This window comes from Zingiber officinale, chromosome 7A (assembly GCF_018446385.1).
Source record: "Zingiber officinale cultivar Zhangliang chromosome 7A, Zo_v1.1, whole genome shotgun sequence".
Classification (NCBI taxonomy): domain Eukaryota; kingdom Viridiplantae; phylum Streptophyta; class Magnoliopsida; order Zingiberales; family Zingiberaceae; genus Zingiber; species Zingiber officinale.
In genome coordinates, this window is record NC_055998.1 from 15,373,245 (window position 1) to 15,445,333 (window position 72,089).

At 39.0% G+C, this 72,089-nt stretch overlaps 3 protein-coding genes across 6 annotated transcripts; 1 reads left to right on the forward strand and 2 right to left on the reverse strand.

Annotated features, from left to right (window-relative positions):
* The first annotated feature begins 29,741 nt into the window (after positions 1-29,741).
* On the forward strand, positions 29,742-35,466 carry LOC122001027 (aldehyde dehydrogenase family 3 member H1-like). Of its 4 annotated transcripts, none has more exons than XM_042555582.1 (12): positions 29,742-29,758; positions 29,956-30,005; positions 30,237-30,479; positions 31,603-31,671; positions 31,762-31,858; positions 33,397-33,603; positions 33,779-33,894; positions 34,010-34,114; positions 34,194-34,366; positions 34,448-34,538; positions 34,712-34,861; positions 35,021-35,466. In XM_042555582.1, exons 2-12 carry the CDS (start codon positions 29,958-29,960, stop codon positions 35,258-35,260), a joined length of 1,539 nt encoding a protein of 512 aa, XP_042411516.1. In that variant the 5' UTR covers positions 29,742-29,758; positions 29,956-29,957; the 3' UTR covers positions 35,261-35,466. The 4 variants fall into 4 exon arrangements, with proteins under 4 accessions (XP_042411516.1, XP_042411518.1, XP_042411517.1 ...); XM_042555584.1 differs by having other exon boundaries at positions 29,956-29,999; XM_042555583.1 differs by lacking the exon at positions 29,742-29,758 and having other exon boundaries at positions 29,874-29,999.
* A 574-nt stretch (positions 35,467-36,040) lies between these two features.
* LOC122001029 (probable L-ascorbate peroxidase 6, chloroplastic/mitochondrial) lies at positions 36,041-46,679 on the reverse strand. Its single transcript, XM_042555585.1, has 11 exons — positions 46,524-46,679; positions 46,241-46,384; positions 45,560-45,680; positions 45,390-45,490; positions 45,195-45,282; positions 38,507-38,574; positions 38,337-38,423; positions 36,693-36,767; positions 36,534-36,611; positions 36,346-36,450; positions 36,041-36,233 (listed from the first exon to the last, which is right to left on the reverse strand). Exons 1-11 carry the CDS (start codon positions 46,587-46,589, stop codon positions 36,213-36,215), a joined length of 954 nt encoding a protein of 317 aa, XP_042411519.1. The 5' UTR covers positions 46,590-46,679; the 3' UTR covers positions 36,041-36,212.
* A 501-nt stretch (positions 46,680-47,180) lies between these two features.
* LOC121999231 lies at positions 47,181-47,726 on the reverse strand. The gene has a single exon (XM_042553936.1). The coding sequence runs from the start codon at positions 47,724-47,726 to the stop codon at positions 47,181-47,183; it is 546 nt and encodes a 181-aa protein (XP_042409870.1).
* Positions 47,727-72,089: the final 24,363 nt, after the last annotated feature.

Here is a 72,089-nt window from a genome sequence, read left to right on the forward strand (position 1 = left end):
TAATTTAGTTGTGTAGAATACTTGGTCAAACCCTTCTTTTATAGGCTAATTAGGGCGCCTCTAAGCCTCATCCAGGGTGCCTCCAAGTGCAAATTTGATCCCAAAAAACTTCAATCGCGATAACCTTCTATTTTTATCCTCTGGAGGGTGCCTTCAAAGCTCTTTCAAGGCTCCTCCAGCGCCAAGCTTAAGTCACCTCCAGAGGCATGTGAGGCGCCTTTGCACCATACCCCCGTGGAGTCTTCGACTAGCATCCGAGGCGCCTCCACTTACACAAGAGGCACCTTCGCGCCACTATCCAAGGCGCCTTCGCACCACTGTCTAGGGCACTTCCTATCGACCAAGAGGTGCCTTGAGCACTGTTCATCAAGGTTGAATTTTCTTTTTTAACTCCTGTAAAAATATGTTAGTCCAAAAATAAAGTGTAACCTTTAAAACAACGTTAACACAATAATAAAATAATATTATTAATTAGACTCTGTCTTTATAAGATCATGATCTAGTCACGGTCTTAATTTAGGTTTCCAAATTAGACCCGCGTCTAAAGTCCCTATTTGGGACTCATCCTCACTAAAACACTCTCCTCCAGTGACTTACCTTAGTTACCCTACAGAATCGCTTGACTCTACCTTGGTCCACTAGGTCTTCCCGTCAGTTGTTAGGTCTGCAGAGCCAACTGGATTTCGACCAACTGTTAGGTCCCGCGAACCCAACCGGACTTCCCGCCAGATATCGGGTCACTTTTTGACCTATTTGGACTTCTACACCAATTATCAGGTCCTCTAGACCTAGCTGGATTTCAGCCTGGTGTCAAACTAATCAAGTCCTGCACACTTGGTAGAAAGGTTAGATCACACAATACCTAACTTTAATCCATTTATCATTCATTAAAACTCATGTTTGACTATTGATGCCAACTGTACCACACTAACTAGAAGTTCGGCAAGAGTGAGAAGTCTACCGGATGACTAGTCCTAACGGGAGGTTAGGTAAGGGAAGTCTAACGGGAATGTTGGCAAGAAAAAAATTCAAGTAGGTCAAAAGAACTGGATACTCAGGGGGGTATATTCAGTGTTGGACTTTTAATTACTTTGAATGACTTTTGTGGATTTTAAAAGTCTAGGTGTATTCAATTTAGACTTTTATAAACTTTATAGAAATCTAATGGTATCCAAATTAAATTTTTATAGAGTTTTAAAAGTTATATGGTATTCTAACTTGACTTTTTAAAACTCTATAAAAATCTTATGGTATCCAAAGTTTCAATAGATTTTCATGGATTCTTTTAGACATCCTTGGATATAAATTTTAACTAATAAGAGCTCTCCAAAACACTTGGTACAATTTTAAAAATTAAAAAAAAGTCTTCTCCTCATCCTTGAGATTTCTATAGACTTCAAATCACTTTACTTTTTTACAAATAAGTCCTTTCTCTTCCTGCTCCTCGATTTTGATTATTTCTTTGATCTTAAAGGCATTGTCCTTGTTCAACCTCTCGGCGGCCTGCATCAACCTCTCAGCATGCATTTCATGCGAAGTTGAGAGTCCTCTGAAATGTCGTTCTCCGACGTTATAATGGCAAAAGAATGGATCAGAACGACTGGAATGGAACAACAACCGTTTAGAGCCTTTTCTCTGGCGAAGACTCACGACAGTGGGTTGCAGGCGGAGTTTTTTTTCTCCGGTTGCTCGTGATGGGAAACAATGAGTGTCATCCGGTGAAGCCTACGGTGCGCCAGAAAGGAGGAAAATAAATAGAAAAATTATTTAAGGCGGTCGATGATGCTTTCGTCGACTACTTGCGAGCAGGTCGAAGTCAAAGTCGATTTGGATGACGGTGTTGTGCATAGAGGGAAGAGAAACTTGAGACAGTAGGTCTTAATATAAAATATATATTAATAAATCAAATTAATTCTCAACTTAATTAATAAATAATTTAATAAAGTCTAATGAAATTTGACCTAAAAATATTCTATAAAATTTATTGAAATTTAAAAATTCTTAAATAAATTTTATATATTTATATTTATTAATTTTAATAATATTATTACTAATCAAATTAATAATATGATTATTAATTTTATTACTAATCAAATTTATCAATTTAACATTTTATTAAAAGTTGGGCCAAATTAAAGGCTTGACCAACATTTCAGGTTAATTTGGATCAAAATTATAAATAAAAATATTTAAAATTATTATAAGATTGTTTGATTTAGAATTATATTATTAAAGTTTTTTTTAAAGTGAGTCGTTATCTTCTTTTTATTTTTAGCCAAAATAAGATAAAAGTATAAAAAGTTGAAAAAGTTTTTTATGGACAAGTATGATATTTATCATTTTATTAAAAAATAAATTTAATTAGGTATTTTAGGTTTTGTTTGAAAATAAATATCGTGCGAGACCATGACCGCCTATGCTTTTCCAAGATTGAATACACCCTCTTGAATCCACAAGTTTCCATGAAATTTACAAATGTCTATAAAAGTCTTGCAAAAAAGTCTATAGAACTCTATGGAATTCTTTTCATTGTTGGTTGCTACTCGGAATACCGTTCTAGTTCCCCTGTACAAAAATTTTGTACAAGCATAGAACTATCCTAGCTACCCATGTGCTCTACTAAGTTAAATTTGGATTACAAAAATGCTTAACATTATTAATCCAAATTATCCTTCAGAAGTTAAACTTGGATTGGAAACGATACTTAATATTTTTACTCCAAGTTTAACTGATGTGATCTTCCTAAGTTAAACCATATTACAGAAGTCAATCAAATATCTATTTCAAAGATTGACTTCTAGGTTAAACATGACGAGACACTAGGCCTTCTTGGGTATAAGATCATCCACCACTTCCTAGACAAAGCCTTTCAAAGAAATCGGATATTTAACTTCTTACAGTAAACTAGGTTTAACTACAGAGACCTCAATAAAAACATAATATAGAAACATGAAATCAAAAAATAAAATCGATAACAAAATGATAACCTAAAACCGATAACCTCTTGTGTTTGGTTTTTCAAGATCTATACAAAAGATGAACTAGTTATGATGCGGAAACTAATAACTAGTTATACATTTTATAGCTTATAGACCTCTTGATCTTCTACTGTATTCCTTTCCTTCTCTTGGATGTCGTGTGGGCGATGATCTTCCAAGATGAAATCCACCCAAGCTTCTTCCTTTGCTTCCAAGATTCGACCACCAACTAACCTCCAAGGGATGCTAGACAAGAGAGCTTCCTTCTCTCCGTCTTCTCCTTCAAGCAACCGACAACCAAGAGAAAGCAATGCTTGATGTCGTCGGCCTCCAAGAGACAAAACAAAAGGAGAAGAGAAAAGGATAAGGGCCAACCACCAAAGGATTGGAAGAGAGGAATAGAAGATGTGTTATCTCATGAGGCACCCCCTCCATCTCTTTTATAATCCTTGGTCTTGGCAAAAAAAAAGAAAAGTTTTAAACATAATTAAAACTTCCTTATTTTCCTTGCCAATGACTAAAAAGGAAAATTTTAAAATAAAATTAAAACTTCCTTTTAATGCTTGTCATGGTCGGCCCTACACATGTGCTCCAAACAAGGAAAGTTTTAAACATAAAATTAAAACTTCCTTATTTGATTCCGGTAAGAAATTTTTAATAAAAAATTTCTCTTTTAAATCCCTTGTTGGTTATAAAAGGAAAATTTTATAAATTAAAATCTCTCTTTTAAAAACATGTGGATGGCTACAAAAAAGGAAAGTTTTATCAAAAAAATTAAAATCTTTCTTTTAACTACAAATAAGGAAAGATATCAAACCTCTCTCTTAATCCTTTATAGAAAGCTATAAAAGAAAAAATTTTAAAATTTAAAAACTCTCTTTTAAAACCATGACTTCCGCAAAAGGAAAGATTTTAAAATTTAAAATACTCTTTTAATTTTTATGTGGCCGACCACCTAGCTTGGCTCCATCCTTTGGCTTGGTCGGCCCTAGCTTGGGCTCCAAACTTGGCTTGGCCGGCCACAACAAGATGAGTAAGAAGCTTGGCTTTAAGTGGATATAAGGTTTTATAAATAAGAGGCTACAATAGGGACCGAGAGGAGGAATTGGTTTTGGTCTCCCGATCAGCTTGAGCTTCCCGTGTTCGCCCCGAACACCCAACTCAAGTTCATCAATAATAACTTATACCACTAAAGAGTTATTATTGCATTACCGCACCAATCCCATATTACAATATGGGCTCCTTCTTATCATGAGTGTGTTAGTCTCCCTGTGTTTAAGATATCGAATGTCCACTAATTAAATAAGTTACTGACAACTCACTTAATTAATATTTAGCTCCAAGAGTAGTACCACTCAATCTTATTGTCATGTCGGACTAAGTCCACCTGCAGGGTTTACATGACAATCCTTATGAGCTCCTCAAGGGGACATCACCAACCTAGATTACTAGGACACAGTTTCATTCTATAATCAACAACACACCATATAAATAATATCATTTCCCAACTTATTGGGCCTATTGATTTAACGAACTAAATCTCACCCTTTGATAAATTAAAGAAATAAATATTAAGTATACGTGCTTGTTATTATATCATGATTAAGAGTACACACTTCCATAATAATAGAGGTTTTGTTCTTTTATGTAGTCAGTATAAAAAGAAACTACCTTAAATGGTCCTGCTCAATACACTCATAGTGCACTAGTGTAATTTTATAGTCAAGATAAACTAATACCAAATTACACTACAACCACTCCAATGGTTTGTCTCATTCCATCTTGGTTGTGAGCTACTATTTATAATTTATAAGGAACTGATAACATGATCTTCTATATGACACCATACACTATGTTATCTACAATATAAATTAAATGGACAACTACACTTAACATAAATGTAGACATTTGACCAATGTGATTCTTATTTCAAAATAAATGTTTATACAAAAAGCTAGACTTTTAGTATACATTCTAACAATCTCCCACTTATACTAAAAGACTATGCTGCCCGCCATATATGTTGCCATACATCTGATCCCCATCCCCTCAACATGTCCATCAAAAGCTCTCACTGGAAGGGCCTTAGTGAAAGGATCTGCCAGATTATCTTCTGATGCAATCTTTGCGACAACAACTTCTCCTCGCTTTACGATGTCTCGTATCAGGTGGTACTTGCGCTTAATGTGTTTATTTGCCTTATGGGCTCGTGGTTCCTTCGAGTTTGCTACTGCACCACTATTATCACAATAAATTGTGATAATTTTGGACAAACCAGGAATCACATCTAAGTCCATTAAAAAGTTCCTGAGCCATACAACTTCTTTGGCTGCCTCAGAGGCTGCCACATACTCAGCTTCCATGGTTGAGTCTGAAATGCATTTCTGCTTAACACTACTCCATGCTATGGTTCCACCTCCTAAAGTAAACACATAACCTGAGGTAGACTTACTATTGTCCCTATCTGATTGGAAGTCAGAATCTGTGTAACCCACAGGAAGCAAATCATCTGCTTGGTAAACCAGCATATAATCTCTAGTCCTTCTCAGGTACTTTAATATATGCTTCACAACAGTCCAATGCCCTTGCCCAGGGTTACTCTGATATCTGCTAACCATGCCCATGGTAAAACAGATATCAAGTCTCGTACACAGTATTGCATACATAAGGCTTCCTACAGCAGAAGCATAAGGAATTGTCTTTATGTCCTCTATCTCCTTTGATGTCTTCGGAGATATCTCTTTAGATAAGGCTACTCCATGCCTGAAAGGTAAGAAACCTTTCTTGGAGTTCTGCATACTAAAATGAGCTAGGATAGTATCGATATATGAAGCTTGGGATAAGCAAAACATTATTTTTTTGTGATCCCTTATTACTTTGATCCCAAGAATATGTCCGCATTCTCCCAAGTCCTTCATATCGAATTGCTTGGACAACCATACCCTTACTTCTGACAACACTTTGACATTGTTGCCAACTATCAAAATGTTGTCTACGTATAGTACAAGAAATACCACCATGTTTCCATCACACTTTTTGTATACACAAGACTCATCCGGACACTGAATAAATCCATAAGACTGAATTACTTCATTAAACCGGATGTTCCAAGATCTTGAAGCTTGCTTCAGCCCATAAATAGACCGATTGAGCTTACATATAAGATGCTCTTTGCCCTTTGCAATAAACCCCTCTGGTTGCTTCATATGGATATTTTCTTCAAGACTTCCGTTAAAGAAAGCTATCTTAACATCCATTTGCCAAACCTCATAATCTATATGAGCAGCAATAAATAAGAGTATCTAGATAGACTTAAGCATAGCTACTGGCGAAAAAGTTTTCTCATAATCAATTCTCTCTTTCTGAGTATACCCCATCGCAACAAGCCTTGCTTTGAAGGTTTTCACCTTCCCGTCTGCCCCTCTTTTTCTTTTGTAGATCTATTTACATCCAATAGCTTTTACACCATTTGATGGTTCTACTAGCTCCCAAACTTTATTAGAATACATAGATTCTATTTCTGAATTCATTGCTCTTTGCCAAGATGCTGCATCTTTATCTTGGAGTGTTTCGTCATATGTATGGGGATTATGTTCATGTTTACCTGGGATCAAGTCCGAAGACTCTCCCAAAAATATGAATTTTTCAGGTTGCCTAACAACCCTCCCACTACGACGAGGCACTGCCTATAGTTGTGCATCATTTGTGATACGTGTTGCAGTTTCTTGTGATATTTCATCTTGTACTGTTGGTACTAAAGTAGACGTGTCCTCTTTCATTTCTTCTAGAATAATTTCACTCATGGGCTTGTGGTTCATTACATAGTCCTCTTCTAAAAATTGGGCATTGTTGCTAACAATGACCTTTTGATCTTTAGGACTATAAAACAAACAACTTTTCGTTCCTTTAGGGTAACCTACAAACAAGCGAACTTCTGTACGAGATTCTAACTTATCAACATCTCCCTTCAGCACATGTGCTGGACTACCTCAAATCTGAACATGTCTCAGACTAGGCTTACGCTCATTCCACAATTCTGTGGGTGTAGAGGGTATTGATTTAGAAGGTACCAAGTTCAAAATGTATACTGCCGTTTCTAAAGCATATCCCCAGAATGAATTGGTAATTCTGAATAACTCATCATCGATCTAACCATCTTCATAAGAGTCCTATTCCTTCGTTCTGCCACACCATTCTGTTGGGGTGTACCAGGTGCAGACAATTGGGATTGAATCCCAACCTCTGATAAGTAATTCCTAAACTCTCCTGAGAGGTACTCGCCACCACAATTAAATCCTAGTGTCTTGATGCTTTTACCGTGACGTTTCTCCACATCAGTCTTGTACTCTTTGAACTTATCAAAACACTCAAACTTGCGACGCATCAAGTAAATATACCCATATCTCGAATAGTCATTTATAAAAGAGACAAAATATTCTAAACCACCTCTCGTCTGGATAGTCATAGGTCCACACAAATCAGAATGAACCAATTCTAATACATCTTTTGCTCTATACCCCTTGACATTAAAAGGTCTCTTGGTCATTTTTCCTTCCAAGCAAGATTCACAGGTTGGAAAGTTTTCCAACACTAATGAACCCAAGAGTCCATCGACTATTAGCCTTTGAATCCTACTCAAGTTAATATGACCAAGTCTTAGATGCCAAAGATATGTTTGGTGTATTTTTTGAAGGTTCTTTTCTCTTATTAGAATTAGAGGATGTGTTATTAATTTACATTTGTTGCTTTGTGGGAGTTATTGGATTTAGAGTATACAAATTACCAACTAATGTTCCAAAATAGATAACTACCCTATTTTTCTTGATAACCACTTTGTCATTAAAAGAAACAGTATATCCATCCAAAAACAGTTTAGAAACTGAAATTAAATTCTTTCTAAAACTTGGTACATAAAGACAATTTCTCAAAATCAAAATTCTATTTCTATCAAATGATAAATAAACTTCTCCCACTGCAACAGCCACCACTTTCGTAGCATTGCCCATGTCGACGGTTATCTCTTCTTCATATAGTTGTCGGGTTTCCTGGAACCCCTGCAATGTATTGTAGACATGATCAGTGGCTCCTGTATCTACACACCAGGTACTGGTAGATAACACCGCTAAACATGTTTCAACTACTAGATATACCTTTATTTCTCTCTTTCCTACGAGGACATCCCACCTTCCAATGTCCAAACTGCTTGCAAATGAAGCACTTGCCCTTCGGCTTCTTCACTCCTACTTTTAGTCCAGTACCTAGAGATCGATTCACTTTCTTTATCGAGTCACCTTGTTTTTTCTTCTTATTCTTGCCTTTCGACTTAGAAGTAGAAACATTTTCAGCAAAGTGGATTTGAGAACTATGATGAAATAACCCTTATGCTGCCTGAAGTTCTGTCAGTAGTTTTGTCAATGAATAAATCCTTTTATTCATATTGTAGTTTAGGAAGAACTGCTTAAAACTTTTGGATAGCGTTTGGAGAATGATATCGACCTAAGTTTCCTCATCGATTTTAGCTCTAAGGATTTGTATCTCGTTCAAGTAAGCCATCATTTTGAGGATATGATCCCTTATGGGTGTTCCCTCTGACATGGTGGTTGTCATTAAGTTTCTCATAGCCTCTTGCCTAGCAACCCAATTCTGGTATCCGAATAGTTCCTTGAGATTGTACATCATGTTATAGGCAGTAGACATGGACTGATGCTGATGTTGCAGCACATTTGACATAGAAGCCAAAATGTAACACCGCGCCATCTCATCTACCTTGACCCATTTCTTATGATACTCAATCTCCTCTTCACTAGAATCATTATTAGGCTTATTAGGACAGACCTCTAGCAATACAAACTTATAGCCTTCAGCAGTTAGGACAATGTCCAAGTTTCTTTTCTAATCTATGTAATTTGGACCAGTAAGTTTGTTCTCTTTCAGAATAATAGCAAGTGGGTTGAAAGTCATCCTAAGAATCACAAAATAAGTTTTGGTCAAAACTTAAGAATTTAGAATAATATTGATTCCTCAAACAATATCATTTAAATTTACCAACACCTCAAAACACCATGAATTTTGTATGCCACGATAATGTGGACGTATACAAATTTAAACATTTGTAAGATGAGGTTTTACCCATTAATTTTATTCTTGTCAACCTAACTTTATAACAAATAATAATAGTTGGTATTCCTTCAGTCACACAAATAATAGCAGTGATTCCGATGGGGAGGATACTATTAAATGCGCCTAAGTGTATATCATTACTTGATATTTAGTCCATTAAATAGGATTGTGCCCCTTCAGAAGGAGAAGATCACACGCTCCTAAATAATTTCCTATAATTATCCATAAAGGAAGTTTGATCTAGTGATCCGCAAACAAACTCATCTGATGTGGAGGAAGACACTCAGAGCCAACACGTAAGTTTGTTTGCATCACTTACAAACCAGTAATGGAGACCGTGGAATTTATTTATAAATCCCTCTCCCACTTAGTTGTTTAAGATGAGGATTTTAACATGCACATACACACATCACAACAAATAAGAGCAATAAATATAGAAAAATAATTTTCCAATTATTATGGCCTCTTCCATCACTGTCCTCTGTGTGCTGCCAACCCTAGTAGTCGTCAAAACTATCTGCTAGCCCTAGGGCTCATGTTGTCGCGTCCATCGAGCTTCCTTTTCAATTGCGTCTCTGGTTCTCAAATAGCACCATACCTCGCAAGGATACGATCCGCGACAAAAATAAAATTTTACATATATCGATCCTATATTCCACAAAAGAATGTACATAAAGTTTAGATCGAACAAAATGTAAAATCCTAAAACTAATACAACTCCTGTTGTATTTAATAAATACAATCATGCACACACACAAAATGCCCTCGACATGTCCGAGGGTCCAATCACACACAATCACAATAGGTCATAATAGTTGGAGCTTGCAACCACAGAGTTAATATATTTGCACATCCTACTATTATCCTACCTAAAATATATATGACATGTGCATAATTAAACTAAAAACCAAACACACAGAGGTAAAACCTAGCTCTGATACCAATTGTTGGTTGCTACTCAGAATACCGTTCTAGTTCCCCTGTACAAAATTTTTGTACAAGCATAGAACTATCCTACCTACCCATATGCTTTACTGAAGTTAAATTTGGATTGCAAACGATGTTTAACATTATTAATCCAAAGTATCCTTCAGAAGTTAAACTTGGATTGGAAACAATATTTAACATTTTTACTCCAAGTTTAACTGATGTGATCTTCCTAAGTTAAACCATATTATAGAAGTCAATCAAATATCTATTTCAAAGATCGGCTTCTAGGTTAAACATAGCGAGGCACTAGGCCTTCTTGAGTATGGGATCATCCACCACTTCCTAGACAAAGCCTTTCAAAGAAATCGGATATTTAACTTCTTACAGTAAACTAGGTTTAACTACAGAGACCTCAATAAAAACACAATATCAAAACATAAAATCAAAAAATAAAATTGATAACAAAACGATAACCTAAAACCGATAACCTCTTGTGTTTGGTTTTTCAAGATCTATACAAAATATGAACTAGTTATGATGCGGAAACTAATAACTAGTTATACCTTTCGTAGCTTATAGAACTCTTGATCTTCTACTGTATTCCTCTCCTTCTCTTGGATGTCGTGTGGGCGATGATCTTCCAAGATGAAATCCACCCAAGCTTCTTCCTTTGCTTCCAAGATTCGACACCTCTTGTATTTGGTTTTTCAAGATCTATACAAAATATGAACTAGTTATGATGCAGAAACTAATAACTAGTTATACCTTTCGTAGCTTATAGAACTCTTGATCTTCTATTGTATTCCTCTCCTTCTCTTGGACGTCGTGTGGGCGATGATCTTCCAAGATGAAATCCACCCAAGCTTCTTCCTTTGCTTCCAAGATTCGACCACCAACTAACCTCCAAGGGATGCTATGTTGGGGGATTGGTGGTCGGCTTGAAGGGGGGTTGGATAGACAACACCCCCAAATCGATAGCTTCCTATACTATTGTTAGCTTGCGCAGCGGAAATACAAACAAAACAAACAAGCTAAACTAAAACTAAGACAAGAAATGAAATGCAAACTAATACACATCCGTTTAACGTGGTTCGAAGATTAGGGTTCCTACTCCACGGCTGTCCGTAAGGTGGGTGATCCCGATCCTTCGGTGGATTACTCCCTGGCAAACTCCAGCTAGCTCACGTAGCTCCTTGTGGGTGGAGAAACCTCACCACAACCCTCACAAGAAATCCTTTGACGCTAGGGCATAGGTAGACTACTAATAGAGATTAACCACCTCTATTTCATCAACCTCAACCAAGCTTCCAAGGCTTGGTTATATAGGCCACGGGTTAGAAAACTCTGCCTACCAGTCGACTGCCAAAACATGCAGTCGACTTTCCTCTGTGGAAATTCGACCGTTACATCCCAACGGCTCGATACCAGTCGACTGCTCCACACTGGTTGATCGAACAGAAGCATTTTGTTCGCTCCCAGTCGACTGCTCTAGTCGACTTCACCAGTCGACTGATGAAACATGCAGTCGACTGGTACCAAGTACATTCTCTCACAGCACTCGGACCCTCACCCTTACGACTCATTTAACGATTCCTTCACAACCTTTACCTATTGCCTTCAAGCCTACTTCCTCTTTGGCTCTCATCCCTCAGATGCATACAAGCCCACGGCTCATCCCCAATGTCATCCTTCGCGTATGGCTCGAAGTCGCTTCCCTCGGCCCTTGTCCTCGCTGCCTTATCCACGGTCCCTCGGATGCATACAAGCCTGTGGCTCGTCCCCAATGCCATCCTTCACTGGACCCGAAGCCGTCAACCTGAGTCTCATGTGTATCCTGCAATCCTGCACAACTCAAGTACACATATCAAATACAAGGGTGAACCTAACTTAAATCCTTTGCCCAAATACCAAAACACATGGTCCCACGGACCATTGGGATTGCTCCAACAATCTCCCCTTTTTTGGTGTTTGACAATACGTTTAAGTTAGGGAAAACATAATAGCAAATAAACATGCTAAAGCAAATGGAATTACGTTGCCAAGGCTACACCCTTTGACTTACACTGCCGAATGGACTTACGATGCCAAGGCTACACAATTGGACTTACAACGCCGAATGGACTTACGATGCCAAGGCTACACACTTGGACTTACAACGCCGAATGGACTTACGATGTCAAGGCTACACACTTTGACTTATAATATCAAAATAATGCAACAAGCATTGGAACCTATCACAAGGCTCCTCCCTACACCTATGCTTTCCATTGAGCTAGGATTTTCCAACAAGGCTTTTTAAGAACCTACAAGGCTCCCCCTACACAAAGACACTAAGAACCTACAAGGTTTTCCTAACTAAATCTTACTTCTCCCCCTTTGCCTAACATCCAAAAAGTTCTCCAACAATATCCCAATTGTTGAAAATTTGTCATCCAAATTGACCCTAAACTCGTGTATTCATCCCCCATGGACTTCATACACATATATGACCTGACCCGGTCCAAACCAAAGCTGAAAATAGAATCAGCCTGGTATCAGTCGACTGTCCCAGTCGATTGGCCTCATCGAAATAGCACACAGAACCATTATGTGTTCAATTTTCACTGTTACTAGTTGACTGGTAACTGTACCAGTCGACTGGCACATTATTTCGACCCTTTTCAGCATTTTTGACCCAAATTCAAAAATGCACCAAATATTCCACAAACATCCAAAAATCTTCAAATTTTGTGGAGAGGTCTGTTTTACCCAGGTCTACTTGAGAAAAATACATTCAAAAATGTTTCTATCACTAATCCCAAGATTGACATAAAACCCAAAACTAGCTAAATGGTTCAATTGAACCTTGACCTAAAGTCCTAATTTTGACTTCCTCTTGATGTATTTGCCCATACTAACCCACAATGCATCCCTAGTATTGGTTTATGTGGTATCTATACATCCAAAACCAATTATCATGCTATATGACCCCAATGTCATATTTCTAAGCATGAAACACAACTCAATTGTGCCAAAACCCTAGGTTTGAGACTCAAGTTTGTCTCCAAATCACTTGGTACATTTCATGACCCCTCTAGACTCCCAAGTAAAATCCACTTGAGATCCATTGGTCATGGATCCCAAATTGACTCTTTGAGCTCCTTCTAGAGCTCTTAGACATAGCCACCTCCCTAGGTGACTCATCCACAATCGCTAGGCCACATCGGTGCACCTCCGGTGACACTTGGCCTACAAACCTAACCTTTTTAACCTTGGACTCCTTGTCTTTGGTTAGCTTAACCTTACCTTTAAATGACTTTTCCTTGCCATTTATTGGCTTCTCCTTGCTACAGTCATATGCAACCCTAGCATAAGATTTTCCCTTAGCATTGGAGACACTAGATCGGTATCCTAGACCCGATCTATCATTGTTGGGTCTTTGGCTACCCAACACCATATCTAAACCCTTAGATCCAACATTGAATCTTTCTAGGGTTTTCTCCAACTTATCAAGCTTTGCACTCAAAGCTTGATTTTCCCTTTCTAGGTTCCTAACCCTAGAATTGACTTGTCCACCATGGGCATTCCTAGACCTACCCTTTCTAGGCATATGTCTCACCTTCTTGGGATTAATGCCTTGGGTCTCGTTAGGTCTACCATTTCTAGATTTATCATGAATAGACACCTTAGGGTTATGATCTACAATTACCCTATTCCTATCATGATATTTGAAATCAAAATTTTACATGGGTAAATAATAAGAATCATTTCTAGCATGCATGGAGGAATTTAAATTTGACTTCAAATTTAAATTAGGGTTTACCTTATCCTTTACCTTTGGAGCTCCCCCTTGACATGAGCCTCCATTCTTCCTCCACTTCTTTTCCCACATCCTCAAATGCGCCAACTTCTTGAACTCTCTCTTCCTTGGGCATTTGGTGTGGTAGTGCCCTATTTCACCACAAGTGAAGCATTTAATGTGCTTCTTCTCCTTCTTTTTCTTGTCACCATCATTCCTACACCTCAAATTAGTATCTAAATTAACTTGAGTGGGTTTAGGATTTACCTCTTTCTTGCCCATAGGACATCTACTCTTGTAGTGTCCCTTTTCATTGCACCCGAAGTATATTATATGGTCTTTTGACTTCACTTCGGTGGAGGTGCTCACTAGGTTGACTTCTTCCAAGATTTCTTCTTCATTCGTCTTGGACTCTTCTTCAACTCTTGAGGATGTAGATGATGCTTCATCTTCCTCATCCACACTTGTGGATGACCTTTCTTCATCCTTCTCCTCCTCGGAAGTTGATCTTGAATTGACTTCCAGTTGCTCCTCCTCTACTTGAGCTACTAAGCCCATCTCCTTGGGCTCTACCTCTTCATGTGTAGGCATGAATTCTTCCCATGGAACCTTCTTTATCTTGCTCCACAAATCGTGGGCGTTCTTATATTCACCTACACGACTCATCATGTCATTAGGCAAGATATCAATCAAAATAGATATTACCTTATCATTTGTCTTTGATCGTGAGGTTTGCTCCTCCGTCCAATGACGCGGTCGGAGTCTCTTTCCTTTCTTGTCCTTTGGGGCTTCGAACGACTCTTTGACCACCATCATGGTGTCCCAATCCGTGTCGAAGAAGACCTCCGTCTTCATCATCCAATAGGTAATGTCCCATAAGCCTCCGCCTTCAAACTTCGGCGGTTCAATCAAGCTGGTCATCTTCTTGTATTTGCTCTTCTCGGCGATTAGTCCGGTGAAGTGCGACCTCAGCTCTGATACCACTTGTTGGGGGATCAGTGGCCGGCTTGAAGGGGGGTTGGATAGATGACACCCCCAAATCGATAGCTTCCTACACTATTGTTAGCTTGCGCAGTGAAAATATAAACAAAACAATCAAGCTAAACTAAAACTAAGACAAGAAATGAAATGCAAACCAATACACGTCCACTTAACGTGGTTCGGAGATTAGAGCTCCTACTCCACGGCTGTCCGTAAGGTGGACTATCCCGATCCTTCGGTGGATTACTCCCCGGCAAACTCCGGCTAGCTCACGTAGCTCCTTGTGGGTGGAGAAACCTCACCACTGTTGGTTGCTACTCGGAAAACCTAGAGGTTCCACTGTACAAAAATTTTGTACAAAGGTCTGAACCTTTTCCTAGCTACCATGTGTTCTTTTAAATTAAATTTTGGATCGCCTGCGGAACTTAACACGTTTGATCCAAAACTTAATCTATTTGTTCTTTTAGGTTTTGACTTGGATCTCCTGCGGAACTTAACACGTTCGACCCAAATCACCTTAAGTTATTAATTCCATTAAATATTAATTTCCATAATTGGTTCCCAGTACTGACGTGGCGAGGCACATGACCTTCTTGGATATGGGAGCAACCACCACCGACTAGACAAAACCTTTTATAGAAATCTAATATTTAATTTCCTAAAATAACTTTAGGTTAACCGAAAAGAACAATCAAATCACAAGGAAAATAAAACAAAAGAACACAACATCGAAAAACATATTCGAAATACTAGAATCGTAAGCCTCTTGTATTTGGTATTATTTCCATAAATAAATAGTATGATGCGGAAAAGGAAAAACTACTAGTTATACCTTCTAGAAAGACCTCTTGATCTTCTACCGTATTCCTCTTCTAACCTCGGACGTTGTGTGGGCAACGATCTTCCGAGATGAGAAACCACCAACCACCTTCTTCTCCTCCTAGCTAGGTTCGGCCACAAAGAAAGAAGCTTCACCAAGGAAGAAAATCAAAACACTAACCAAGCTCCAAGAGATGCTAGCTTCCTCTCCTTCTTCTTCTTCTTCTCCAAGTAGTATCCGGCCACCACAAGAGCTCCAAGGGAAGAGAGAGGTTCGGCCACCACAAGAGGAAGAGAGGGAAAGGATGGCCGGCCACACCAAGGAACAAAAGAGGGAGAGAAATAATAGAGAGTTGTCTCTCATGAAGGCACCCTCACCCCTTCTTTTATATTCCTTGGCCTAGGCAAATTAGGAAATTTAATTACAATAAAATTTCCTTAATTTTCTTGACATGATTTAATTGAGAAAAATAAAATAAAATTTCCCCAATTAAATTCAAGTGGCCGGCCACATCATGAAAAATAAATTGGACAAGTTTCAATCAACAATTAAAACTTCCTAATTTGTTTCCGGAAATTTTAAAATTAAAATTTCTCTTCAAAAATCTCTTCATGGTTGATAAAAAGAAATTTTCATAATTTTAATTTTACAACATGTGAATAATTTTTAAAGAGAAAATAAAATATCTCACCAATCTACAAATAAGGAAAGAGATCTAATCTCTTTCTTTAATTTTTTGTAGATCTTTTACAAGAGAGATAATTTAATTTTAATTCTCTTTAATAAATTATTTCTTCCACATAATAAAAATTAAAATTAAAATTCCTTTTTAATTTAATTTGGCCGGCCCCCACTAGCTTGGGTTCAAGCTAGGGCCGACCACCCAATTTTATACCTAGGCCGGCCACCCAATTTTATACCTAGGCCGGCCCTAGCTTGGTTCCCAAGCTAGCTTGGCCGACCCCCTATTGGTGGGTATAGAAGATGGGTGTAGGTGGGTATAGTACTCTATAAATAAGAGGCTACGATAGGGACCGAGAGGAGGAATTGGTTTTGGTCTCCTGATAAAATTAAGCATCCCGTGTTCGCCCCGAACACACAACTTACTTTTATCAATAATAATTCATTCCACTAGAGAACTATTATTGAACTACCGCACCAATCCCAAATTACATTTTTGGGCTCCTTCTTATTATGAGTGTGTTAGTCTCCCTGTGTTTAAGATATCGAATGTCCACTAATTAAGTGAGTTACTGACAACTCATTTAATTAATATCTTAGTCCAAGAGTAGTACCACTCAACCTTATTATCATGTCGGACTAAGTCCACCTGCAGGGTTTAACATGACAATCCTTATGAGCTCCTCTTGAGGACATTATCAACCTAGTATCTCTAGGACACAGTTTCCTTCTATAATCAACAACACACACTATAAGTGATACTATTTCCCAACTTATCGAGCTTATTAATTTATCGAACTAAATCTCACCCATTGATAAATTAAAGAAATAAATATCAAATATATGTGCTTGTTATTATATTAGGATTAAGAGCACACACTTCCATAATAACCGAGGTCTTTGTTTCTTTATAAAGTCAGTATAAAAGAAACGACCTCAAATGGTCCTACTCAATACACTCTGAGTGTACTAGTGTAATTATATAGTCAAGATAAACTAATACCTAATTACACTACGACCTTCCAATGGTTTGTTCCTTTCCATCATGGTCGTGAGCTACTGTTTATAATTTATAAGGTACTGATAACATGATCTTCTGTGTGTGACACCACACACCATGTCATCTACAATATAAATTAATTGAACAACTACATTTATCATAAATGTAGACATTTGACCAATGTGATTCTTATTTCTAGATAAATGTTTATACCAAAAGCTAGGCTTTTAGTATATACTCCAACAACCACAACCCTCACAAGAACTCCTTTGACGCTAGGGCACAGGTAGACTACTAATAGAGATTAACCACCTCTATTTCGTCAACCTCAACCAAGCTTCCAAGGCTTGGTTATATAGGCCGCGGGTTAGAAAACCCCGCCTACCAGTCGATTGCCAAAATATGCAGTCGACTTCCCTCTGTGGAAATTCGACTGTTACATCCCAATGGCTCAATACCAGTCGACTGCTAAAACTAGCAATCGATTGCTCCACACTGGTTGAGCGAACAGAAGCATTCTGTTCGCTCCTAGTTGACTGCTCCAGTCGACTTCACCAGTTGACTGATGAAACATGCAGTCGAGTGGTACCGAGTACATTCTCTCACAGCACTCGGACCCTCACCCTTATGACTCATTTGACGCTTCCTTCGCAGCCTTGACCTTTTTCCTTCAAGCCTACTTCCTCTTTGGCTCTCGCCCCTCAGATGCATACAAGCCCGCGGCTCATCCCCAATGTCATCCTTCGTGTATGCCTCAAAGTCGCTTCCCTCGACCCTTGTCCTCGCTGCCTTATCCACGATCCCTCATATGCATGCAAGCCCGTGGCTCGTCCCCAATGCCATCCTTCATCAAATCTGAATCCGTCAACCTGAGTCTCATGTGTATCCTGTAGTCCTACACAACTCAAGTACACATATCAAATACAAAGGTGAACCTAACTTAAACCCTTTGCCTAAACACCAAAACACATGGTCCAACGGACCATTGGGATTGCTCCAACATGCTAGACAAGAGAGCTTCCTTCTCTCCTTCTTCTCTTTCAAGCAACCGACCACCAAGAGAAAGAGATGCTTGATGCCGCCGACCTCCAAGAGAGAAAACAAAAGGAGAAGAGAAAAGGATAAGGGTCAGCCACCAAAGGATTGAAAGAGAGGAATAGAAGATGTGTTATCTCATGAGGCACCCCCTCCATCTTTTTTATAATCCTTGGTCTTGGCAAAAAAAGGAAAGTTTTAAACATAATTAAAACTTCCTTATTTTCTTTGCCAATGACTAAAAAGGAAAGTTTTAAAACAAAAAATTACAACTTCCTTTTAATGCTTGTCATGGCTGGCCCTACACATGTGCTCCAAAAGATGAAAGTTTTAAACATAAAATTAAAACTTTCTTATTTGTTTCTGGTAAGAAATTTTTAATAAAAAAATTTCTCTTTTAAATCTCTTGTTGGTTATAAAAGGAAAATTTTATAAATTAAAATCTCTCTTTTAAAAACATGTGGATGGTTACAAAAAAGAAAGTTTTATAAAAAAAATTAAAATATTTCTTTTAACTACAAATAAGGAAAGATATCAAACCTCTCTCTTAATCCTTTGTAGAAAGCTATAAAATGAAAGATTTTAAAATTTAAAAACTCTCTTTTAAAACCATGGCTTCCGCAAAAGGAAATATTTTAAATTTTAAAATACCCTTTTAATTTTTATATGGTCGACCACCTAGCTTGGCTCCATCCTTTGGCTTGGCCGGCCCTAGCTTGGGCTCCAAGCTTGGCTTGGCCGACCACAACAAGATGAGTAAGAAGTTTGGCTTTAAATGGATATAAGGCTTTATAAATAAGAGGCTACAATAGGGACCAAGAGGAGGAATTAGTTTTTGTCTCCCGATGAGCTTGAGCTTCCTGTGTTCGCCCCGAACACTCAACTCAAGTTTATTAATAATAACACATACTACTAAAGAGTTATTATTGCACTACCGCACCAATCCCATATTATAATATGGGCTCCTTCTTATCATAAGTGTGTTAATCTCCCTATGTTTAAGATATCGAATGCCCACTAATTAAATAAGTTACTGACAACTCACTTAATTAATATCTAGCTCCAAGAGTAGTACCACTCAACCTTATTGTCATGTCGGACTAAGTCCACCTACAGGGTTTACTTGATAATCCTTATAAGCTCCTCAAGGGGACATCATCAACCTAGATTACTATGACACAGTTTCATTCTATAATCAACAACACACCATATAAATAATATCACTTCCCAACTTATCGGGCCTATTGATTTAACGAACTAAATCTCACCCTTTGATAAATTAAAGAAATAAATATTAAGTATACGTGCTTGTTATTATATCATGATTAAGAGTACGCACTTCCATAATAACAGAGATTTTATTCTTTTATGTAGTCAGTATAAAAAGAAACTACCTCAAATGGTCCTGCTCAATACACTCATAGTGTACTAGTGTAATTTTATAGTCAAGGTAAATTAATACCAAATTACACTACAACCACTCCAATTGTTTGTCTCATTCCATCTTGGTTGTGAGCTACTATTTATAATTTATAAGGAACTGATAACATGATCTTCTGTGTGGCACCACACACCATGTTATCTACAATATAAATTAAATGGACAACTACACTTAACATAAATGTAGATATTTGACCAATATGATTCTTATTTCAAAATAAATGTTTATACAAAAAGTTAGAATTTTAGTATACACTCTAACAATTTTTACAACTATATGAGATTCTATAAAAGTCGATAAAAATCTATCAACTCCACAAAAGTCTATCATTAAAAAAAAGTCAATGAAAGTCATTCAATCTCTTGATTAAATACACCCCCTTAGTGAGAAAATCCAAGTGAGTCAAAATTAACCGAGCACTTAATGATCGGAAGTCCAACAAGAAGTTGACAAGAAAAAGTCTAAGTGGGTTAAAAGTTGACCGAACACTTGATGATCGAAAATTTAACTAAAAGTTAACAAGAAAAAGTCCAAATGAAAGTTAACAAGAAAAAGTCCAAATGGATTAAGAAGCACTGGACACTTAGGTGTTGTTTGGTTCTCTCTTAGGAATCGGAATGGGAATGAGTATCAGGGGGTGTTTGGTTGATGGGTTTAGGAATGATGGAATGAAATGATAGTAAAAAATGATGTTTGAATTGTGGGTTTGTGAATGACAATTTGGGAATGATATCTAAATTTATGGGTGATCCTGTCCGAGTGATGAGTGGATGGACGCTGGGAACGTGGCGCTCTCCGCTGTCTTCGACCGGCTGAACGAATCTCCGGCGAACCTGCAAGGAAGTCGAGCCGGGAAGGGGTTCCCGGCGACGACCCTCCGATGCTCAAGTCAGGCAAGAGGAAAACGATCAAGTGACTCCAAAGATGAGAGATCGCGTACCTCTAGCGAAGTCTGAGGGCTCTTATATAGAGCTGTGGGGAGGCTTATGCACACCTACCGAGGCGTACACGTGTCCTTTACCATACCTTAGTATGGGCTTACCAGAGGAGCATGCCTGACACCATACTGCTACAGTCCGAGCACCTCTCTGATGGGACAGCAGAACCTTCCGTCGTAGGATTCTGCATATGGCTTGGTCGTCGAACATGCCTGTTGTCAGAAGATGTTCCCCAATGTTCCCTTGTCCTTGTCTCTTTTTTCCTCGAGCCGAGCGTCCATCCACTCGGCAGGCATCGGTCCGACCGGGCGTAGGTATCGGTCTGACTGGGAAGATTTCACTCCATCGCGTGCTCGGCTGAGAGTGTTCCTTCACAGCATTGATGCTTTACACCTCGGCCGAGCGGGCTACCTGCTCGGCCCGGCGACCCTGTTCACCATGAGCGTCGGACACCCGACTCCCCGTCGGGTTGTCTTTGATTCCGCCCGGACCCGTTCGGCCGGTTGACCCGACCCTTCTCCGATCGGATGGACCTCATGTTGACCCTTTTGACTTCTGACCTTCACGTGCCATTGGCTCCCCACAAAGGGGGTCCCCCATCCTTACTGCCGGATCACTTGCCTCCCCTTCAAGTCTAGTCGAAGGAGGCGATTAGTACGGCTGACTGGACTGCCAGTCACGCCGAGCGACGTCTCTGTGAAACTATCCTCCGCTCGAACCCCACGGGGGTAGCTATGACCTTAGTCAACGCCAACATTCCTCGGTTCTCTTTGAAATTTGCGCCAATCTTCGACATTAAGGCCGGGCATGCGCTTTGTGCCTCATGAAGGCGCTCATTAAATGTACTCCAGTGGCCGAATGCCACGTGGCGCTGCTGCCGTCATCGTACGGCGGCGGTGTCGCGGGCGACGAGACCGAGGCGGTTTGAAATGGACGGCCCGATAGAGTCCTTGGTTTTTGCGACCTTCATCCGACGGCTAAGGCCGTTCGGGCCCAACCCTATAAAGCTTTCGCCTTCTTCCTCCGCCGCATTTCTGCTTTCGCGTGCCCAGAAGTTTTCCCTGCCGTTCCTGCTCCGGTGATCCTGCTGCTGCTTCTTCCGGCGACCTCTCGCATTCTTCCTTCGATCTTCGTCTGCTTCCGTAAGGTCCTTCTGCGATCTTGTTTTCATTTCTTGTTTTTCCTCGTGCTTTCTTCTTCTCTTCGCGTTCTCGTCTCCTGGTTACGATTTGGTCCCCTCTCTTAAGCTTTTTGCCCTTTCGTCCATCTCTTGCTCCTTTTCCCGCTCGGCTTATGGCTAGCTCTTCTCAACCTCAAGACCCAGCCCTCGGCCCGTGGTATACCACCATGGAGTCGCGCTTCGATCAGCGCGACGTCGAGATTTTGATGGAAAATTTTGACATCCCCTCTGACTTTGAACTTATCTTACCCTCCCCCTCCACTCGGCCACACAAACCGCCGCGCGGAGCTATCTGTGTTTTCTGCGACCAATTCATAGTCGGTTTGCGATTTCCACTCCATCCCTTTATCGTAGAAGTCTGTAATTTTTTTGGTATTCCACTCGGAAGCTTAGTCCCTAACACCTTCCGCCTTTTATGCGGCGTTGTTGTCTTGTTCAGAATCCACAACATTCCCCTCCAACCGGAGGTCTTCTACTATTTTTATTATCCTAAACAGTCCGAGCTAGGTACTTATATGTTCCAGGCTCGGCCTGGTTTAGTCTTCTTTAATAAACTGCCCTCTTCCAATAAACATTGGAAAGAGTACTATTTCTATCTTCGTCTTCCCGAATGGGCCTCCTTCCGAACCCAGTGGCAGGTCGGACTGCCAACCTCCCCTGAGCTAAAGAGGTTCAAGACCCGACCGGACTATCTTCACGCTGCCAACATGCTAGCCGGTCTGAAGTTCGACATCAACAAATTCTTACCCGAAGGGGTGATGTACACATTTGGTCTGAGTCCGATCCGGACTCCCCTCCCGAGCAGCTTCGGTAAGAATTTTACTTGTGCATTCGCCTTGATTGCTAACTGATTTTCTCCTTTTTCCTTTGCAGCAGACATTGTCATGGAGTCCGTGATGGTCGGGATTTTGAAGAGGAAAGCGGCGGCGCTCGAGGCCGCAGCTGCCAAGGAGATGGAGTTGCGTGGCATTGAGCCGGTCGGCTCACACGAAGGGGAGAGCGAGACCCACGAGGAGTCGGCCACTCAAGCCTCTCCCCGGGATGTGGCAAGAGGTGCCACCCCCAGCAGGGGACCAACAGTTCAGGAGGAAGGCTCCGCTCAGGAGGAAGAGCGCCCTCTCCGACAAAAGAGGCGCCGAACGGAGACACCACTTCGATCGGCCACTTCCGCGGTCCAGCCGTCCGAACGGACCACCGCCGATTCTCGCGGCAAAGCCCCAGCGGTGGAGGCGATCTCGTCCGATCGGACCCCATCCCAACTGGACGCGTCCGCGGACCCCCTCGAGGCCATACCTGTCAGCGCCCTTCCGCCCTCTCCCCGCCGAGTCCAACGCTCGGCTATTTTGTCCCAGTTTTTTGCACCGGCCTCCGATCCTTCCCCAACTTCCGCTCAGACGACTCCCGGTCGGCTCCGTACCATCAGGGTCTCCCTGCATCTCCCCACCGAAGAGTTGATGCCCGAGTCCGATCAGCCAACCGCGCCTGAGCACATGATCACCATGAAGGGGCCCTTAGCCAAGATGTGGGCCGACGCTCGGGCACGTGTCGCGATGATTCCACTCGGCAATCTGGCCAATAGCCATATGCAGCAGGCCACTGGGGTAACTATGTTTTCTTTGGTCTTCTACGTGCTTTCTTCGATCGGCTATTAATGATTTTATTTATGTCAGAGATGGGTAGAGGAGATCGCTATCTCCAATCGTCTGGCCATGGTGGACGAAGAGTTAAAGAGGCTAAGGAGTTCGGGCGGCGCGCCCTCCCAAGGTCCTTCATACGCCGAGCTGCAGAAAGAGCTCAAGAAGACCCAAGATCTGTTGGCGGCTGAGCAAAAGAAAACGGTCTACCAGGCCCAAACTCTAGCCGAACTCGAACGACAAGTCAAATCACTGGACCGAAAAATAAGTCTGGCAACCGATCGGAAGAAAACGGCTATCGCCGATCTAGAGAAGAAAAATGTCGAGGCTCGAGGCCTGGAGCAACAGGTTAAGGAGCTGACGGAGCAGCTGGCCGGCGAGAAGGCGGCCCGATTGGATGAGGTGACGAAGCTTGAGGCTGCCTTGCAAGAACACTAGGCAACAGCCGATGCTTCCCGAGCGGCCCTCAAGGAATACCAGGAGGCTGAGCCAAGTCGGGTCGCCGCCTTGAGGCTAAATTACATCCGTTCGGACGAATTCTGGGAGAAAGTCTGCGAACGGATGTACACTGCCTTTGAGCTTGCTATGACTGCCACAACAACCTACCTGAAGTCCAAGGGTCAGCTTCCCGACTTTGTCCTCATCCCGGCCCAAGACCAAGCGACGCTCCTCAGCACCATCCCAAAGGACCTTTATGATTTCCTGGAATGAAGGCATTTTGTAACCACTCCAATCGGCCTTAACGGCCTCTAATGATATGCTATCCTCTTGCTTGCTTTTTCTTTTGCTAATCAATACGCGTGCTGTCCGCTCGGCTCACCAACTACCATCGTTCACGTTCCTTCACTTCTCCTCGTTATTCGCCTCTCATCCCGCCTCTCTTGTGTTTGAACGGGATTTTTCGCGAAGTATTTTGTATAGCTAGGCCGCTTGGCTGAATATATTTCATCTCGCAAATGGGATTTTTGCTAGGTGTTTACGGGGTACTCTTGGTAACCCGCCCGCTTGCACACTTGGTCAGCCGGACCCGCTTAGTTGAATACATGCATAGCTTTAACTAGAATTACCGCTAAACATCATTACTTCCGGTCGGAGGGTTTATAGTCGCCGGTCCGACTCTCGATATTTAACGTCGGAGCTCGACGATCTTCCGACCGGAGGGTTTATAGTCGCCGGTTCGACTCTCGATATTTAACGTCGGAGCTCAACGGTCTTCCGGCCGGAGGGTTTATAGTCGCTGGTTCGACTCTCGATATTTAACATCGGAGCTCGACGGTCTTCCGGCCGGAGGGTTTATAGTCGCTGGTTCGACTCTCGAAATTTAACGTCGGAGCTCGATAGTCTTCCGGCCGAAGGGTTTATAGTCGCTGGTTCGACTCTCGATATTTAACGTCGGAGCTCGACGGTCTTTCGGCCGGAGGGTTTATAGTCGCCGGTCCGACTCTCGATATTTAACGTCGGAGCTCGACGGTCTTTCGGCCGGAGGGTTTATAGTCGCCGATTCGACTCTCGATATTTAACGTCGGAGCTCGACGGTCTTCCGGCCAGAGGGTTTATAGTCGCCGGTACGACTCTCGATATTTAACGTCGGAGCTCGACGGTCTTCAAGGCTAATTTCAACACGGATGATATACGCCCTGCCGAGCGGCACAGGGTCTTCGTGTAGTCAGCCGTTCGGCGAATAATGCCAAATGCGTTTTATCACTTTGCTTCCTGCATTAAAAGGACATAGGCGACCAAGACATACATAAAATGAATTACATCGGCGCACCTCTCACCCAGCTCGGTACGACTGGAGATGATTTGCGCTCCACAGTCGATCCAGCTGTCGTCCGTCTTTATCCTCCAAATAATAGGCACCTGAGCGGAGCTTTTCGATGACTTTGAAGGGGCCCGCCCAAGGAGCCTCCAGCTTAACAACGTCCCCGATCGGCTTTACTTTCTTCCACACTAGGTCGCCGACCTGGAATGCTCTAGGGATCACGCGCCGATTGTAGTTATGCTTCATTCTCTGCCGGTATGCCATCAGACGGACGGACGCCTTGGCTCGCTCCTCGTCAGATGAAGATCCTCGATCAAGGTTAACTGGTGCGACTTCAAGAGGCGTACTGAATAGGGCCCGATGAAATGGAATCGGGGCAGGCGATGCTTCTCCTTGGATGCCGATCGGCCTCCTGACGCTGACGTCGCTTGTTGCTTTAGTCGCTCGGCTTGCGCCTTCTGTTTCTGTTGATCCACGAGCCTAGCTGCTCTTGCCTCGATTAGAGCATCGAGCTCCTCTTGGGAGAGAATCACGGTGTGAGGTCGTTCAGCTTCGTCCATCTCTTCCGCTCGGATGCAGGTGCGTTCCCACAGACGGCGCCAATTTGATCCTGTCCGAGTGATGAGTGGATGGACGCTGGGAACGTGATGCTCTCCGCTGTCTTCGACTGGCTGAACGAATCTTTGGCGAACCTGCAAGGAAGTCGAGCCGGGAAGGGGTTCCCGGCGACGACCCTCCGACGCTCAAGTCAGGCAAGAGGAAAACGATGAAGTGGCTCCAAAGATGAGAGATCGCGTACCTCCAGCGAAGTCTGAGGGCTCTTATATAGAGCTGTGGGGAGGCTTATGCACACCTACCGAGGCGTACATGTGTCCTTTACCATACCTTTGTATGGGCTTACCAGAGGAGCATGCCTGACACCATACTGCTACAGTCCGAGCACCTCTCTGATGGGACAACAGAACCTTCCGTCGTAGGATTCTGCGTATGGCTTGGTCGTCGAACATGCCTGTTGTCAGAAGATGTTCCCCAATGTTCCCTTGTCCTTGTCTCTTTTTTCCCCGAGCCGAGCGTCCATCCGCTCGGCAGGCATCGGTCCGACCGGGAAGATTTCACTCCATCGCGTGCTCGGCTAAGAGTGTTCCTTCACAGCATTGATGCTTCACGCCTCGGCCGAGCGGGCTACCCGCTCGGCCCGGCGACCCTCTTCACCATGAGCGTCGGAAACCCGACTCCCCGTCAGTTTGTCTTTGATTCCGCCCGGACCCGTTCGGCCGGTTGACCCGACCCTTCTCCGATCGGATGGACCTCATGCTGACCCTTTTGACTTCTGACCTTCACGTGTCATTGGCTCCCCACAAAGGGGGTCCCTCGTCCTTACTGCCGGATCAATGGGAATCAACCAAACCCATATAATTAGGTGGGTTTCATTTACATTCTCATTACACATTACTATCAACCTCATACCCATAGTCATACTCATCATTTAACCAAACACCACCTCATAGTATTGTGGAATGGGAATGAGTATGAGCTTGGGTATCATTTTTAAAAATAATGTATGATTAGTTGAAAATTTTCAGTAGGAATGAACCTAAATTTTCTTTTTTACCCTTAGAGGAAAATAAGAGAAAAAATTAGATGGAAGATAAAGTTGAATGTGAGAGAAACATGTGATGAGAGAGAATGATGAGAGAGAAAGTGTGATGATAGAGAAAATGTGATGGGAAAAATGAAAATAGGAAAAGTGTGATGAGAGAAAATGAGGAGAGAGAGTGTGATAAGAGAGATTGAGAAGAGAAAAAGTATGATGAGAGAGAAAGTATGTTGAGAGAGAAAGAGTGATGTGAAAAATAAAGAGAGAGAAAGTGTGATGAGAGAAAATGGGAGATTGAGAAGAGAAAGTATGATGATAAAATATAATGAGAGAGAAAGTGTGATGGGAAAAAATGAAGAGAGGGAAAGTAGGATGAGAGAAAATGAGGAGAGAGAGTGTGTGATGGAAGAGAATGAAGAGTGAGAAAGTATGATGAGAGAAAATATGGAGAGAGTATGGTAAGAGAGAAAGTATGATGAGAGAGAAAGTATGATGAAAAAATGAGGAGAGAATGAAGAGAAAGAAAATAATGAGAGAGTGTGTATGATGAGAGAGAATACGAAGAGAAAATGGTAAAGAATGTGTGATGAGAGAGAATGAGGAGAGAGTGTGTGATGGAAGAAAATGAAGAGAGAGAAAGTGTGATGAGATAAAATATAGAGAAAGTATGGTAAGAGAGATTGACGAGAGAGAAAGAATGATGAGAAAATAAGGAGAGAATGAAGAGAGAGAAAATAATGAGAGAGTGTGTGTGATGAGAGAAAATACAGAGAGAAAATAATAGAGAATGTGTGATGAGAGAAAATGAGGAGAAAGAAAATGTTGAGAGAGAAAATGTGATGATAGAATGAGGAGAGAGAAAGTATGCTGAGAGCAAACAAGGAGAGAGAGTGAAATTAAAGAAAAATTGAACCAATATACTAAAGGTATTTTTGTCCAAAACTTAATTTTTATTCTCATTCTATCGAAATCCAAGGGAGGAAGTGAGTTTCATCCATACCTAAATTTTTTTGTTTCATTCCAAAATCTTGATTCAATTTCCATCAACCAAATATAAAGTTTGGGAATGAATTCATTCCCTCATTCCTAAACCTCTAAACCTCTAAACCAAACGTCACCTTAGTAAAAAAGCTATGATAAAATAAGTTTTTCCTCCAAATTAAATTAAAAAAAAAAACGAAACGACCTAATGATCCTTGGCTAATACATATATTACAGTGACAATGTCAAAACTTGAAATGTCAACTCGTAGACTTTTTACGGTTGCCTGACGTCCCTGGATTACTAACCGATAGTTTAGACGGCAATGAAACAGCACATGTAGCCAGAACATCGTGAAGAGGCGTTTTTTTTTCCCTTTTGTTTTGATGATTTTCCATCTAAAAAATCGTGCTCCAAAGAAATTTCAATAACCTAAGGGTTTAAGAGTTCGAGTAATTATTAAAGTGGCCAATTCAACTAGCCCCATATGCATTAGGTCGGCTCGACTTGATTTAAGTTGTGTTTGGTCCAACTCAAACACAGACTCATGGCTTAGAGATTGATTTCGGTCCGATTTTGGCATAATTTGGGCTTGAACTCGGCCACTATTATTAATTAAAATATTTGATTTTAAAGATAATATCTGATAAGAATATTAATTTTGGTTTTTATATGAAAGTGAAAAAAAAAAACTAAAATAAAAAAGGTCATGTAAAAAATGACACGAAAGTCTTTCTCTTATCTCAATTTGCAACAGTGTCGATCTCTCTTCATCCCCTTAAAATATCTAATTATCTCACTTTGTTGATAGCTTTCAAATCTTACTCTTATTTATTTTGAGTAATCCCCTTACGAAACCATCTAATTGGGAAGAGACACGTCGTTAATAGAAATAAACTTCAATACGCTATTAAATTTATTGATTCTTTCAATAATTTTGTTTCTTAGTCCACTAAGTAGATTGGCATAGATATTTTAATTTTTTAATTTTTAGTTGACCTTGTATATTGAATTTAAGCCGATTAATTTTAGAATGATCCGTCTTATTGTTAATGTCCTCGGGTAGATGATGGACATATAATATTTTTGACGTAATAATCATGATGATCTATGATTTATTTTATCATATACTTAACAATTATGTATCTATATTTACTTTTCTATATTTATGAGTAGTTCGGATCCTCTGTCCTGAATCTTTTCTGTCCCCATGTCCCATTACCGATCAGACGGTTCATATTACATCTCAAGGCATCATGACATCTTTAAGATGTGTGCAGTATCCTTGTGATGTGTAAGGCATCCTTGAGATGTAATCTGGACCGTCCGATCGGTAGTGAGACATGGGGACAGAGAAAATTTGGGACAGAGGATCCGGACTAATTTATGAGACCAACACTAAAAAAAAATTATTAAGATATCGGATATATATTTTTCAAATAAGCTCAAAATCATTAAAAAAAAAATTAAATCAAACTTAAACAATTATTTCAAAATTTAATTTATTTTAAACGATTATCAAATAAATCTACATCCTTATTCAAAATGAGTGGATAATAACAAAGTTTATCACAAGCAAACCACCATCCATGGTTGGCGGTAGTTGTTTGGTACTAAGGATTTTCCAATGTAGCTCCACATCGCCATCGTCATTGATGAGTAGATAAACAATCAAGATAGAGAGGACATGATTCATGCTGTGCTAGAGTTGGATCGACACTCAAACGATCGATCGCGACTGATCAAGTCCAATCGCACTCTGAGCCTTTGTGGTTGAATCTCGACAAGAACGTGAACGTTGCATCGTCGTTATCACTCTCGCATCTGTCAAATTTTGTCGGTATGCAACTCGATCTCCTCCATCTTACTCCTTCCACGTCGCAACTTCAATATCTTAATCAAGTGGCAAAGCTGCCTCCGTCAATCTGTTTCTAAACCAACACCAAAAAAGTAAACCATAAATAATTACTAATTGCAAGTGGCCAGTACGAGGGAGGCATTTCAATATCTTAATCAAGCAAGTTCTTTTCTTTGGCAATTTATCGTTACAATTTTCTTCCTTCTTTTTGTGTGTATTTAGGAAAGAAATGTTTTCGCAGTAATGAAAGAAGGCTCGGAGACCAAGTTGGGTGAGGACTACAAGGTTAGGGTTGGCGCCTAAACCATAAACAATCAGATAGAGTTGTCTCCATCGGATTTATCGTCGCCTTTGAAATTGACAAAAAAAAAAAAAAAAATCAATTTTTTTTTCTTTGCAAAAATTTACCTTTTACTCGATGCCATCAGTTCTTCGGCCCAGTCGTTTTGCTATAAAAGAATTCCAATTTGGTCTGGCTTCTGGCTATCGTCGCCTCAGGCTCGTTGAATTTGGAGTTTTTAGGGTGGATCGGCACATATCGACGGAGGCGAGAAGATGGAGGGAGGAGCCTTCGACGGCGCCAGGGCGGCCGAACTGACCGCGGAGCTCAGGAGGAGCTTTGACTCCGGGAGGACGCGGAGCTACGAGTGGAGAGCCGCGCAGCTGAAGGGCATAGCGAGGATGATTGAGGAAAAGGAGGCGGATATCATGGCGGCCCTCCACGACGATCTCGCCAAGCCCCAGATGGAGTCCTTCCTACATGAGGTCCCCCAAATCTTTATCTGTCTCCGTTACTATGACCCCTTTTGTTGGACAGATCGCTGTAAAGTTGGGGCATTCGATGTCGATCGTGCTTTTCTTGCAGGACTTAATTGTGATGTCGTGTGATTCTTTTTCCTGTGCTAGGAATTACTACAGCGACCAAACCTAAACTTTTCCTGCGAATAGCATTAAATGCTTGAACTTGTGAAATTGGCCCAGCGGCTTGCTGTACAATCTAGTAGGGTCTCTTTGATATGATTAGGAAAAGGGCTCCTTTGATTTCTGTGAAGAAGTGCGGCTGAGAATTTATTGTACTAGTCTTTTGATGTTCTTGATTTTGGAGATTCAAAATTTTGGTTATTATCACTAATGTCATCTATAATGACTGTTCAAGAAGTAATCTAGGTCAAAATCTTGCAGATGCAAGGGTTTAATTCTGATTAAGTGCCAATTTCATGTGTAGTTCTTGTAATGGTATTTAATAGTAATAGGAGATGATAGTATATACATAATAGCCAGAATATCAACTCAAGAGTTCTTTCTTATATTATTATAGAGCCAAAAGATGATTAGAGATTCTTGTAGATGGAAGAGTTTGGTCCTGATTAACTCTGCAGGATATGAACTCTAGATTTTTCTTGCATGTGTAATCCTTGTAGTGCTAACTTATAGTAACAGGGGATGATAATATACTAAATTTATCATTGCCCAGGATATCAACTCAGCAACCTTCTTGTATTGAGCGGAAGATGATTAGAGTTAGAGTTCTTAGTGAGAAAAGAAAATTTTGCACAGCACATGGCAATGATAATTCTGTTTATCTCTCCATGCCAGACATGTTCCTATATGAAGATTTTGGAAAGGCTAGTTTCTGTACTGAATATGCTGGAAAGAATGCTCTTTGCGGTTCTTCCATTGGTGGCAATATATTGTTAACTTGTAGTCTGAGAATAATTAAGATCTTGCATCATTTACCTTAAGCTGTTGTAGTGTCAGTCCTCCAAAGGTATATTTATATCCTCCAATGTATTGGGGTAATTTGATTATCTTTATTCCACGTTTCCTTTCTGCTTGCCAGTTATCTCAAAAAAAAAGTTGTTATGCATGACTGTTGTTGATGATGCAGATTTCACTGGCAAAAGCATCATGTACATTTGCCCTAAAAGAATTGAAACGCTGGATGAAACCTGAAAAGGTATCCTTAATGCCCAAAATACTAAATTATAATTGTATGTTATTTCCTAAAATTAGCCTTTTAATATCCAGGTATCTAATTTTTGTTCAGGTACCAGCATCCATTACCACTTTTCCATCATCAGCTGTAATTCTTCCAGAGCCCTTAGGCATTGCATTGATCATTTCAGCTTGGAACTATCCATTCTGTAAGTGGAGCTTTACTGTTAAATAGATATTTGTGAGAACAAATTGGCTTGTTAGTTGCAGGATAACTAGTTTCTTTATTCTTATGGTTAAATTATAATTATAGTTTATTCCTAAGGACTGAGAATATCTAATTTTTTTTTGTAGAACTATGTTAAAGTTTTCTTAATATGTTCTGCTAGTTGCTGCTCTTATGGTGATTGAGATCCATTGCAATCCAACAGAATAATGACTAATAGTTCTTTTTTTTATTCATTCCTTGGTTTCATTTTGTTTCCTATTTAGCTGATCTTCCTTTGGAAATAATCCACTAGCAAAATGCACTATGAAATTCCTTCTTGTCTACTTGTTTGATAGAAAAATCATTGTTAATTTTCATATTGGGAATATGAAAAAAAGATGAGCATGTTCCCGACGGTAAATATATACAAATGCTTCTGGTGATTTGACACTCTTTGTAAGATCTCACCTTTTTGTACCTTAAATAATGGGCCTTACTATACACGACAATGGATAACTTTTAATATATTGCTGAATACTACTCTGGCATGTGAAAGAAAACAATAATTTAATGTGTTTAGTGCGTTGAATAAGTAGCAAATTCATAGGGAATTGGTGCCAAGAAATTTTTTCTATTAGCTCGTCATTGAAGAAATTTGTAGTCCTGAGATGCAGTATCACTATAACATGGCAATTATATCTATAATTATCTAATAATGAAAATTTTCAACAGTGATAATTGTTTATATCCTCCGATAAAATATATCTAAGTCTCTTCTACACTACAGACACATAATAAGGAACAAGAGCACAATAACTTATGTAGATTGCACCAAATGATTGAATTTTGTCTTGCTTGGTTTCATTGTATGTAAGGACCTTTTCTGAGCACATCAAACTTCAGACACATAATAAGGAACAAGAGCACAATAACTTATGTAGATTGCACCAAATGATTGAATTTTGTCTTGCTTGGTTTCATCGTATGTAAGGACCTTTTCTGAGCACATCAAACGAAGTTTATCTGTCATACTTGCAGTCATTTCTTGCACAGATGTACAAGTGCAATTCAATCAATGATTTTACTGTTTTTCTGTTGATATATATCTTGAGGGAAATACTTGATATCCTATATACATAACCAGCTTACATATCATAAAAAGTCTAGAATTTTACTTTCTCAAGGCAAGTAACTCATAAGATATTGTCATCATTTAACAACTTTGGGTCTTTAATAGTGCCTTGGACCGAGTTCTAAGAATGCTATTATACTCTCGTAAGGACGTTGGGACTAACATGTCCACTATAATAGTGTTTCTTTTTTATTGGGGTTCGAAGTGTCTCTTATAATTGCTTTTGTTAGAAGTAGTTATTCACCATTAGAGCATTGCTTCTGTGTAGTTAACTTGACACATGTTGGTCCTACATTGATGGGAAAATGGAATTATGTGTCAGAATTCCGTTGTTAGTTCTCCAATTTTCTCTTTTAGATCTTCTACATAGTAAGAGCAATAACAGTTTGTTTTTTCTCTTCTTACAGTGCTGTCTATTGACCCAGTGATTGGAGCCATAGCAGCAGGCAATGCTGTTGCTCTGAAACCATCAGAAGTTTCCCCGGCCACATCATCTCTTTTTGCAAAGGTTTTACCAACGTATGTCGATAATTCTTGCATAAAAGTCGTCGAGGGTTCCATCAGTGAAACAACAGTACTTCTTGAGCAAAAGTGGGATAAAATATTTTATACAGGTTTTGACTTGTTATGACATACTCTCTATCAGTTATCTTTCAAACAATTTACTATGTGCACTCGTTACAACCACCTAATTGATACTTTATTTCTTAAAATTGTTGAAGTAGATGTCATTTTTGACATCAAAGAGTTGACTCATGTAGTTTGACTGAATATGCTTCACAATCACAGGTAGCAAAAACGTGGGACGCATTGTGATGGTGGCTGCTGCAAAGCATCTAACACCAGTAACCTTGGAGCTTGGAGGGAAATCTCCCGTTATTGTGGATTCAAACGTCAACATTAAAGTACTTATGCTTTATTTTCTTCATAAAACATTTGTAACAGTAAATTTTCTCCAAACCAATCTAGATTTTCTTCCTTATCTATTCAAACTTCGATAACCATTTTTTAATCATTCAGGTCACAGCAAAGAGAATCGCAGTGGGCAAGTGGGGATCTAACAATGGACAAGCTTGTATTGCTCCAGATTATATTCTGACAACAAAAGCATTTGCAAAAACACTGGTAAATTCTTCAGGGAAGAAATGTATCGGTAGCTTGTATTTGTCTCTCCTGATCTTTTAAATTCTATGTTTGATAACAGGTAGATGCTCTAAAGATAACTTTGGATAAATTCTACGGGAAGGATCCATTGGAATCAGCAGATTTGTCTCGCGTTGTCAATGATAAGCATTTCTCACGCTTGACAAATCTTTTAAATGACCAAAATGTTTCTGGCACAATAATCTATGGAGGTCAATGGGATGAAAAACGCCTGTATGAAATCAAAATTGTATTATTTTAATACCACAACTAGATAGAATTTTTACCTCTTAACTCCCTCATATTTCCTCGCAGGAAGATTGCTCCTACCCTCTTGTTAGATGTTCCACATGATACAATGATGATGGATGAAGAAATATTTGGTCCTTTGCTTCCAATTATCACTGTAAGAGGCCCTGTATACTTTAACGATCTTATATACTTCAATGATTCTTTCTCACTTTTGTTGGAAATCCAGTAGATATAATACAGCAACGATAACAAGTCACAAATCCCAACTGTTCAGGGTTGTTGTTTCATAGATAGTTTCTGATAACCATTATGTTCTTCTTTACACAGTTTGAGAAAATAGAACAGTGTTTTGATTTTATCCAATCAAAGGAAAAGCCTCTTGCAGCCTATCTTTTCACGAAAGACAAGAAGTTAGAAGAGAAATTTGTCCAAACTGTATCTGCAGGTGGCATTCTCATCAATGACACCGGCCTACATGTAAGTTCTCATATATTGCCATTAAATTCATATTCTATGCACCTCTGTTTCTTCAATTTACTGCTATGGTTAGCATAAGATTGACTAATTAGCAAACTGAATTAGTAGAAAATGCGTTGCAGTTCTCACTGAAATCGAAATGTGTTTCCATTCGTGCAGTTTGCGAATCCGCATTTGCCATTCGGTGGTGTAGGCGAGAGTGGCATAGGCGCTTACCATGGAAAATTTTCATTTGACACATTTAGTCACAAAAAGGCTGTGTTGTCTCGTAGCTTTGCTGGGGAAGCCTCTGCTAGATACCCTCCATACACACAACAGAAGCAGAAGATTCTGAGGGGACTGATCAATGGTAGCTTCATAGCTCTTCTTCTCGCTTTAATTGGATGGCCAAGAGATTAGGATTTTGGTTGCACAATGTCTCATACTTTGTTTGAGATTGGATTAGGAATTGGGACGATATGTAAAGCCACCGGTGTGATACTTTAATAAGAAGACGAGACATTTGAACTTTGTATATCCAAGTGGATCGAATTTTCTTTCTAGTAGGTTGTGATTTAAGAACTGCATGAGATTTCTATAAATAAGCTACTGGATGAATTGATGACCGAGAACTATTTGTTTTTTTTTAAATAAAAATAAAAATAAAAATGTAGAAAATACGATCGGCAGGGTTTTAACTGTTAAAATATAATTTATTTTTTAAATTTTAATTTTTAGAAAATGTAAATGTCCAACTTTACCTTTTTTTTTATAGAATATTAAAATAATAGTAGTAGTTATCATAAAATCTAACGAGAATTATATTTATTTTTATCCTTATATATAAAAGTATTTTTATTAAAAAAAATTATAAATTTACTCCTCTAATGTTTTATTTTTATTTAAACTAGAATTTTTAATTTTTTTCTATAATTTTTAATTTTTATTTCAGTTTATATTTTTTTAACATAGAAATACACTTCCATCTCCTTGATAATATATAATAAAAGTAATTATATTTTAGTAACACATTTATTTAATGGTACCAACGACTATTTAATGATAGAATAATTATTTTATCTAATTAATATAATTTATTGTGTTAATAATTGATAATTGTATTAATATTATTTTATTTTACGAATATTTTTATTATACTAAATTAATTAGATTTTTTTTTTATTACAAGCATAGACAAAGTGAGAACCTCATTTTGCAAAACAAAGTTATAGCTGTTGACAAAAACAGTAGTCCAGGAAAATTTCAGCAGAATGAAAAGAAAAAAAAATTAAAAATCTGCGTGTTTCCTTCTTCTACGATAGACATCTAATCTGACCATTCCGCCCTATATATGGATACTTGGCTGCTTCAATTATGCTTCCAACGTGATGCCCTGAACAATTATTTCAAGCACTAACAAGGTCAGATATCAGAAGTAAAACTGATATTTTTCTCGTTATCCTTCCAAAGATTCGAGATAATAAAGCTAAGGTCCAGTGGCTAACCTCTGGAGGATCAAATTTGGCACCTAGGTTGCTGAGCTTGGCGTGAGCTTCAGCATAATCTTTGAAAAATGCGCCTTGATCTCTTGCATATTTCTCAGCAAATATCTGAAAGTATCAGTTAGTTTCTAAGATAATGCACCATGTCATCCTATGTCATTCAGATGAAAGAACGTATTTTTCTCGTTTACCTTGAAGTGTGGATCTTCAAACAGAGTGGCATCGGTGGGCAAAACTAGTAGATTATCGTCTAATCGCTCTTTGATATCCTAAATTGTTACAGACAAATGAGGTTTATTTTCCAGAAAAAAGCAGTGACAAGAGGATAAAGGGAAAAGATGGAAAAGCACCTTGAAGTAGCTATTATCAAATTTTAACCATTGTACTGTCCACGACTGTCCACCAGGGCTTCCAGGACCATCTTTCTGTCAAGGGAAGTTGAGGTAGAGGAAATAACGTTAATCGATTTTCTATGAGCTGCTCTGGTACATCTTATATACTCCAGCAAAACATGACAAATAAAACAGTTTATTTGGACATGTTACCATACTACTTCCTACCGCTCCCTCTCAACCAGGACCGTAAACGTCAATCATGTGGAATGCCGACTTCGAAACTCAAAATAGGAAAACATGCTAGTACAAGTGGTTTAGTGAAGAAACAGTGATATGTTGAAGTTTTCTTAGTCATTGCAATAATAACTCACGACAATCAACTACAATATACTTCGTTCACTCAACTGGATTGTTCACTACGTCTATAGTAGTATGTTGCAGTGCATGTCATAATGGTTGTATGGCAGAATCCAAACTGCTTCAAGAATGAATGCAGCTCCATATCATCTCACCGAGTTGCATAGACCATGGCTCTATACTCTGTTCGACACTAGAATGGGCAACGATGTTGTTTTAACTCCAACAACAAAGACATTTTATTTAGCTATTGTGAGAAATAAGCTTCCCAACTATCTTGCATCACTACAAAAAAGGATCGTCAAATAATCCCACGATTTCAGGCCAAGAAGAATCAGCATTACACTTGTACCAACTACCAAGTCTATTTCTTCAATAATCCAATGCATATTTCCTCTGAGGTAAAACCCTTGGAACTGCATCCTATTAATCCAGTCTCTGCATAGAAAACCTCCATTTCCCTATTTATTTACATCTTTTTGCCAAACTAAAATTTCAGATAAGATCCAGAACATCAAGTTGGATAAGATTTACAATTGAGAATTTTAATTAGATTCAAACCAGAGAAGGTCAATGAAATTTTTCTGTCTGCACTTAAAGCTAGGCATAAGCCTGAAAGGACAGAACTTTATAGGCTGGTGCAAGGGTATATGTTCACTAATTAACACTGCATGTGTTAACGTGCTAGCTGATTTTCTATTAGTTTGCAAATTCAATTAGATTTTGTTGGTGTTATTGGATTTAGACAACTCAAAATTAAAAATAATAATCCACTTTTTATATTTGGTTTCTGTTAGAAACCTTTTTAAAAACAAAACTTATAACGGCTCATCTCTTGAGAACCCAATTGATGGGTGCCTACTCGTTTAAAAGAGAAGCATGTCATTTGATACTTAGTGGAAGTTGACCATTGTACATATATAAAATATTCTTCCAATTCAAGGAAGGTTAGAGCACAATAGAATATACGAGAGACAAATATGAGTATCTCTAAAATATATATGAATATCTCTCTAGAGGTATCCAACAAAGAAAACATAGATGAACGAGAACTCACTTGACATTTTTTTCCCAAACCTAACAAATTGAATCTCCAATTCAAATTACAATTTCTGGAGATGAACAATTTGAGCCCTAAGCTAAAGTTGATACATGAGATAAGGCTTCATGATCACGTGTTACTAGAATATCCATTTAAGGTCCTTTAGACATCAAGTGGGATGATATAACAAAAATTCAATAGATTTAAATATAAGATTGACCTAAATAATAATAATTGTTTAGAAGATGAGAGACACATACTGTATATTTTGTTTCTGGTTTTCCCCAGCCACTGCGATCAGGTCTGGCTCTACCTAGAGTGTGTGCACCAGAAAGTGCAACAATTTCCTGCATTCAGGTAATCCATGTTCTAAAGAACTCTCAAATGCAGTAGTCTTTGAGGAAAATAAAGCAAAAATTAATGAATAGACCTTATCAGTAAACCCCATTCTATAGAAGACATCCCTCAAATGACCAGCTGGTGAAGGTGGGCCAGCAGCTAAATAGCAACAATAAAAAGATACTAAGGAATCAACATGTAAGCAATAATCCCAACCATGAATATGAGATTATCAACATTAGCATTTCCAATTGTGAAGTATGGGGTGCTATACTTCCTCGTGGACATGTAAATATGACCACCATAGTGGCATGCTGTCATTTGATAAATTGTTTGTAAGATGCAAACTCCATTCACAAGCATATCATGTTCACAAATTAGGAAAGAAAAAATTTGCTACTTTGGGAAGTTTTAACACCGTTTATGAGGAACTAACTCAAAAAAATGCATATAAATTGATACCTGCATCTTACAGAATAAAACTTTTCATAACCATGGAGACAACTCTAAATTATAGTAACATATTCCATGAAAATAATTAAAAATTATCTTTTTGTTATCTATCATTTCATTCTGTCAAACGTGAGATGTGATTTCACATAAACCATCTAAGTCAAATAGCTTAAACCAAAGCTATCCATTTGTTGCTTTACCTAAGGAAAGGAGAATGAAAGAATAAAAGGTAAAGTTTCGCACCAGCACCAAGAGCCCTTTTAATGGGTTATGGGTGGCATCTGCGACTCTAACCAATTTGGACAATATGAGATCAGATGGAAAAGAGCTATGTCAATCAGAGCTCAACTATGTCCAAGGAGAGGGGAAGTGCTGCAACCAGGAACAACCTCACTCTTTCGTAGTTAAGGAAAACATAGCATGGCATCAATCAGAGGGCTTGAATCTCAAGGGCCAATAAAAGGAAAATTCCAGCCACTTGGGGGATCTTGGGCTGTGTGTCAGGCAACAAAATTATTCCAACTCGAACATTCTTTAGCCCCCGCTTCTGTAACTTTCTCAACCTTTTCCCTACTTCAACCCATAAACCCTTGGAACTTCAACCCAGAGTTTCACCACAACTCATCCCCTTACCTATCCACTAGTCATAAGTATTAGATTCAACATGATTTTGGCTGAACCACTGGCGGTTTGGACAGGATGAACCCATCAAATTTGCACCCAGCGCCCCACCTACCTCTGTCGAACTGAATCCAGTTCAAGCAAAAACAACTTGACATAGCCACAAGTCAACTAAACCAATCAAGGTTAGAGCTCAAATACCAATATAGAAGACTTTTATAATTATTGTGACTTTACCACAACAATAAGAAAATAACATGTAATATCTTTCCAATTAGCATTGGCCAGTTTGTATACCAATAATTGGTCAGACTAGTACATACAAGGTATGCTGCTTGGTACAGAATGAACCTTAATCCATGAAACAAATATCGACCAGTATATATGCACAAATTAAAAAATAATAAAAACAAACTGTACATAATCCATTAGTGCTGGTATCCATTGAGAGAATAGCAAACATTCTATTAGCATGGTAGAGGCAACATAACTTTCATTTGCATACTGAAATAAATAAACTAAAGAGTGTTTTAGGAAAAAATTGTATTAACTTTATATCATGCATTTTTTCCCTGCTAGAGTACCATAAATAGGAAGCTTCAGAACCAATTATTCTAAAAGAGTCAACAAAGTTAGCCGGCAATTTACCAAATGACACACCTAAGTTTCTGAATTGACCAAAAGGCACATGCTATTTTTGTATTTACCAAAAGGCGCACCTTTTCAATTGCACTTCCTGACAAATCTAAATTTTTCAGCCGTTTTTTTCCTCTACCATTTCTCTCTCTCTCTTCTCTTCTCTGCATGCAACTTCCCGCTTAGTTTTCCACTCCTCTCTTCTCTTTCTTCCCTTTTTTGCATGCATGCATAACGTATGGATAACATTTTATAAGGTTTAATTGACTTTTTATAATATTTATTACATTTGGAGAAGCAGAAATAAACAATGGATAACATATTTGAACTTCTTGCAACCCCAGAAATTTATAGGAACTGAAATGGATGCAATCGAAACTCTCTAGATCCATAAGTGGATTTCAGTCAAAACTCATTGATGGACCTAGAGATCTCAAATTATATCCATTTTAGTTCCTGTGAATTTCTGAGGTTGCAAGAAGTTCAAATATGTTATTTATTGTTTATTTCGACTTCTCGGATGTGTTAAATGTAATAAGAAAAGTAAAAAATTCCCACGTTAGGCCTGATATGGAATGATATCGAGCCCAACATGGGCCTAATATGGAATGATATCAGACCCTACGTGGGCCTGATATGGAATGATATCAAGTCCAACATGGAGATTTTCGGTGATTCTTCCTTATTACATTTTAACACCTCCGAAAAGCTGAAATAAATATGGATAACATATTTGAACTCCTTGCAACCCCAAAAATCCACATGAATTGAAATGGGTGCAATCAGAGTTCTCTAGGTCCATCAATGGGTTTTGACCAAAACTCACTGATGGGCCTAAAGAGCTTCGATTGCACTCATTTCAGTTCCTATGGATTTCTGGGGCTGCAAGGAGTTAAAAATTGTATCCATTATTTATTTTGGCTTTTTGGAGGTATTAAAATGTAATAAGAATCGCCAAAAATCTCCACGTTGGGCCTGATATGAACTTAGAGAGCTCCGATTGCACCCATTTAAATTCTTGTAGATTTCTAGGGTTGCAAGAAGTGCAAATATACTATCCATTATTCATTTCGGCTTCTCTGTTAAAATGTAATAAGAAAGAATCATAAAAAATATTCACGTTGAACTTGTTATGGAATCATATCAGGCCCACGTTGGACCTGATATGGAATAATATCAGGCCCAACGTGACTCATTTCAGTTCCTATGCAATGTTTCATGTTAATTTTTGCTTTCAAATTGGTGCAGGGATGAGGCAAGTGATGGAGAGTTGCAGAAGAACTTTGATTGAATTCTTAGTTTGATCCAGGTAGCAATTAATAGCACGGAGCTCTCTGATCGTTTCTTCTTCCTCTTCTTTAATTTTCTTCCATTTTGCAAAGAATATGATTAGGAAATATACAGATTTTGTCATCCCAAGCCAGAAATTGGTTCCAACTTAATTATACAGAATTATGAGATTTTGTAAACAAATTCCAACATTGTTAATGATGAATTAAAGTTCGAGTTATTGTTAATTCATCCACTCACTGTTCATTGTGTAGATAAATTCATAGTTGTTTTTGGTTTTTTTTGTTTCATAAACAACTAGTTTTGGGGATCTTTAGCATAAATTCTTGATCCTCATAAATATTTACTTTGGTATGGTAGAATTATTATTCTATTATTAAATCAATGAAGAAAAATGTCAACTCCATTTTTAAATAATTTTTTTGGATATAATTCTTTAATTCATTGTCAACTCAGTCATTGGACCAAATTTTACTATATTAAAAATAGTGTTTCTTTTCTGAAATATTATTAATAGTTTGTTTTTAGAAAATATCATTAATAATTTAGTACCAAATTTTAATAGATAATCATTTAATATTTTATTTAATTAAAACTGTTAATGAGTTAAAACAATAGTTCTGCCACTACTTGATAACAATACTTATTAAAAAAATATTGTTGACAAATCGAATTACAATAAATAATAGCTATTAATACTTTTCATTCCAATTAATTAATACATTAATGCTTAATGCATTTAAATATGATTAGTAATTTCATTTAATTTAGTCTTCATTAATTAAAATTGCACCCCACTTAATTAATTTACTCTCTTTTGTTGGTTGGTCTAGAGCTCCAATCAAGCATCAATGCAGTTGTGTGTGAATGTTCCAACTTCAACGTCAATATGTTCAATAAACACACCGAACTCAAGTACCACACTGATTGAGATTTAAACTAGCAAAAATATCGCCATGAAGCAGACTCATGAGATGGAAGCTTCTCTAAGTTATTAAATGAAGATTAAATACATCACAGTTAATGGAAGAATATATTTTTTATTTTCTTGAAAGGAAATCGATCCGTGGGCCTGATATGTATCATATCAGGTCCAACATAGAGATTTTTGACGATTCTTCCTTATTACATTTTAACACGTCCAAGAAGCCGAAATAAACAATGGATAATATATTTGAACTCCTTGCAACCTTAAAAATCCACAGGAACTGAAATGAGTGCAATCGGAGCTTCATTGCAAGGAGTTCAAATATGTTGTCCATTATTTATTTTGACTTCTCAAGATGTTAAAATGTAATAAGGAAGAATCATCAAAAATCTCACGTTAAGCCTGATAATATTATTCTATATCAGGCTCACGTTGGGCCTGAAATTTTTGCCTCATACATCCGATGTATCTGTTAATTTCATAAAACTCTTAATTCTATAGGCCTTTTGCTCCAAAGGAGAAGAAGAAGCTTCTCTCTCATTCTATTTAGATCAGCACAGGAACAACCAAGAAGGTTTGTGACAAGAGACATTAAGATAAATGCACTCAGTTGGCCTCAGATGTGTGTGATCCTGCTCATCAAAAGCATCTCCTTCAGACCTCAGCAATGCCACAATCAATTGAAATAGTAGAACACCTATACATATTCCTGATGCAAGCTTATCTCATACTTCTAAAAAGTTGATTTCATCTCTTGGTATTAAATTATTTGAAGAGTACAATTACTACCCTTACCCTATCTAAGCATCTTTGTTGTAATCTGATAGTTGTTATGGATGAAATTTATTAAAACTTGTATTAATCAGCACTCCTTTGAACCATTATTCAAATTCGTTAAGATTCTTATATCTTGTTTTACAAAGTATTTTTGCTTTGTACTGCTACTTCACAATCTAGTGTGATAAAGTTTTGAGACAATATGAGCTAAAAGGTAAATCCAATGAAGGATAGAGTTATACTTTGAGGTTCATTTTATGATTGAATGAATAAAACAATGAGAGAATATAGGATTTACAATAGCCTATCTCCTGAGATTCAGTTTATAATAATCTAGGCTTGCTAGAAATAGTATAAATAAACAAATGAAATTGTTGCAATATTTGATTAAAAGTTTAAGTCAGTTGTCCATCCAAAGCCCTGCTGGATTGCTATGTACCATTAGGACAGACAAACATGAATGTTTTCCATGTTCATTTCAATTTCATAATCTTATCTCTGCCTTGGATCATCTGATTGAAATGATTATGTACTTGGTTTGCGATGTGGAAATTGCACTTGTTCTTATATCTCTTGATTCTAAAAACCCGCAAAATATGCAGGTATTCCATTACAAAAGCTTACTGTGTTGCTTTTGTATTGACATTCTTTAGTGTGTCTGACGTGCCTATGTTTTGGCCTATTTTACTCCTTTACTAGTTAGTGTTGTTCGCAGCCACAATGAAGAGGCAGATTCTTCACATGATTAAGTACAAATATGTTCCATTCACCTTCGGGAAGCAGGTAATCTTGAAACATCCAACTATCAAAATCACTCTCATCTTTAGTTGTCTAATTAGTAGTCTTACTTATCTCAGCATTACACTAGCAAGCAACCGGTTGAAGATGCAGCTCTTTCAAATAACTGAATACATGATTACTTCTGAAGGTCATGTTAGAAGAGGACACTTGTTCGAATCTTTCTATTTGACCATGCTCGAAGAGCTGATGCAGGTTTGCTGTCTCAACAAGGCTTAGTGAAAAAGATGCTTTTGATGTACACTAGCAACAAAAGTTACTTATCATTTTTCCATTTAACAGAAATAAACAATGGACAGCATATTTGAACTCCTTGCAACCTCATAAATCTACAAGAACTGAAATCGGTGCAATCAGAGCTGTCTAGGTCAAAATTCACTTATGGACCTAGAGAGCTCCGATTGCACTCATTTCAATTTCTGTGGATTTCTGAGGTTGCAAGGAGTTTAAATATACTATCCATTATTTGTTTTGGCTTCTCAGAGATGTTAAAATGTAATAAGGAAGAATCGTCAAAAATCTCCACGTTGGATCTGATATCATTCCATATCAGGCTCACGTTTGGCCTAATATGATTCCATATCAAGTCCACATTGAGCCTGATATGATACATATTAAGCCCAACGTGAAGATTTTTGACAATTCTTCCTTATTACATTTTAACACTTCCGAGAAGCCGAAATAAACAATGGATAACATATTTGAACTCCTTGCAACCTCAGAAATCCACAGGAACTGAAATGGGTGCAATCAGAGCTATCTAGGTCCATCAATGAATTTCGGTCAAACCCTACTGATGGACCTAGAGATCTAAGATTGCATCTATTTCAGTTCCTGTGGATTTCTGGGATTGTAATGAGTTCAAATATGCTATCTATTGTTTATTTCAGCTTTTCCAAATGTAAAATGTTATAAAAAAATCAATTAAACCTTATAAAATGTTATCTATACGTTATGCATGCATACAAAAAAGGGAAGAAAGAGAAGAGAGGAGAGGAAAAATAAGGTTGCATGCATAGGAGAGAAGCAAGAGAAAAGAGAGAGAAAAATGGTAGAGAAAAAAACAAATGGCTGACAAATCTAGATTTGTCAGGAGAGTAGAACAGGAAGTGCACTTGAAAAGGTGCGCCTTTTGGTAAATACCAAAATAGCATGCGCCTTTTGGTCAATTCAGAAACTTAGGTGCGTCATTTGGTAAATTGCCGAAGTTAGATTCATAATATTGATTGCATGAAATAGAATGAACGATCAAGAAGTGACTAGAATTGTGATATACCAGGTAATCTTCCCTCTTCTGGGCACTGATCAGGGGCAGAGACATCAACTCTTCCATATTTCATTGGGATTCTTGGGCCTCCAGCCTCCTGTGAATAGCATTGGAACAATCACCATCTAGTATTTATTCTTTAGGAGATTTTGGTTTCAAAGGCCTAATTGATAAAGAAAATCAACAAGGCACGAACAAGATAACCTCAATTGCTGTAGCACTAGCTAACTGGAAAAGGTCTGCATAACTGACACGTGAATACTTGTCCTTCACAGGCAGAAGAAGCTTTAAAGCATTTACCAATCCTGTAATTGTTTAGTCAGTCAAACCCTGAATTCAATCAATAACTTAGTAGCCTGGTAGAGAGGAAATACCAGCATTAGCTGCATGTTTCAGTTCTATGTCAAATCGCAAGCTTCCATTAGCTCCCCCTCTTTTTGGCCATCCCTCAATATTCTTATCATATGTGCCAGCATCATGCCATCCCAAGCGAACCTGTATGATCAAACTATAATGATACGATCATAAGAACAACAGCAGCAGCAAATAAGCCATATAAATCCCAATTATTGGTAATGACTACATGAATCTTATTCCTCAATTCAACTTTGATGCAACATTAAAGCACTAGTAATACCCTTTTCTCTTGAATCATTTTAATTGATTCCACTCCACAAACCATCAGCTCTTGTCGATTGAAACAGTTTAAGAATCTAGTGGTCATTTTGAACATGTTTATACCATTATTTTCATTCAATCATTTGGAGTTATCCATTTTAGCACTCATTTTAACAATCCTATCGATGTTCCAAACATGTCTTTTTAGACCAATAACCATTTGTATTTTCTTCAAACCACCACCAGTTCTCGTATATGTTTAGTCATTATCCTCTCGATAACTAATCTTATCAAATTCCTATTTTAACTTATTTTCAAGTTCATAACAAAACATTATTCTCCACAATATGTATTACACAGTGCTTCCATTTATGAACTATCTGTGTAACAGAAGCTGCGTATATCTAGAGTGTCTTCGAAACATAACGTGAGAATACCAAGATAGGGTGACAATGGTTTTTCTGGAGGAGTTCTTTGATGTCGTCACTGGCGCTTCTCAATTGAGCCGGATCCGATACAGAAGAAACGGCGGCGGATACCTCGCCTCGAGACGCAATCAAACTCCACGCGGTCGAAGATGCCTGCAAGGATCAAAAGGAGACTGCATCGTAAGAAGGATCGCGACTAGCGGAACGAAATAGGAGACAGCGCATCTGAGAGTGGGAGAGCCCTCCATGGGGAAGGGAGGAGGAGAGACGGAGAGACGGAGAGGTAATGCACCGATTTGGAGGCCGTGGAAACGAGGCGAGAGGCGACCGAGGAAGAAAACCGCATCGCCATCGGCATCGCCTAGGGATCCGTCACTGGAGATCTGTTGTTCGCGAGAATGACCAGACACCAGTGGATGGGAAACAACCCAAATGGGCTTCATTTGGGTTAATCACTTCTCCACGTAGGACTTAACACCCTTTATTTATTTATTTATTTATTTATTTATTTTATTATTATTATTGTTATTATTATTATTATTATTATATTAAAAAGAAAGAATAAAAAATAATTTACAATTAATCATTTTTTAGTATGGGTTTGTAGTTAGTTGTTCAATTAAGAGTTAACTCTTGAACTAGGATCACGGTTTTTAGTTAATCCAAACTCTGATTGTAGTTAAATCAGCCAGAGATGAACATGAAGCTTGTTCAGCTACTGCTGCACAGGCAGCTGGTGCACGGTAAGACTTAATGGATGCAAATTTCCAAGAACTCGCATTTGCTTTTCTGTTCATATAGAAGGTACATCAAGTTCTCTGCGATTTTTTATTTTTAAATTTCTAATATTTATTAACCAATCTGTCTTAGATTTCGTTCCAGTGAAAAGTTTTTACACGATGATGATGATTCTTCTATTTCTCGATTTTTTTTTTTTTTTTGGAAAGCTTCACGCGACTGATGACGGCGATAAAGCCAACGGCTCTTCGCTTTCATGCGAGTTGAGCGACGATCCAGCGTCGACGTTCGTGGCATTGGAGCCTCCATGATCGGCCTCGTTGCCTCCCGGTGCCTTCCCTGACGCCTCACCACCGTCGCCCATGACGGTCGCATTGCCGAACCGAACCTTCCTTGCGCCGCCCGGAGAATGGACCGGCGAGTCTTGAGCGGCCGCCGTCCTCGGGGAATTAAGCGCTGAAGCTTTAGCCACCGCCACCGGCTGCCGCTCTCCTCCTCCTTCTTCCCCTCTGTTTCTCATCGTAATGAGCCGGTAAAAGCATGTTAGGATCCAAAAGACCCAGGGAATGGCCACCAGGATCATTCCAGCGACGGGAAACCAACTCGTGTCCTCTGTTTCTGCCAAGGTGATGTAGAGGACGAGGAAGCCTCCGCCGACGAGGAGGATGAGGAAGAAGAGGCAGGAGATGAACCAGACGCAGACGTTGCTGCTCCTCCCCTCGCTCGGCGGTATCGGAGCTTCGGCGGCCGCCGGCATTTGTTTCGCGTGGTAGACTGCAATCTGAATGATGCTGTCTCAGATCGGCATCAGAGCTTAGCCTCCGACATCGATCGTTCTTCTTTCTACATGGTCTGTCGAGGGAAGACGGGATTAAGCGTACCGCCCGGGCGGGTCGTTAGATGGTTGAAGCATCTAACAATGTCTCGCGCAAGGGATGGGAAGACAACGAAGCATTCTATATCAGGCTGTTTGCCATTGCTGATGCATGAAAACAAAACAACAGATTAAAATAGCTTATCAAAAGAGCCATCATCCTATTCTGCCTCTCATAATCAAAATTCCCCCTCAAAAAAACCCTATGTTTGGTTGCCGAGCCCATTTAAATGAACAAAATTCCGGGTCGACTAGTCTATCAACCCTCCCCCCCCCCCCCCCCCCCCCTCCCCCATAAAAAAAAAAAAAAAAAAAAAAAAAAAGACAAAACATCCCTCGGTTCGGTTGCCGAGCCCATTTAAATGAACAAAATTCTGGGTCGACTAGACTATCACCATTAGAATAATCGCAATCCTAAATCTATAAATGTTATTTCATCATGGGACCTACCATATTACATCATTGTCATGTCAAAAGTAAAAATTTCACAACTTTCATGAACCTCCTTTTACAATTATAAATCCAACAAATAACTTTATATTGATCCCACCACATCATTATCTATATTTTATATTTACATTCACTATATGTGGGACCCCTGCCACAATTTATAGGATAAGATAATAATGAGGATTACTAACCCTTATATGAATATCTTATAGTGAATATAAATTACTTATATGTATTAATATCCTACTATATAAGTAGGATATTAATACATATAAGTAATTTATATTCACTATAAGATATTCATATAAGGGTTAGTAATCCCCATTATTATCTTATCCTATAAATTTATATTTCTTGTGTGAAGTATATATCTATAGTAGGATATTTATACATATGAGTAATTTATATTCACTATAAGATATTCATATAAAGGCTAGTAATCCTCATTATTATCTTATCCTATAAATTTATATTTCTTGTGTGAAGTATGTAAGTGAGAAAAGAAAGAAAATGGAAGAGAGTCTGAGAAAAAAGAAAGTTGTAGTCTCTATCTTGTCTAGAAGAACAAAAGAAGACTATCATCAGTATCACCAGGTTAAGGATTGAAACGTTGTGACATAACATTCATAGTTCGAACGTGACTATCATCTCGACTTCGAGTAGTTCATGGCTAGTATTCATAATAATTCTGAAGGTATACAGTGCTAGAGATTAGTGCATCACCAACCAAGATATAAATTTAATTTTCACAAAGTAGAAGTAAATTTATGTATTTTACTTTTACCAACATCCAACATTGGTATTAGACACAAATTGGCTTGATGCACTTCGTTGACCAAGTGATCAACGAATTTACGAGTGAGAAATTCATGAATATAGCTAAAAATCACGCACGCAGAATTTTCTCAAGGCGTCCGAGCACGCAGAGATGCTTAAGAAGCCCGAGAAGAAATGCTCGACGCGTGTGTTCAAGTCACGCACAAAACTTCTCAACCTCGCTCTCAACACGGTGCTCGGGAAGAACTCGTGAATAACTGTCATGCTCGAGTTCTTGGCACATGAGTGCGGTTATTGGGAGCATAGGTCCGCAGTTCTCCGCATGCAGAGGTGCTCAATTGTTCGAATTATACACGGTTTATGACTCACGGTGGGAGACAACCACTTGACCTTGGTTGAACTGAGTGCCTCGGGGTAGGATGAAGAGGTCGAACTCCGAGACGTATGACATAACACTGTCGATATTTGGTGGTGTGTGGGCTCACGGCGACATGTAGATTAGCCTTAAGAGTATAAAGTGACTACTTATGTACAACATCTTAATTCGAATAGTGAGAGGAAATTTTAGATTGTGGTGTATGACGTATGTTGACTCATACTCTCATCTTGAAATTTGTATTCGAGTCATTTAAATTAAGATGATTTATAGGATACATAAATTTAAGATATTAAGCATCAAATGTCATTAACATCTCTCTATTCCGCGTAACAGATATATGACTGCAACAAAGAATAACATACTGAATCTCATGAAGGGAGACAAGCTAAATGGTGTATGAAATTGGACACCAGAAGGTTCAGTTTATTTTCGAGGAACAAGAACTCGGGGAGGTCCTTAAGCACGAGATAGTGAACCTTGGGGAAGGTACCATAACACAAGTAAAATGGGATCAGAAGGTATTGTAAGGGATCGGTGGCCGGCTTGAAGGGGATTGGATAGCTAGGTCACCCCCAATTAAATTTCTTCTCTACAAAACGTTAGTGCGCAAGCGGAATATACTAAAACTAAAACAATGAAAGCAAAGCAAGAATACAAACGCTAACACAATTCCTTTACGTGGTTCGGAGATTGTTTGCTTCTACTCCATGGCGTGTCCTTGAGGTGGACGAACCCTTGATCCTTCGGTGGATCAATCCATGACAATCTCCGGCTAGAGCTTTCTCCTTCTCGGTGAAGCAAACCTCTCACAAAGGATCTCTTCCTCTTTATAATGATGAAGTTTAGGTTTGGGAGGAAGAGAGTAGACTTGGAAGCTTTGGGCAATGACAAGGAGTGATTCAACAATTATCAGTAACCTCCTTCAAGCCCCAAAGCTTCCTATAAATAAGAGGAGAGAGTTGATCATCATATCAACTCATCTCGGCACCAGTCGACTGGCAAAACCATCAGTCGACTGGTGCTACCGTTGGAGATAGCCAACGGCTACTTTGCAGCACCAACGGTTTACCAACAGTCATTTACCAGTTGATTGGTAAAGCTACCAGTCGACTGGTGCAGTCGACTGCTAAAACTAGTAGTCAACTGGTGCAGTTGACTGCTAAAACTAGCAGTCAACTGGTGCAGTTGACTGCTAAAACTAGCAGTCAACTGGTGCAGTTGACTGCTAAAACTAGCAGTCAACTGGTGCAGTTGACTGCTAAAACTAGCAGTTGACTGCAACTGGTTACATACTCACACTCATTCTCTCCGGCGTCACCCTTGAAGTCTTCTTCCTCGGCCTTCGTCCCTCAGATGCACCCGAATCCGCGACTCCTCTCCGTGCCATCCTTCACGTTGCCTTGAAGTCCGCTTGTCTCGGCTCCACTCCATTGCTCCTCGTCCGACGGTCCCTCGGATGTCTTCCACACCATCCTTCACTGACTCAAGGATCCGAGCCCTAGGATAAGCTTCCCAAGCTTAGCTGCACCAATCTTCTCATGTGTGTTTCACCAAGTCTTGCAAGACTCAAACACACATATCAAACACATATGAAAGTCTAACTTAAACTCTTTGACATACACATCAAAACAATGATCGTACCGATCAAACTTGAGTCGATTACACCAATAATCTCCCCCCTTTTTAATGTGTGGCAATATGTTTAAATTATGCACAAATAATAACATTGAAAATTACAAGCAATATGTAAACACGAAGCATAAAACCTAAGCTCCCCCTTAACATATGCTCTCATCCTTAATTTTCAAGTTTTATACATAATAACTTAAACCTTCCTATTTCTCCCCCTTTGACACCATCAAAAATCATACCAAACAAGTACAGATACCAAGGTATCAAAGTGGACATAAAAATACCCAAAACCAACTCTTGATAGTGCTAGAAAATAGCTACCAGTCGACTGCTAACTGTCGCAGTCTACTGGCATAAACCCAAACCGATTTTCAACATTCTGAAGTCAACTTCAGAAATGCATAAAAAATTCTAAAAAATTCGAAAAATCATAAAATTTTGAACACATATTTCTTATAATGTTCTTTAACAAGAAAAAAAAAATGTTTTCATGAAAATTCATCATATTTTTGAAGTTTTAATAAAAACTCAAATACCTTAAAAATCACTCAAGTTTGTATCAATTAGAGCCTTAGTTTGGCAATCATATGTTTCAGTATAACTATACTACAGTAAATAGAACATAGAATTATTTTCAAAATATTTTTAAAATATCCAACTATGATCTATGGGCAAGATGTCCATTAATTAAACATTTGCTTTCCCCATAGTTGACCTATGATCACTAAAAATTGATACATTTCATAACTCATCAAAATGTCATAAGCAAGTGAATTATTTGTATCATCCTAGCATCTCACATTCATAGTTAGAAAATAATCCAAGTCATTATAAGATGCAATAAAGGTAACCTCTACTTAGCCCTTTTGATCATGAATTTCTATAAAGGCTAAATTCTCCCCCTTAAGGTCTCAAGTCAACCCAAAAAAAAATTGGAATTATGATTTCCATGGTTGACTTGACCTAAAATCCTCTAACCCTTGAGGATTGATTTTGACACCCAATAGAAATTCTTTCTAATTGAGTTAACCAAATATTCCTTGGGGATCCATTTTCTATCTATAGTTTTGATTTTTGATTGCCCCTAGTAAGTAGACAATGATAGGTCTTTTCATTGTTGGGTTCATTATATCCTAATCCATTTTTCTTAAAGCTTGCCCTTTGGCTCCCAATAATCATATTTAGGGTTTTAGAGCCAATTTCAAATTTCCTAAGGACATTTGTAAGGTATTCTACCTTTTCCCTTAAGGCCTTATTTTCTTCTAATAAGCATGAATCATTTGAATTTAAAGAAGAAGCATGCATATCATTGTCCTTAGAACACATGGATTCTAATTTTTCTTCAATCATGCAAATATCATGTTTCAAAGACTTATTTTTTCCTTTTAGCCTTAAACAAATCATCATTTGTTCTTGTAATAATTTTAATTAAAACATGGAGAGGTAGATTATGTACCTCACTTACCGAGAAGTCTGAATCCGAAGTTTGACCTCCCCCTTTACTTGAGCTCCCTTCTTCATATTCACTTGAGCTCCTTCCTTCTTCTCTTTCGGATGAGGTGGAGGCGATGTCATAAACTCCCATTAATGCAAAGTGGGAGACATAATGTTCTTCTTCCTCTGATGATGATGGATCATCTCATGTAGCTTTTAGATTGTGAGCCTTCTTCCCCTTTTCTTTTGTCTTCTTCTCCTCCTCCTTCTTTCCTTCCTTCTTCTTCAAGAGAGGACAATCATCTCTTATGTGTCCTTCTCTTTGGCAATTGTAGCAAATGATCTTCCTTGTCCTACTTTTGCTTCTTGAACTTTTCCTAGTATGAGATTTGTTAGATGAAAATTTTTTAAATGCTCTTCTCATTTTTCTTACCATATACGCCTCTTGGTCGCTATCCATTGCTACGCTTGATTCTTCGGAGTCAGAGGATGGTGGGGATGAAGACTTCTTTTTCTTATCCTTTCCTTTGTTTGCCACAAGGGCTACTCCTCTTGATCTATGGGGTTCTCCATCTAGCCCTTCAACTCGTGTCTCATGAAGCTCCATCGTTGAAAATAATTCATCTAGAGACAATTGAGCTCCATGTTGAGTTTCTTGGGAAAACATTGATGGCTTTCATTATGATGTCTCGGTTTGTAAGTGTCTCTCCTACACTTGTTAGTCCATTTAAAATTTTTATAATTCTAGAATGTAAAATTGATATATTTTTTCCTTTTTCAAGCTTGATATTGGTGAGTTGAGTTCAAAGGAGGTCTCTTCTTGCTAATTTTGCTTCCGATGTCCCTTCATGAAGCTCCACTAGCTTTTCACACAAGTCTTTGGCGCTTGTGTAGTTTCCAATCCTAGTCACCTCTTGTTGGGGAAGAACACTTAGGAGGTAATGCATTGCTCTTGAATTTACTACATGCTCTTCCCTTTTCTTCTTGCTCCACCTTACTTTCTCAATTAACTTATTTTCTTGGTCCTTAGGCATCTCAAAATCATTTTCTATAATTAATATTATATTGAAATCGGTTTCAAAAAATACCTCTATCTTCTTCTTCCACCAAGAGAAGTCTCCTTCGAATTTGGGTGGATGGATGCTTGAGCCGGCCATTTTAATAAGTGCTCTTCTCAGCGATTAGTCCGTTGAAGGGTGCCCTCGCTCTGATACCACTTGTAAGGGATCGGTGGCCGGCTTGAAGGGGATTGGATAGCTAGGTCACCCCCAATTAAGTTTCTTCTCTACAAAACGTTAGTGCGCAAGCGGAATATACTAAAACTAAAACAATGAAAGCAAAGCAAGAATACAAACGCTAACACAATTCCTTTACGTGGTTCGAAGATTGTTTGCTTCTACTCCATGGCGTGTCCTTGAGGTGGACGAACCCTTGATCCTTCGGTGGATCAATCCACGACAATCTCTGGCTAGAGCTTTCTCCTTCTCGGTGAAGTAAACCTCTCACAAAGGATCTCTTCCTCTTTATAATGATGAAGTTTAGGTTTGGGAGGAAGAGAGTAGACTTGGAAGCTTTAGGCAATGACAGGGAGTGATTCAACAATAATGAATAACCTCCTTTAAGCCCCAAAGCTTTCTATAAATAAGAGGAGAGAGTTGATCATCATATCAACTCATCTCGGCACTAGTCGACTGGTGCTACCGTTGCAGGTAGCCAACGATTACTTTGCAGCACCAACGGTCATTTACCAGTCGACTGGTAGCTGCTGGCTGAGCGAACATAATATTTCTATTCGCTGCTAATCGATTGCTAAAACTAGTAGTCGACTGGTGCAGTTGACTGCTAAAACTAGCAGTTGATTGCACCTGGTTACATACTCAAACTCATCCTCTCCAGAGTCACCCTTGAAGTCCTCTTCCTCGGCCTTCGTCCCTCAGATGCACCCGAGACCGCGACTCCTCCCCGTGCTATCCTTCATGTTGCATTGAAATCCACTTCCCTCGGCTCCACTCCGTTGCTCCTCATCCGACTATCCCTCGGATGCCTTCCACACCATCCTTCACCGACTCAAGGATCCGAGCCTTAGGATCAGATTCCCAAGCTTAGCTACACCAAGCTCCTCATGTGTGTTTCACCAAGTCTTGCAAGACTCAAACATACATATCAAATACATATGAAAGCCTAACTTAAATTCTTTGACACGCACATCAAAATCATAATCGTAACGATCAAACTTGGGTCAATTGCACCAATAGGTATATTGTACTTGGAAAAAGAAGGATGGCCAAGCTAGGATAATTTTTCTCAGTAGCATGCATGATGAACTAATCCCAATTTATGAGCAGTATACTATAGTTGTTTTGTCCGAAATGCTCTTAAAGAGCATTATGGCAGCCGTCAGCTCCTAACCTTCTATTTAGATGGGGTGAGCGAAGGTTCATTAATGGAAGGGGAAATGAGGGAAATAAATAGAAAGAGAAGGGAAGTAAAGTATTTATATTCTCTTTATCTGGGAGGAAAGGCAGGTTCATTAACGTAACATGTGTTACCGTGTTTGGGAGGAAAGTGAGGGTAATGAAAGTTAAATATATAAAATTACAAAATTATCTTCACTTTTATTAAAGACTTACACATTCAAAAACTCAGTGCATCTTGTATACATTTATTAGTTAAGACTAACGCATTCATGCAATTGTAGCTTATTTGTTAAAGTCGACGTTAACATCGGGGTCGGCATCGAAGTCGATGTCGGCGTCGACATTGAAGTTAGCATCAATGTCGAAGTCGGTGCCGGTGTCAAAGTTGGTGTCGGCATCAAAGTAGGTGTCGGCGTCAAAATTGGTGTCGACATCGACGAAGTGTAAGCGTTGGTTGGTGCGAGTTAGACGATGCGAGTCGTCACCACCGAAAGCTGAAATCAGCGTTGCAAGCCATTTTCAAATTCGAACTTCTCAATTCTAGCACGACATTTCAAAGTTACATTCATCAACAGCTGGCAAAACAATTTGAATTTCAAATTTTGAATGGGCACGGAACTTGCAAAGTCAAACTCATTTGCAGCAAGCTGACACGTGGTACTTGAGCATTTTGAATTCAAACTCAAGCTTGGGAAGACACGTTGCTGTTGCTTTCAAATTTGAATTAATCTTCGACTCCAGTGCTGACATGGCAATCCAACTTCGAATCCAAATTCGAACCAAGTTGACACAGCAACCCAACATTTGACCTCAGTTTGACCACGGTATTGTAGTTCGGTTTCAGCATTCTTTCATATGCTTCTGCCTTTGTTCTCAGAATCCATTCACCATTGCTTGGAGACTTGGCTTGACATGGAGGCATGCAATATCGGCTGATGTTCTGGGAGCCGGGGACCAAGGTTACAAGCAGCGATAAGGTGAACAGCGAGGAGCTTCCTTCGTTACAAATCAGCCGACGGTAGCGAGGATTGTGCCGACGATCGCAAGTGACTGTCTCTTGGCATACATCACAGAGAGCACATACCAACCAGTTCACCGGAGGTTCCGTTGTGGTTGCGGAGAACAGGCGTGAAGGGCAATGGTTTGGTGCTGCCATGGTGCTCATTGGCCGGCAAGAGGGCATGTTTTGATAGGGTACTGTCGACAACAGATTCTTCCGGTGACCAACAGATTCTTGAAGCTTCCGGCAACATTAGTGCAGACGGGGCTGAGGGCACATTGGATTCGGTGACACGTGTTGTCATTTGAGGAGTTGCTGGGTTAATTTTGTGTCTCGGGCGTGGAGGTTGGCCGACATTAGCTTGCGGAGATGGAGAGTCATGGAGGACACAGTGGAGGCTATGTTGATACAGTCAGTAGTGAGAGTATTGCTTATTTGTATGGTTGTCTGGTTGGGCTTGTGCCTAAGATCTTGTATACATGTGATGACGGTTGGTGTCTGCGTACGCCAACCTACTATTGTGATACTAATGCCTAGCCTTGTGCGGCATTGTATCTCCAGGCAACCTTATGGATTTCTCGTTCCGATCTGACATTAGTCCGAATATAACAGACGAGGACCTATGCGCCATAGGTTGCTGTACATTTCTTTCGCTCCATATATGATAATTTACCTTTCATAAAAAAAAAAGTTAGACGATGCGAGTATTTTTTGTCATGATGTGAAGAATACCTAAAACAATGATTTTTATAATTAATATAATAAAATAGGGATAAAATTAGAACATAATTTTTTAAATTCACCTTACCCTTCCTTACACCCCAATTCAGGGTGTAAAAAAAATTATTTCGTTTAATGGGTAAGGAAGGTTAAAGTTTATCCTTCCTTATCTTTCCTTTCGTACCTCACTTCCTCCCAAACAGGGTTTCAAGTTTCCTTTCCCGTTTTTTACCCTTTCCTCCCCTTCCCTCACCTTCTCCTAAATAGTGCGTAAGTTAAGGATGCTGACCTATGAGTTAATAACTCATAAGAAGAGGTCTAATCATACTATGAAGTAACATTTAATGCATATGTCGAGCATGATTGCCTCTTTAAAGAATAAGGAGGAGTCTATGTTAAATGAGCTTCAAGTATTATGAGTAATCTAATCCTTGTCCAACTCCTGGAAGACTATTAAGACCTATCTCACACATACTAAAAGTATTTGTACTTTCATGGATATGAGTAGGCATTGTGAGCTCAAGGAGGAGCGTCAAGAGGTGACAAGGTCTACTTCAGGTTATGCTCACTTTATGGAGTCGAGTAAGGGCACCCAGGGTACAAAGCGCAAGTGGCATAAGCATGAGAAGAAGACCAAAATTCGTGGCAAGAAGAAGGTAATTTGTAAATACTGATAAAAAAGGACAAGGACAAAAAGGCAAGAAGAAGGAGCTCGTAAAGAGTAACATCTGATGCTACTTATATGGTGAACCAAGATGTTTCACATGTGAGTATAGCCAATGAAAGGTATATCCTTCTGCTTTACATAATATGAGTTATGTGTTATATAATGTGATATTCACTAATTCATCTCCTTTATGAAAAAAAAGGGTAAATCCATCACTTTAGCAACCCCCTAGTGTCGACCTCACGGATAACTCATCTCCTTTATGGATTGTAGACTGAGGAGCAACAAATCATGTAGCTAGTGATAGAAGTGTATATGTAGAATTCCCCCATTTAAGCCCACATGTGAGAAGGTGGAAAATGGAGCATTTGTGGAGGTGAGAGGGATGACACTTGTAAGTTGTTATTGCAAAATAATCAAGTCTTGTATCTCCATGATGTGCTATATGTTTCAGAAATAAAGTGGAATATAGTTTCTATCCATAATCTAGACCAGTTAGGATGTTATGTTGTAATTGGAAACTCTAAGGTTTCTATCTCGTATAATAGTACTTTAATATGTTATGATTTAGTCCATGAGGGACTATATGCACTGAACTTGATTTTTTTTCATAGTTTTATCCTACATCTACCATTACCTTTACATCTGATAGTGTAGTAAATGATTGTAATATTTGACATAGTAGACTTGGTCATATAGGGAAAGAGATGATGGATCGGTTAATAGTATGTGGCGTGTTAGGCCAGCTAACCAAGGTCGAGTTGCCCTTATGTGAATTTTGTCTAAAAGACAAAACTATAAGAAAATCATTTGGAAAAGCAATGAGGGCTCAGACTTCGTTGTAGTTAGTTCATTCTGGCATTTACGGACCCATAAATGTGAGAGCTCGAAACGGAACAACATATTTTATTACATTTATAAACAATTTCACATATTTTGGTTATATCTACCTGATCTTACATAAGTCTAAGGCACTAGAGTGTTTCAAAAGGTTTATTAGCGAGGTAGAAAATTAGCTAGATATGAGAGTGAAAACTCTCAGAAGCGATCAGGGCGCGAGTATCTGTCTAAGCAATTTAAAGAGCTCTATATCAAAAAAGGTATTACACGACAGCTGACAATTCTTGTTGCTCCTCAACAGAATGGAGTCGCCTTGAGAAGGAATAGGACTCTATTGGAGTTGGTAAGGTCCATGATGGGTAGGCCAATTTACCAATATCTTATTGGGAGGATGCGTTATTGACTGCAGTCTATGTCCTTAATCATGTTCCAACAAAGTCTGTGGTTAGCATCTCATATTAACTTTGGACAGGGAGACAATTTATCCTTAGCCATCTTAGCTCATGAGGTTGTGCTATGTATGTTAGAGATTCCTCACACGAGTACGACATGCTAGGCCCACGGAGAAAGCAGTGTATCTTCATCAAATACTCTGAACACTCCAAAAGGTGTGTGTTCTTAGGAGAATATATGGATGGCATAATAACTGAGATTGAATCTTGTGATATCATGCTTCTCGAGAATGATTTTCATAAGAGAGGAGAAATCGATCAAGGTTACACCTTCTATGAGATGGATGAGTCTAGTAGTACAATCGAGCCTAGTAGTGAGATTCAAGACCTTGTTATGGATCTTGGTCCTAGTGGGAGTGGTCCATCTAAAGGCGGGGAGGTTCTCTCTCCTAATAGGAGTGGTCTGAGAAATATACCTCATCATTATTTCCCGATTGAAAATGAGATTCTCATTGTGACTCCAGAGGACGATGATGAACCGAGACTATTAAGGGTTATGAAAAAGACCATTGGTTAATGACTATGTAGGAAGAAATGAAATCAATGAAAGTCAACGAGGTCTGGAAATTAGTTGACTTACCTGAGGGTTGAAAGGTCATTGGGAACAAGTGGGTTCTCAAAATCAAAAGGAAGGATGATAGATCAATCGAGAGATATAAAGCTCATCTTATAGCCAAGAGTTACGCACAAACAAAAGGGCATTGACTACAAGAAAACTTTCTGTCCAATAGTTAAGTTTACATCAATTTGTTTACTTTTAGCGATTGTTGCAAGTTTAGATTTAAAGTTACACCAGATGTACATTAAGATTGCTTTCCTTAATAGAAGTTTGAATGAGGAGATATACATGGAACAACCCTTTGAGTTCATTTTAATAGGTCAGGAAGATAAGGTTTGTCGACTTCAAAAGTTAATATATGGCCTAAAATAATCATCCAAGTGGTGGTACCTAAGATTTCATGAAGAGATAATATCTTATGATTTTATAATGGTCGAGGAGGATCATTGTGTCTATTTAAAAAGGTTAGATGACTCCTTTGTGATTCTGTCATTATATATGGACGACATAATGTTGGTTGCGAACAACATTGAGTATCTTATAACCATTAAAACATGGTTGTCATCTAGTTTCGATATAAAAGACATGGGTGAAGCTGAGTTCATCCTTGGAGTAAAGTGTAGGACCGTTAGATTCGATAGAGGGGGGGGGGGTGAATATCGATTCGAAAATCTCGAGTTAAAACGCAGCGGAAAAGTAAGGAAGTAAAGAGATGAACACGGTTGATTTTTACTTCGTTCGGAGCCTGTGACGACTCCTACTCGAAGGCTCATACTCCTTGAGTACTTTCGTTGGGCAATTCACTAGCAATTCGGATAATTACAATTTACGTACAAATATTGCTAATGAAAGAAAAACAAAGCTATACCGACAAATAATGAATTAACAGAAGACCGGAGTGAGTCGTCGGAGCTTTGTGAACGTCGTTGGAGCGCAGAGTAGCAGAGGAAGAGTTCTCGGAAAACAGATATCTTGAAGCTCCTGCCTGGGCCTCTTTATATGCTGCTCCGGCGCTGGATCCCTTCCGGCGCCCGGAATGTGACGTAACACTCCCAACCAGCATGCTCCAAATGTCAACGTCGCTCTGGGATAAAACTTCCGGCGCCCGGAACCATCCGGGCGCCCGGACCACTACCTGCAAAGCAGTGTTAGTCCGAGGCAAATAAAACCCTGCAGCACAGATTGTAAGCACATTTTTATAGATACGCTAAGTAATAAAAATTAACAACAAGAGTATGACTTAGATTCCGTCTTTCCGAGACCGGAATCTAGTCACGATCTCGACTTAGATATCCGAAATGGATCTAAGCCGGATCGACGCCTAATGTCCCCTTCCCGGGAATCTCCCCTCCAGTGACTTACCTCACTTACCTGCCAGACGTCCGGTCAGCCCGTCGACCCGTCTGGACTTCTCGCCAAGCGTCCGGTCAGCCCGTCGACCCGCTTGGACTTCTCGCCAGCTATCCGGTCAGCCCGTCGACCTAGCTGGACTTCTCGCCAAGCGTCCGGTCAGCCCGTCGACCCGCTTGGACTTCTCGCCAGCTATCCGGTCAGCCCGTCGACCTAGCTGGACTTTTCCTGCACACTTGATCAAAGTGTCAGACAACAACACAACTAACTTAACCTATTTGTCATTCATCAAAACCTGGGTTAGACCGTTTGTGCTACCCGCACCAACAATCTCCCCCTTTTTGATGGAATGACAACCTGGTTAAGTTAGTGAAAACATATGTACGAAACAACATGCATTTGTGTGGTTTTAAAGTCAGTTTGTGTTTTCAAATTGGTTTAGCTAACTTAACCACCTAACCCTTCTCCCCCTTTGGCATTCATCAAAAAGTAAGCAGGGGTAAACAAGCATAGTGTAGAGTAATAAAAAGTTTAGTTCAAAAATTCAAAGATACTGATAAAAGTACAATTTTTAACAGCAAGTTAAAAAATAGTCAAGTTGACTTGGGGGAGTTTAAGCTTTTGAAAATTTGTTTAAAGCATTAGCTTTTAGCTTTTAGAAAGCTAGCTAAGTTTTCATTTTCAAACACAAGTTTTCAAAAACCAGAATTCCAAAACTAAGTTTGAAAAATTTATTTTTCAACACTAAGTTTGTAAACGATTTAATTTAAAACTTAAGTTTTGACAGTGATTTAAGTTTGAAAAAATCTAACTTTCATAATTTTTAACACTTGAGTTTTTGCAAATCAAATTTAGTTTGTAAATATTGATTTTGAACTTTACTTTTAGTTTTCAAAGGAGTTTGGTAGAACTAATTTTGATAAAGTAAAATAATTAAATCTAATCAAAATTTTAAAGTTCAAAAGTACTAGTTTCAAAACCATTGTTTAAAATACTTGAAAAGTTGAGTTTTCAAAAACTAAGTAAAATGGATAAAAAGTTTGTGATTTAAAAGAAACAATTTTGAGTTGATTTAAAAAATTTTCACAATTTTAAGCAAGTTGATTTTGAAAATTGATTTTTAAACTTTGATTTTCAAAATTAAGAAAAATGATTTTGAGAAGCTTAGTTTGTAAACTTAAGTTTTGAAAAATCTAATTTCCACAATTTTCAAAACTAAGTTAAATCTAATTTTCAAAATCAATTTTCAATAAAAAGTAAAACCCAATTCTTAAAAACAACTTAGTTTTATAAGCGTTAGTTTTCAAAAGTAGGTTTAAGAAATTTTTAAGAGAACATTTTTCAAACAAAATTTAAAATATTTTATATAAAGGAAAATTTTTAATTAATTCCTCCCCCTGAACCTGACATTACTTTAACCAGCTGTCTAACCAATTAGGTACTAACTAACTATCAGAAGATAGTAGCTTTCACTTGGTTAGTCAGATTAAGTTAATTACAACCAGTCAGTGTTTGACTTGACTGATGAACTTTAATCTGATTAATATCTGAATTGTATTTAACGTCCAGACTTATGTTGATGCACTGAAATTAGCATCTTAAGTCCAGACAGTTGGCTTATGCATCTCACCCCTTTCTATGTTTATCAAACACAAGCAAGGTAAACCTAAGGTGTTGGTGAGATGCTCAAGAACTAGACCTATGGGCACATGCTTTCTAAGGATTCAAAACTAGTCTAAGGCCAAAACTGTTTTTGAAAGTCTAAGAATGGAAAGTTTTGAAAACAAACAATTTTAGCCTATAAGTTGGTGAAATCAATTTTGAAGGTATTTTTGAAAGATCCTAGTCTATTGAGCACATCCCTAATTGTCGTCGTAAGTTGCTAAATTCACTTTCAGGGAGTGGTTTTGTAAAAATGTCAGCTAAATTTGATTTAGACTCAATGTACTTGAGTTCAATATCACCTTTAGTAACATGATCCCTGATGAAGTGGTGCCTAATTTCAATATGTTTGGTTCTTGAATGATGCACAGGATTCTTGGTTAAGTTAATTGAACTTATATTGTCAATTAATACTTTCACATTTGTGATATTTAAGTTGAAATCTTTTAGAGTATGCATCATCCATAATAATTGTGCAACACATTCGCCTATAGCTATGTATTCTGACTCAGTTGTAGATAGTGCAACACAGTGTTGCTTTCTACTAAACCAGCTGACAAGGGATGGACCAAGTAGTTGGCATCCACCACTTGTGCTTTTGCGGTCTAATTTGCATCCGGCATAATCTGAGTCAGAATATCCTATTAATTCAAAATTGTTAGTTCTAGGATACCAAATTCCTACATTTGTTGTTCCTTTAAGGTATCTAAAGATTCTTTTGACTTGAGTCAAATGAGATTCTTTAGCACAGGTTTGATATCTAGCACACATACTTACTGCAAATAAAATATCGGGTAGACTTGTAGTTAAGTACAGTAGGCTACCTATGGCACTCCTATAGTATTTTAAGTCGATTTGTTTTCCATTTGGGTCGTCGTCTAGAATAGTATTAACTGCCATAGGTGTTTTTATTTCTTTAGTATTTTCCATTCCAAATTTTCTAAGTAACTCCTTAGTATATTTTTGTTGATAAATATAATTTCCTTCATTTGTTTGTTTGACTTGTAACCCTAGAAAATAAGTTAATTTTCCTACCAGACTCATTTCGAATTCGTGTTCCATTAGGTTTGTAAATTCGTTTAAAAACTCTGAGTTTGTTGAACCAAAGATGATATCATCTACATAAATTTGAGCTATAAAAATATCTTCTTTTATTGATTTTACAAATAGTGTTGGGTCAACTTGACCTTGGTTGAACCCTTTAGAGATTAAGTAAGAGGTTAGTCTTTCATACCATGCCCTAGGTGCCTGTTTGAGTCCATATAATGCCTTTTTTAATTTGTAGACATAATCAGGGTGTTCTAGGCTTTCAAAACCAGGTGGCTGACCTACATAAACTTCTTCTTTTATTAATCCATTAAGAAAGGCAGACTTGACATCCATTTGGTATAGTTTGAATCCTTTATGGGCTGCATAACTTAGTAACATTCTAATGGACTCTAGTCTAGCTACCGGGGCATAAGTTTCATCATAGTCAAGTCCTTCAACTTGACTGAACCCTTTGGCAACTAACCTGGCCTTGTTTCTAGTAATTTCTCCAGTTTCACTTAACTTGTTTCTAAATACCCATTTGGTTTCTATTATTTTCTTATCGTTAGGTGGAGGTACTAGGTCCCAAACTTCATTGCGCTCAAATTGAGCTAATTCTTCTTGCATAGCTATGACCCAGTCTGGGTCAAGTAGGGATTCAGCTACAGTTTTGGGTTCAATATTTGAGATTAACGAGATTTGACTTAGGTTTCTGAAAGATGACCTGGTTTGGACCCTAAGGTCTGGGTCACCAATTATTTGATCAGTAGGATGGTTTGGGTTGACTCTTATGGTTCTAGAAGGTTGACTTTCTTGTAGTTGTTCTTCTTCTTCATGATTTTGGGTTTGGTTTGTTCCTTCAGAATTGATATGTTCGTGAACAGGGTCAACTGGTTGAGGTTGGGCTTGTTCTAGGTTTTGATTGGATTCTTTGAATTTTACATTGGTGGTTTCCTCAATTCTTAAGGTAACTTTATTATAAATTCTGTAGCCTCTGCTATTCAGAGAGTACCCTAGAAAAATTCCATTTTCTATTTTGGAAGTGAATTTGCCTAAGTGTTCTCTAGTATTTAGGATAAAGGCTGGGCAACCAAATACCTTAAAGTGTTTTATATTAGGTTGTTTGTTGTAAAATATTTCAAAAAATGTTTTATTGTGTTTTTTGTTTAGTGTTGTTTGGTTTTGTACATAGCAGGCTGTACTAACAGCTTCTGCCCAAAAATATTTAGGTAAGTTGTATTCGTTTAGCATAGTTCTAGATGCTTCAAGTAAAGTTCTATTTTTCCTTTCTACAATTCCATTTTGTTGGGGAGTTTTAGGGCAAGAAAATTCATGATGGTAGCCATTTTCAAGGCAAAATTTATCAAAATTATGATTTTTAAATTCTCCTCCATTATCACTTCTGATTCTTTTAATTTTTATGCCTTTTTCATTTTCAATTTGTTTGCAGAAATTTGTAAAAATTTCAAAGGTTTCGTCTTTATTTTTTAAGAATTTAACCCAAGTGAACCTAGAATAGTCATCTATTATAACTAAACAGTATAGACTTCCATTTATTGATTTAACTCCATGGGAGTCAAATAGGTCTAAGTGTAAAAGTTCTAGGACTGAGTTGGTTTGGGATTCATTAATTGGTTTGTGGGTAGATTTTGTTTGTTTGCCTTGTTGACAGGCATTACATATTGTTAAATCTAAGTTAGGTAATTTTGGTAAGCCTCTAACTAGACCATTTAATTTACTTATGTTTCTGAAATGTGTGTGTGACATTCTTCTATGTCATAGCCAGGTTTCTTCTTTTTGTGTTAAATAACACTTGACTGAAGAAGTGGTTAAGTTAATGGCATAGATATTGTCTTTTCTAAAGCCTTTTAGGCTTATAGTTGGATTATCTAGATGTTTGATCAAACATTCTGTGGATAGAAATTTTACCTTATACCTAGTGTCACATAATTGACTTATGCTCAGAAGATTGTATTTAAAATTTTCAACAAGTAGAACATTTGTAATTATGAAATCTATTTTTAATTCAATATTACCTATACCAATTACCTTGAGTTTACCGTTGTTTCCAAAGGCAACTGTTCCTAGGCTTTTGTAGGTTAATTGAGTGAACTTGGTGTGATCTCCAGTCATATGTTTGGAGCAACCACTGTCCAAAATCCACTTGGTTTCCTACAACAAGTAGGATTTTTATGTTAGTCTTAGTTTATCAATTTTTAATCAATCATTATTTAAGTAAAAAAAATCTTAATTTTTACAGATGGTAAATTAATGATGGTAGCCATTTTCAAGGCAAAATTTAAAATTTTGAAATTAATTTAAGTTTAAAATTTTGAAGTTAATTTTTGAATTTTGAAAATAATTTGAGTTTAAAATTTTGAAATTAATTTAAGTTTAAAAAATAAAATTTTGAAAATAATTAGAATTTTGAAAATTAATTTTAACCCTTATTCATCTCACCTGATCTATATTATCAATCAGGGAATCCTATGATTTTGTGAGATGAAATTGGTTTGATTACAGACTCTTGGTTTAACTTGTGTTAGATTCAGACTTAGCTTTGGTTTCCACAAATAGGCATTCTTCGGATAAACTTCTAAGCTTGGTGAGTCACAAGGACATCATTAGAAGTAACCAACCTTTCGAGGTTTTCCGAATAGTCCTATCCACGGAACTTAGTACTAAATCTCGGTCTAACTGGTTAGGATTCGTTTAAGGGTAGCTTCGGTCAGTTCCACTTGGCCAAATGCACCAGATCGAAGCCATATCTTTCTAGACATGCGATGCCCAAGCTTCCCTAACGTACTATCATCCAAAAACTTCACCAGTACCATGATTCCAGTTAAACTTGGTCTCTCTTTAACTAATCCTAATTACCCTGTCGGGTTAGTTTGTTTTGGGTTACCCTGTCGGGTTAGTTTGTTTTGGGTTACCCTGTCGGGTATGTTAGTTTTGGAGGTGCCAGCTATTCTGGAGCCTCCCCCTGAATTATTGGCCATTAATTTAGATTTTGGTTTTAGGTTTGTATCGATTCTTTTTATAGTTATAATCAACTTGGTGATAATCTAAATTTTGTTGAGTTTTGAATTTTGATTTTAATTTAGATTTATATTTTAGTTTTTGATCTGATTTATTCAAGTTTATATAATGTATTTTATCTTTAGTTATATAGAATTGATTAAGTCCTACTTGCGTGGTTAGGCACGCTTTCGGGACCCAAGCTTGTTTAGTTGCTTTGTGTTGGGTTAATAATGATTTAAAGGTTTTGTTTGAGTTTGACTTATATCCAAATCCGGTTTTATTATAGCATGCCTTTTGGTTATTTAGAATTAAATCTAAATTTTTAGATCTTGTTGTGAATTTTTCCAACATTTCCTTTAACTTATTAAGTTCATTTTTTAATGATAAATTCTCCTCCTCAAGTGTTCGATCTTGAGTTGGATTCGAATTTTTTAATTGTTCCTTGAGGTTTTGATTTTCCTCAAGAAGCGATTTATTTTTATTTTCCAATTTAACTAATTTTTTATTCAAACACGAGATAATTCTAAAGAATTTACGATTTAAGTTTAGGTATACCTCTTTGGAACCTTCGGAAACGAGTACGGACTCGTGGCTCGATTCGGGTTCGGACCCGTCTTCCGATTCCTCTGATTCGCGCTTCGCGAGCCATCAGCGCGAGGTGACTTTGGTGCTTTTCTCCTTCCGATTCGTCCGAGGAGGAATCGTCCCATGTTGCTTTGAGGGCTTTCTTCTTTGTTGACTTTGGTTTGTCAAGTTTCAATCTTGGGCATTCGTTCTTGTAGTGCCCTTTTTTCATCCGAAACATGTGACATTTCTTGAGTCGGTTGGCGAACTGATCTTCTGAAGATCCTGTTTGCTGAAGCTTCTCTTTTTTCTGGTGAACATTTTCCTTACCGGGTTCATCAGTGTTCTTCATTCGTAGTCTTGATCGGAATCTTCTTGGATTCGGGCTTGTTCTTCTTTTCTTTAGATGAACCCGCAAATAAAGCTACACCTTTCTCCGCCGTTAGTTTGCTCATGAAGTTCTAATTCACAAAAGAGTTCGTCCAATTTTAATTTAGATAAATTTTTTAAAATTTTGTAGGCGTCTACGATTGATGCCCACAAATTGTTTCGCGGAAAAGCATTTAACGCGTACCTGATTAAGTCTCGGTTCTCCATTTGGTGGCCTATCGCGTGGAGACCGTTGAGGATATCTTTGACCCTCGCGTGGAGCTGACTTGCCGTTTCTCCTTCCTGCATTTTTATATTAAAAATTCTATTTAACAGCAAATCTCTCTTTGTTAACTTTGCGTCGCTTGTTCCTTCGTGTAGCTCGATCAGTTTATCCCAAAGTTCCTTAGCGTTTTGATGCGGTCCGACCCGGTTCAGTTCTTCTCGTGTTAGTCCGCAGTGTAGAGTATTGATGGCTTTGTTTTCAATTGATGCCTTTTTCTTCACATCATTTGTCCAGTCTTCAGGGTCTAGTATGTTCCCGGAGTTGTCTACTGGAATTTTGTAAGCCCTTGTGACGCTCATCCATTGGTCGTAGTCTGTCTTCATGTAGACCTCCATTCTCCTCTTCCAGTACGAAAAATCATCCCCGTTGAATAGAGGAGGACGTACTGTGCTGAAGCCTTCTTGTTGAGACATCATTACCTACACACACGAAATTAACTGGAAAAATATCCCAAGACTTCGTCTTGGATTAGCAGTGCGGGAGAAACAGAAACTCTAAGTTGGTGTTGCACCAATTTAGATTTTAAATGCAAAAAAAATCTTCCAAGAAGATAATAATAATATCAGTTTTAAAAAATTTCACCCCCTATCTGTTTGGTGGTTGCACCAAATCAGAGCGATACTGCTCGATACTGTAGGACCGTTAGATTCGATAGAGGGGTGAATATCGATTCGAAAATCTCGAGTTAAAACGCAGCGGAAAAGTAAGGAAGTAAAGAGATGAACACGGTTGATTTTTACTTCGTTCGGAGCCTGTGACGACTCCTACTCGAAGGCCCGTACTCCTTGAGTACTTTCGTTGGGCAATTCACTAGCAATTCGGATAATTACAATTTACGTACAAATATTGCTAATGAAAGAAAAACAAAGCTATACCGACAAATAATGAATTAACAGAAAACCGGAGTGAGTCGTCGGAGCTTTGTGAACGTCGTTGGAGCGCAGAGTAGCAGAGTGATTGAACTCAGAGTTCTCAGAAAATAGATATCTTGAAGCTCCTGCCTGGGGCTTCTTTTATATGCTGCTCCGGGCGCCTGGAATGTGACGTAACACTCCCAACCAGCATGCTCCAAGTGTCAACGTCGCTCTGGGGATAAAACTTGCCTCCGGGCGCCCAGAACCATCCCGGGCGCCCGGACCCTCACTGTTCCCTACCTGCAAAACAGTGTTAGTCCGAGGCAAATAAAACCCTGCAGCACAGATTGTAAGCACATTTTTATAGATACGCTAAGTAATAAAAATTAACAACAAGAGTATGACTTAGATTCCGTCTTTCCGAGACCGGAATCTAGTCACGATCTCGACTTAGATATCCGAAATGGATCTAAGCCGGATCGACGCCTAATGTCCCCTTCCCGGGAACACGTCCTCACAGTCACTCCCCTCCAGTGACTTACCTCACTTACCTGCCAGACGTCCGGTCAGCCCGTCGACCCGTCTGGACTTCTCGCCAAGCGTCCGGTCAGCCCGTCGACCCGCTTGGACTTCTCGCCAGCTATCCGGTCAGCCCGTCGACCTAGCTGGACTTCTCGCCAAGCGTCCGGTCAGCCCGTCGACCCGCTTGGACTTCTCGCCAGCTATCCGGTCAGCCCGTCGACCTAGCTGGACTTTTCCTGCACACTTGATCAAAGTGTCAGACAACAACACAACTAACTTAACCTATTTGTCATTCATCAAAACCTGGGTTAGACCGTTTGTGCTACCCGCACCAACATAAAGATCTAGAGGGATCGCTCGAGAAGAGTGTTCGCTTTTTCCTAAGAGACATACATTAAGAAAATTCTTGAGCGCTTTGGAATGAGTGATAGTAATCTCATTGATACTCCAATTACTAAAGATAAAGATCTGAGCTTGGAAATGTGTCCTAAAACTCAGGTAGAATTCAGGGAAATGAGTAAAGTATCTTATTCTAGCATAGTAGAAAGTTTAATGTACGCAATGTTGTGTATATGACTAAATATATGTTATGCAGTTGGTATGGTATGTAAATATCAGGCAAATCCTAGAAGGGGTCACTGGAGAGCAATGAAAAAGATTTTTCGATATCTCAAAGTAACTACAAACTTTTCTCTGTGTTATAGAGGAGGTGATTTGAGACTTATGGGATATTCAGATGTTGATTGAGGAGGTGATTTGGATAACTGCAAATAAACATCAAATTTTACTTTTTTGCTCAATTGCGGAGCCATTTGCTGGACTAGTAAGAAGAAAACCTGTGTTGCTCTATTTACGATGGAAACTAAGTTCAGTTCAAGAGAGTGCATGGCTCCGAAGACTATTAGATGACATAGAGATTGTAACAGATAGTGGGATGCCAATAATGATTTATTGTGATAATCATGCAACTATCGCTTACACTCGAGACTCTAAGTTTTATAGTAGAATTAAACACATAGATACCAAATATCATTATGTGAGAGACATCATTGAGAAGAATGAAGTGACTATCAAGTACATTTCAACATACAGTATAGTTGCTGACCCCTTTACCAAACCTATTAGTAGAGACTCTTTTATGGGACATAGAAAGCCATTAGGTTTGTGTACTTTATGACATGTCTTAGTTTGCATTGACTTGACTATAGTAATACTTAATGATATATATAACTTCTTGTGTATTGATTGGTCACACTTATATATATATAATGTCTTTGTAATGCACTTATCATTTATATGCTCTGTAATATAATAGATATGTCAGGCAGGCAAGGTCGACTCTATCACACGAGTGACCACCTCCAGAGTGGAGATAAGACAGTTTCTAGCTGTCAGAGGTTTTGAGAGTAGCTTTGCTAGAACTTAAGTCGCCTTGATATGTGTTCAGTGATCCTGTCCGAGTGTTGAGTCGATGAATGCTGGGTACGTGGCGTTCCTGGTGATGACGTATAGTCCTTTGACTACTTTGAACCTTCGACGAGAACCTGCAAGCACAAAACCGAGCCGGGAAGGGGTTCCCAGCAACGACCCTCCGACGCTCAAGTTAACTCCGGCGGAAAGAGAGAAAGACGAGAATGAAAACTGTAGTTATAGTAACGTAGAATGCATACCTCCGTGGAAGCCTGGGGTCCTTATATAGGGCTCCCGGGGGATGCATGCATGCATCCCAAAGCGTGCACGCTCCTCAAATCATACATGGAGTGGTCGTGTCAGAAAAGCGTGTCTAACGCCATACCGCAACTGTCCGAGCAAATCCTTGACAGGACAGTGGAAACTTCCACCGTACGATTTTATGTACGACCCGACCACCGACCATGCTGCCCGTCGGCGGCAGCTGTCTCGAGGTTGATGTCACCCACTGCCCCTTTTGTCCTCTTCTGCGTTGTTTATCTGTCACCGGGCCGAACGGGACGACTGCTTAGGCCTCCCAGCGTCCAGTCAAGGGAGTGTGCCGAGCCGAGCGGGAAGGCCGCTCGGTCGAACACTTGGACGAGCAACACTGTTCGGCTTGGCGTTCAGCCGGGTGGACAGACCGCTCGGCAGACCAACTCCTCTTCTGAGCGTCGGCAACCCGACCTGCGGTTCGGTTCGGCTGCGTACTGGTTCGATTGCTATCTCGGCTACTAGGCCAAGTCTTGCCTCCTATTGGCAGGAACCATTGGCGGACCCATGGACTTTGACTTCCCTGCCCATGTGTCGTTGACCTCTACCAATGTGGGCCCCCCTATCCTTATCACCGGATCACTTGCCTTCCCCTCAAGTCTAGTCGAAGGAGGTTGTAGGTCTGACTGACTGGACTATTAGCTCAGTGGTATGATGGTCGCTCGGCCACTGATATAAATGTTTTTCTGCACGGGCCTAATGAAAGTGCCCTACGACCGTTCGGTAGATTACCTGATAGAACTTGTTTCATTTCTTTCCGCTAGCCGCCGAGCCGATTGTAAGTCGGTCCATGCTGACGTTTTTAGAATCCCCTCAGAATTCGTGCAAATCCTCACCATTAAGGCTGAGCATGCGTCCCTGAACACGCAATGGCGCCCATTAAATGCGACCCTATGACCGGGTGCCACGTGGCGCTGTCGCCATCATCATGCAGCGGTGGCGTCACTTTCGATGGGACCCTCGGCTGTTTGAAATGAACGGTCAGATGCAGGCCTTGGGTCCCGTGACCTGAATCCGACGACTAGGCAGCATCGGGCCCATCCTTGTAAAGCCTTCATCACTATCCCCCGCCGCATTTTTGCGTTCGTGCGTTCAGAGGCTTTCGTTCGCGCTTCGTGCTCCGGCGAACCAATTTCTCAGCATCCCGGCAATCTCTCGCCACCTCTCACAACCATCCTTTCCTGTAAGGACTCTCTGCCCTTTTCCTTCTCCTTTGTGTTTTCTCTATTATTCTAGCAATATCTGTACTCGTTCGGTACTGTTCCGACCCTCTCTTTCGTCCATCTTTTTGTTTTTCTCTGGTTTTTGCTTTTTCTACTGTTCCGGCGATGGCGAGCACCTCACAATCGTCTAATCCCTTTCCCGGCCTATGGTATACGACCATAGAGAGTCGGTTCGATAAGGATGACGCAATGAACTTTGTCCGCGACTTCGAACTCCCTTCTACCCATAGATTAATATTAGCTACCTCATCCGATCGACCACACGATCCACCGCCCGGCACTATTTGTTTCTTCAGAGACCAGTTTGTAGCTGGTCT

Bases quoted from the DNA above. Each gene is read 5' to 3' on its own strand.
- LOC122001029 (XM_042555585.1), bottom strand. From the start codon at position 46,589: ATGCCGATGGCGATGCGGTTTTCTTCCTCGGTCGCCTCTCGCCTCGTT. The intron at 45,681-46,240 runs GTATTCTCACGT...TTGATCATACAG, and splicing joins ACCATTGTCACCCTATCTTG to GTTCGCTTGGGATGGCATGA. The intron at 36,234-36,345 runs GTTAGCCACTGG...ATAATTGTTCAG, and splicing joins CCAAATTTGATCCTCCAGAG to GGCATCACGTTGGAAGCATA.
- LOC121999231 (XM_042553936.1), bottom strand. From the start codon at position 47,726: ATGCCGGCGGCCGCCGAAGCTCCGATACCGCCGAGCGAGGGGAGGAGC.
- LOC122001027 (XM_042555582.1), top strand. From the start codon at position 29,958: ATGAAAGAAGGCTCGGAGACCAAGTTGGGTGAGGACTACAAGGTTAGG. The intron at 31,859-33,396 runs GTAAGTGGAGCT...CTCTTCTTACAG, and splicing joins AGCTTGGAACTATCCATTCT to TGCTGTCTATTGACCCAGTG. The intron at 34,862-35,020 runs GTAAGTTCTCAT...CCATTCGTGCAG, and splicing joins TCAATGACACCGGCCTACAT to TTTGCGAATCCGCATTTGCC.